Source organism: Cibotium barometz, chromosome 1 (assembly GCF_041138505.1).
Source record: "Cibotium barometz isolate CiBa-2024 chromosome 1, ASM4113850v1, whole genome shotgun sequence".
In the NCBI taxonomy this organism is placed as follows: Eukaryota; Viridiplantae; Streptophyta; class Polypodiopsida; order Cyatheales; family Cibotiaceae; genus Cibotium; species Cibotium barometz.
Genome location: NC_141046.1, coordinates 79,028,951 through 79,101,039, shown reverse-complemented (window position 1 = coordinate 79,101,039; position 72,089 = coordinate 79,028,951). Strand labels below are relative to the sequence as shown.

Genomic DNA, 72,089 nt, shown 5'->3' with positions numbered 1-72,089 from the left:
CTCATCCAATCACATCTTTTTCATCTCATCACATCTTTCCTCAATTTATCCTCATCAGATCTCATCCACTCGCATCTACCCATATCCACATCTCATCACATTACATTCATTCACATCTCATCCATTCATACCACATCACATTCACTCACATCTCATCCACTCATACCACATCACATCTCATTCATTTTTCCTCACATCTCATTCATTCACATCTATCCCGATTCACATCCCATCACATCACATTTATTCATATCCATCATATTCACATTCATTCAATTCCATCATATTCACATTCATTCATATTCATCATATTCACATTCATTCAATTCCATCATATTCACATTCATTCACATTCATTCATATTTACATTCATTCATATTTATCACATTCACATTCATTCATATCCATCACATTCATTCATATCCATCATATTCATTCATATTCATCACATTCACATTCATTCATATCCATCACATTCACATCCACATATATTTATGACACATCACCTCTCTTTCCATCACATCACATTCTTTCACATACACATCTATATCCATTCTTTCACATACTCATTCACATCAATTCTTTCACATATACATTCACATCCATTCTTCACTTATACATTTACATCCATTTTCATCACATATCATCCACTCATATCCCATATCATTCATTTACATTCTGATTCACATATCATCCACTCATATCCCATATCATATCATTTACATTATGATTCACATGACATCACATCTCATCCATTCATTCACATTTATCTAATTCACATCACATCTATTCACCTCACATCTCATCACCTCTATTCATATCACATCCATCCATCCATTCATTCCTATCTATCTGATTCCCATCTATCTGATTCACATCCATCCATTCATTCCCATCTATCTGATTCACATCTTATCTCATCACATCTATTCACCTCACATTCTCATCACCTCGATTCACATCACATCCATCCATCCATTCATCATCTATCTGATTCACATCACATCTCATCACATCTATTCACCTCACATCTCATCACCTCTATTCACATCATATCCATCCACATCTCATCACCTCTATTCACATCTCATCACCTCTATTCACATCATATCCATCCATTCACATCTATCTGATTCACATCACATCTCATCATATCTATTCACCTCACATCTCATCACCTCTACATTAGGACCTTAATGGAAGGCTTCTTGGGCCCTTTTATTTGGCAGTTTAAGGAGTCAAATCTTTTCTCTTAAGAAGAAACGTTTTCTAATTAGAAGCTTCAAAATGGCTACTTTATTCGAATTTCATTTTTGGGGGGAAAATGGAATTTAAAATCTAGCGGACAAAACCATATCATGTAACATATCTATGGAAAACTCTTGATGCGTAGATCATGGATCTATAATCTCCTCTCAAATCGGAGCTTGTATGTAGAAGTTATGGAGGTCCGAAAATTGTAAAATTGCCTCCCCCCTTTTTGGGGAGAAAAGTGCACCCTTTGACCACTCTTACACCTCTCTTACAAACCCAACATTTCAGTCCACATGGCAACCCCCCATTTGGCTATTCCTTAATCACCTTGATTAGGCTTGGGCAAATTAAAGGGCCCAAGAAGACCCCATTCACTTCCTAATGTTCACATCACATCCCTCCATCCATTCACATCTATTTGATTCACATCACATCTATTCATCTCACATCTCATCACCTCTATTCACATCATATCCATCCATCTATACATCGATCCATCCATTCACATCACTTCTATTCACCTCAACATCTCATCACCTCTATTCACATCACATCCCTCCATCCATTCATTCCCGTCTATCTGATTCACACCTTATCTCATCACATCTATTCATAGAATTTAAACATAGAATTTAAGATAATTCTAATTTTTGATATAAAGATTCTTTATGCTTCTATTTTTGCATAAAAATCAACTTCAATATGGGAATAACACTTTTATAAAAATCCTTTTATGCATCTATCTATGCATAATTCAAATTTAATTAGAATAACTCTTTTGAAATAAAAATAAATCTTTTATGCATCTTTCTATGCATAAATTCAATTTTAATGAGAATAATACTTTTGAAATAAAAATAAATCTTTTATGCATCTTTCTATGCATAAATTCAATTTTAATGAGAATAATACTTTTGAAATAAAAATAAATCTTTTATGCATCTTTCTATGCATAAATTCAATTTTAATGAGAATAACACTTTTAAAATAAAAATAAATCTTTTATGAATCTTTCTTTGCATAAATTCAATTTTAATGAGAATAACACTTTTGAATTAAAAATAAATCTTTTATGCATCTTTCTATACATAAATTCAATTTTAATGAGAATAACACTTTTGAATTAAAAATAAATCTTTTATGCATCTTTCTATACATAAATTCAATTTTAATGAGAATAACACTTTTGAATAAATCTTTTATACATCTTTCTATGCATAATTTTAATTTTAATGAGATTAACACTTTTTAAATAAAAATAAATCTTTTATGCATCTTTCTATGCATAAATTCAATTTTAATGAGAATAACACTTTTGAATTAAAAATAAATCTTTTATGCATCTTTCTATGCATAAATTCAATTTTAATGAGAATAACACTTTTGAATTAAAAATACATCTTTTATGCATCTTTCTATGCATAAATTCAATTTTAATGAGAATAACACTTTTGAAATAAAAATAAATCTTTTATGCATCTTTCTATCCATAAATTCAATTTTAATGAGAATAACACTTTTGAAATAAAAATAAATCTTTTATGCATCTTTCTATGCATAAATTCAATTTTAATGAGAATAACACTTTTGAAATAAAAATAAATCTTGCCTATTCAAGTTCTTGGATGGCAATGCTAGGTAGGTATGCTGAGCTAAGCATATATAGAGATGTGATATCATGCCCATCTATTGTAGTAGAAAACCTCGTGCTGGTGCGTCGAGGTAGAATGTCCAGGGGTGGCAAGGATATACATCCAATTCTCAGAGTCTTTCGACCTCGGAAGAGGTGCACATTCCTCACTAACCTTTTCATCATGGAGTGTCTTGTGGCATGTTTGTTGACATAGATGGAATGCATTAGATCTAGTTGTTGTTATTGAGTCCTTTGCAAAGGGTCTACCACTCATTGGGTGTACCTTCCACATGCGTAGGCCGATCTTTACGGTTTGATCTTTTCTTTGAATGTATATGTGGTCGGTATCCCAGTTGTTGATCATCTTAGATTCTCTCATGAATGGTTTTCCAAGAATATAGTCATAAGAAACAGGCTAACGTCCAAAGTTCATCACCACAAAGGTGTGGCAGTACGTAGTTCTAAGGAGCTTTATTTTTAAATCCTTCAATAGACCAATGGGTCTAGTTGTGTCTCCCATCAATGAGTTTGACTACCAATGTGATGTCATCCATGGCGGGTGCTCCCCATTTTTCCCAGCATTGTTTTGTAACAATGCTTACTCTTGCTCCCCCATCTAGGATTGCTGTGACCTGGAGGCCATCGAAAGTTATCGGCAAAGCTGCATTCAATTCGTCTCCTTCGAAGTATTGTCCAAGCTTATTTACTCAAACTGTGGGGGTGTCGGTGATATCGTGGTGGGGTATAACAAGTTCAACTTCCTCAGACTCATTAGAGCTGTTTGGCTCCATGGATTCTTGCATGCCTGCCCCTAGGCGTCCCTCCATCTAGTCCTTCAGATCTTTCCATAAGCTTGGACTACCGAAGCAAGGTGCCGATAAGGATTTGGATCTGAGAAGAAAGGAAGGAAGAGAGACCAGCGATGTCTCTAGTAGGCGGAGGTTGTTATGAGGAAAGTTGCTTTGGCTTAATATTAAGCTTTTATGTGTGTATGGGATGCGGATAGGGAAAATTGAATTTATGCATAGAAAGATGCATAAAAGTTTTATTTTTAATTCAAAAGTGTTATTCTCATTAAAATTAAATTTATGCATAGAAAGATGCATAAAAGATTTACTTTTATTTCAAAAGTGTTATTCTCATTAAAATTGAATTTATGCATAGAAAGATGCATAAAAGATTTGTTTTTATTTCAAAAGTGTTATTCTCATTAAAATTTAATTTATGCATAGAAAGATGCATAAAAGATTTGTTTTTATTTCAAAAGTGTTATTCTCATTAAAATTGAATTTATGCATAGAAAGATGCATAAAAGATTTATTTTTATTTCAAAAGTGTTATTCTCATTAAAATTGAATTTATGCATAGAAAGATGCATAAAAGATTTTTTTTTCAAAAGTGTTATTCTCATTAAAGTTGAATTTATGCAAAGAAAGATGCTTAAAAGATTTATTTTTAATTCAAAAGTGTTATTCTTATTAAAATTGAATTTATGCATAGAACGATGCATAAAAGATTTATTTTTATTTCAAAAGTGTTATTCTCATTAAAATCGAATTTATGCATAGAAAGATGCATAAATTTATTCAAAAGTGTTTTTCTCATTAAAATTGAATTTATGCATAGAAAGATGCATAAAAGATTTATTTTTATTTCAAAAGTGTTATTCTCATTAAAATTAAATTTATGCATAGAGAGATGCATAAAAGATTTATTTTTATTTCAAAAGTGTTATTCTCATTAAAATTGAATTTATGCATAGAAAGATGCATGAAAGATTTATTTTTAATTCAAAAGTGTTATTCTCATTAAAATTGAATTTATGCATAGAGAGATGCATAAAAGATTTATTTTTATTTCAAAAGTGTTATTCTCATTGAATTGAATTTATGCATAGAGAGATGCATAAAAGATTTATTTTTATTTCAAAAGTGTTATTTTCCTTATTTAAATTATGCATAAAAGGATTTTTATAAAAGTGTTATTCCCAATGAAGTTGATTTTTATGCATAAATAGATGCGTAAAGAATCTTTATATCAAAAATTAGAATTCTCTTAAATTCTATGTTTAAATTTTATAAATAGATGTGATGAGATAAGGTGTGAATCAGATAGATGGGAATGAATGGATGGAGGGATGTGATGTGAATAGAGGTGATGAGATGTGAGGTGAATAGATGTGATGAGATGTGATGTGAATCATGTATGGATCGATGTGATGTGATCAGATAGATGTGAATGGATGGATGGATCGATGTGATGTGAATCAGATAGATGTGAATTGATGGATACGATGTGAATAGAGATGATGAGATGTGAGGTGAATAGATGTAATGAGATGTGATGTGAATCAGATAGATGTGAATGGATGGAGGGATGTGATGTGATGTGAATAAAGGTGATGAGATGTGAGGTGAATATATGTGATGAGATGTGATGTGAATCAGATAGATGTGAATGGGTGGATAGATATGATGTGAATAGAGGTGAATAGATGTGATGAGATGTGATGAGATGTGAGGTGAATAGATGTGATGAGATGTGATGTGAATCAGATAGATGTGAATGGGTGGATGGATATGATGTGAATAGAGGTGATGAGATGTGATGTGAATCAGATAGATGTGAATGGGTGGATGGATATGATGTGAATAGAGGTGATGAGATGTGAGGTGAATAGATGTGATGAGATGTGATGTGAATCAGATAGATGATGAATGGATCGATGGATGTGATGTGAATCGAGGTGATGAGAATGTGAGGTGAATAGATGTGATGAGATAAGATGTGAATCAGATAGATGGGAATGAATGGATGGATGGATGTGATGTAAATAGAGAGGTGATGAGATGTGAGGTGAATAGATGTGATGAGATATGAGGTGAATAGATGTGATGAGATGTGATGTGAATTAAATAAATGTGAATGAATGGATGAGATGTCATGTCATGTGAATTAGGATGTAAATGAATGATATAGGATATGAATGGATGATATGTGATGAGATGTGATGTGAATTAAATAAATGTGAATGAATGGATGAGATGTGATGTCATGTGAATTAGGATGTAAATGAATGATATAGGATATGAGTGGATGATATGTGATGAATTAAATAAATGTAAATGAATGATATAGGATATGAGTGGATGATATGTGATGAAAATGGATGTAAATGTATAAGTGAAGAATGGATGTGAATGTATATGTGAAAGAATTGATGTGAATGAGTATGTGAAAGCATGGATATAGATGTGTATGTGAAAGAATGTGATGTGATGGAAAGACATGTGATGCGTCATAAATATATGTGGATGTGAATGTGATGGATATGAATGAATGTGAATGTGATGAATATAAATGAATGTGAATGTGATGAATATGAATGAATGTGAATATGATGGAATTGAATGAATGTGAATATGATGGATATGAATGAATGTGATGTGAATCGGGATAGATGTGAATGAATGAGATGTGAGGAAAAATGAATGAGATGTGATGTGAGTGAATGTGATGTGGTCTGAGTGGATGAGATGTGAGTGAATGTGATGTGATGAGATGTGGATATGAGTAGATGCGAGTGGATGAGATCTGATGAGGATATGGGTAGATGCGAGTGGATGAGATCTGATGAGGATAAATTGAGGAAAGATGTGATGAGATGAAAATGATGTGATTGGATGAGGATAGGAATACTTATGAAATGGTTGTGGAATTAAATAATGTGGGTTGATATGGAGCAATGTGGAAAGACGAGAGTTCGTTATAGAAACTGTATTTTTGAACTCTTTTTAAATGACGGTTTTATGTTAAGAATGCTGGAGACCGTCTTGTGAATGAGGTCGTGGAGACCTAATCTGATAAAGTTGCAACAGCTTACGGAGAGTCAATGGAGGACATCTCGCGTAGCAAGGTCAGCCGAGGTCTTGACCAGCCTTGGTTCGATTAAAATGGTGAGCTTCCGGTACGATGGATGAGGGACCAAGGAAGCGGCCTATGAGTGAAGCACTAGGTCACTTGCGAAGGATCCTAGAGGGTGCTGACCATACGGTGCTTGGGCTGCTCTGGGGGTCGCCGACAATACCCACGCGTGCGTCGAGGAAGATATTGGAACAAGGAGCAAGAGTTGTTTTCTGAATTCGGGCATGGATCTAGTTGACTGACCTTGCTGGTCCTCAAAACGCATGAGTCCATGGCTCTTTTATATGGATCCGTTGGTTGATCTTGCTGATCTTCAACGGAGATTCCATTTTTGATATGTGAATATATTGCCGGTTACTATACTATGAGCTAGGAACTATCGAAAAGGCCCCTGAGTGGACAAGTGGTGAGCGTTTTGGTTACCAATGATGCCATAGATACACCGATGAAGGAATGATTGGAAATAAGGATTCAACTGGAGATTTTGAGGATTATGATCAGTGACACAATGGTTTCATTAAAAGATTATTTTTAAAGATAGCTGATTTTGTGAAAAAGGCAATTTCATATTGGGTGTATAAGTGGTGTGACTAGTTTTAAGTTTGAATGAATATCCAGCTAGGGGGCCTGGGAACTCTTTTCCCTGGTAACCGGGATAAAACCTAACCAAATTTCTTAATTGGATCCCATCACTACAGTGGTTGGGCGGTTAGCTAACCCACACGACTGGATGGGGTTAGGGTAGACTGATGGATCCCTAAATTGAGACTCAATTTTTGTTATGGTACGATAGATGAAGTAAATCCCGGACAAAAAATTGTTCTATGAAAAAGAATCAACAGTTGTGCCTCTCAATGAGGAAAAAAGCGTTGGTCTCTATGATCCAAGTGGTTTCCCTGATCTGAATATGGGACTTACGGGTTCGGTCAGATCAGTTCAGTTAGTTAAGGCTTTTGACTACGTTAGAGAAAAATTATCCTGGAGGAATCGCCCGTGCTTTCTGGGCAAGGGAAGTTTTTTCGGGTTTGGTTTTGGAAGAACCGATGGATTAGTCTCTTGTCCGGATATCTGTGGGGGGCGAGGCCCTGAGTGTGGGACCCTGCCCCGCGCAAGAAGTGCTACTTCTGTTGCTAGCACCCCTGAATTCGTTCGCGATGGGGAGAGGGATCTTACAGCTGGTATTAGAGTGAATTTGGCTAATGAGGATCAACCGAGAAGCCAAAAATGTCAAAAATTTATGAAGAAGCAGTAAAAGGTTGTAATTGTGTGATAAAATTCATACAAATTGTTATTCAGACTGAAATTCATAAATTAGTAATTGGGTCTTCATATGGAAGTACCGCAATTGCATGGAATCCCTTGAGACCTAGACATGATGGTATTTACCTTATAGTTCCAAGGACCATGACTACCCGTATATACCGAGGGTATAACTATAGCTCTTTACTGCTGGCAGTATATACGAGTAAATCTAAGAGCATAAATGCTATCCAGATGATGAATTCGAATGTGGTTGATATGATTTTTAAATTCTGGTTGAGAACTGATGAGTTGATTTGGATTCTGATTCAACAATGATGATTCCTGAATTTTGGTTGAAATGTAATAAGCTGAGCAAAACCACAATGAGGATGAATGGGACGAGTCCTTGTGATGATGTTCATAACTGGAATGATGTTAATAACTTCAGCAAATCACTATGAGATTAGTGGATTGTGCTGACAGATTGCTGCTGTTAACACTTGACCCAGTGGATCGAGTTAAGGGATGTCAAATTAAAAATCTGTATAATTGAAAATTCCCATGGAGGACTGTTCAGATAGAAAGTTTGGTCTAATGGACCAGTAATGTGATAAGGATTTAAATGTTATGATCTGAGTGAATTGTTATCTAATGATGAGTTCTATATAAGGGATCTTTATCCCAAGATTGTGTTGGGTCCACCAGACTATAAGGAACCCCAGAATAATCAGTTAGATCTTAAGGAAAAGAGTTGTCCTCTAATTTTGCGAGATGAGGACATCGCGCGTTTTTTAAGTGGGGTAGGATGTAAGATACCTCCCTCCAGCTTTTGAGGTGTGCAGGTGCAAGAACCTCCCCTTTTGATCTTATAATTATTCCCCTCTTTGAAATAAAAGAAAGATCCTGTTTTACCCTATTTTGGCCTAGAGAGAGAAAATATCTAGAGGGAGGTAATTCAAAATTGAGATATTTTTTGATATAAAAATCCTCCTAGTGTCTTAAATGGTTCCCCTGAAACAAAAATTCAAAAAGAACTTTCCAATGTGCAATTGGAATTAATTAAAAATAGGTATAAAGGACCTTAGCCTAAGGGTCCAGATTTTCAGAAATTTTTGAATTATGCTCCAATTAAGGTTCCTATGGACCAATAAGATTAATCCAAATGGAGATAAATTGAAGAATAAAAGAAAATCCCCCAAAAAGTAGTAAATATTCACATAAGATGAAGAGTTGACTAAGGACAAGGTTTATTAGTTAAAAAAGAAGATATATTTAGAGGAAATGATGCATTTTTGACACCTCAGTGTGGGGAATTCCCCTCATGAAGGAGGCGCCTATTTCACATGTGTGGAGGAGTTTTAAACTCATAAATAAAAAGATATATTCATCTCTCCTCTCTCCTATTTCAACTAGATCCAAAAAGTAAGCTAAACTGACCAAAAAATAGTCAAAATTGACCAAACTGATCTGGAAAATTCTAGAATCAGTTTGCTTGGTTAGAGACTCATTTTTTCCTATAATTAGAAGCCTCCCCCTTTGTAAAAAGTTAATAGTGTTTATGCACTGTTACTCTACTCCTCCCCAGAGAGCCAAAAACATTGAATTCACTTGATAATTCAATTGTTTTTTACTAAATCCTCTACAAAGAATTGGTGGCCACTCTTGATCCAAACAAGAGTAGAACCCTCAATCCCTAAAGCCAAAGGAAAGCTCACAAAACTCTATGTAAGTTAATAATTCTACTTTTTTTAAATTCTAATCTATGGTTTTCATCCAAAATTTTTAGAAAATCTGGACCCTTAGGCTAAGGTCTTTTGTGCACATTATAATTTATTTCTAATGCACCTTAGGAATTTCTTTTTAAACTTCTGTTTCAGGAGAATTTATTTTAATAAGAAAGGATATTTTTCCATTTAAAGATATCTAAAAATTAAATTACCTCTCTCTAGAATATTTTCTCTCTCTAGGCCAAAACAAACAGAAACAAGATATTTTATTATTCTGAAAAGGGGATTGATTACAGAGGAAGAAACTGCACATCTTGAGGGGCTGGGGAGGAATCTTACAGAAAGTTTCCTGCATCCGTCGAAAATAGCATCTAAATGATAGTCGTAATAAGTGTCGAAATGCCAATCAAAATCGGAGTGAAAATAACCCATCGAAATGTTAGTCGAAATAATCGTCAAAAAGTGAGTCAAAAAATGTGTGGTAAAATTACTTTTTTCGACTCTTGTTTCGACGCTTATTTCGGCGCCTTTTTCGACGTTTCCATTTCGACGCTTTTTTCAATGACGGGTATTTCGACGTTTAGGGGATTTTAAGCTTAGTTCTAAAGCATTAAAAAAAGCATGGATAATGGCCCGCCTCTTGTAGTGAGATAGAGAGAAAAGAGCTTATAAACACCCTTTTATTTGTAAGTATAATGTTTGTGTGCTTTAAGTTTATGTGTGAAACCTTTTAATTTCTTCTTACTTTGTTTAAATATAATGTTTATGTGCTTTAAGTTTGTGTATGTAATATTTTATAGAGTGACCATCGTAGTAGGTCGTGTGTGTGTGTGTGGCCTTAAAATCAGCAATATGACTCTCATTTGGTCCTGTGAGCAGCATGTCATCGACATAGTTAGCAATGATTAGATGTACACCGTCCACACGTTTAACATATAAAGTGCTTTCTGTTGGACTATTCTGAAACCCATGTGCAGTCAAATATGCATGTATCTTTTCATACCAAGCTCGTGGAGCTTGCTTTAAACCATATAAAGCCTTTTTCAACCTGCACACTTTGTTTTCCTACCCTCTTTGAACAAAACCACGAGGCTGTGATACATACACCTCCTCATGCAAATCTCCATTCAAGAACGCAGTCTTTATGTCCAGCTAATGTACATTCCAACCATTATGAGCTGCCAATGCACAAATGCTACGAATGGTAGTCATACGACAAGTGGGAGCAAAGGTCTCATCAAAATCAATGCCCTTTTCTTGAGCATAACCCTTTGCAACAAGTCTAGCCTTATAGCGATCAACACTGCCATCTGGCTTTCGTTTCAACTTAAAAACCAACTTACATCCCAATGGCCTTTTTACCAATAGGCAAATCACACAAAGACCATGTACCATTCTTCATTATAGCATCATATTCACTTTGCATTGTAGCCAAGCAATTTTCTGATTTTTGTGCCTTATCAAATGAAAGAGGTTCTTCCTCTTCACACATACCAGACATAGCCAAAGCATAACAATCTGATGCATAAGAGGCATGTTGAAAACCTGAACGAGTACGACTAGATATAGGTGCATCAATTTTACTATCACGTAAGGTTTGCACCAGCCATTTAGGCATACCTCTAGCCTGCTCATTTTCAGCCCTATCCTCAGAAACTACATCCTGTAAATCTGCATCAGAAATAGGCTGATCTATGATGTCGTTTGAAATCTGCATAGGCTGAATATTTGCCTCATTAGGACTTACATTTGAATTCCCACCTGTAAACAGAGGCAACAATGTATCAAATACATCCCGTGAGCTCACACCTGTCTCTTTGGTACATGATAACAAAGGCTGCACAGCATCTTCCACAAAAACAACATCTCGACTAATCAAGATACGCTTTGACTGCGAATGATACAATCTGTAACCTTTGCTCTCAGCACTGTAACCAACAAAAATGCATTTGACAGTCTTATCATCCAATTTCCTGCGTTGTTGCACAGGCACTAAAGCATAGGCCAAGCAACAAAAGACACGCAAGTGACCAATAGAAGGCTTCCTGCCATGCCAAGCTTCGTATGGAGTAATAGACTGCAAGGCCTTAGTGGGACACCTATTGAGTACATATGCAGCACACATGACAGCCTCAAGCCAAAACGCATGTGGCAAAGCTTGGCTCTTGACCATACATCGTGCCATCTCCATAAGTGACCCGTTTTTCCTCTCAGCAACACGATTTTGCTGAGGGGTATACGGCACTGTACATTGGTGTTTTATCCCACGACTAGCCAGAAATGCATCAAACTCTTTAGACAAGTACTCCCCCCCTCGATCAAAACGGAGGGTGCCCACAGTACAATTGGATACATTTTCAACCATAAGAAAAAACTGTTTGAAGCACAAAAACACTTCGGACTTTGCCTTCAGTGGATATACCCATGCATGCCTTGAGAAATCATCAATGAAAGTCACGAAGTACAAGTGTTCAAATGACGGAGTTTGCATAGGCCCACATACATCACTATGTACAAGTTGCAATTTGCGAGTGGCCCGCACAGAACCATCCTTTGGAAACGCAGAACGTTGCATTTTGCCCAAAATACAGCCTTCACAAACATGTTTCAATGGTGCCTCAAGAGGCGCAATGAAGCAACCATATCAAATTTCTGCAAACGCAGCAAACTAGCAAAGTTCAGATGACCAAAACGAGCATGCCATAATTTTGCATCTGAAACTACCTTTTCATCAGAAACTGCATTTGCTGAATCTTCCACACACTTGTCATAAGAATTGAGCCTATACAGCCCACGAAACAAGGTGCCAGATGCAATAATCGTATCACCAGAAGTCAAATCATGAACAGTACATCTGTCATCCATAAATTTGACTACAAATCCAAGTCTAGCAAGCGCAGAGACAGACAATAGATTCTTCTTTATCCTTGGCACATACAAAGCATCTGAAAGTGTGAAAGCGTTGCCATTTGCAGCAGTAAGCATAATTTTACCAACGCCCTTCACTAGGTAAGAAGCATTATTGGCACATGTGACAGTATTCCCATTAGCAGCCTCAAGACAAGTGAACATATTACGATGTGAGGTAATGTGCTTTGTAGCACCACTGTCAAAATACCATACATTAGAGTCAACAGAAACTGCCAAACATGCATCATGTACAGATGGGTCATACTGGCAATACACGCTAAACGGCCATTCTGTATCCTGCACAACATTTGCAGAATCTGCATTTGTAGAAGACAGCATCAGGTCTGTCCCCAGTAAGAAGTCTCCATGTGGAAGCAAAAGTCTGATATGTCTCAGGTAAAGCATCAAGAACAGTCTGCACAAGAGAATGATCTGGAATAATCTCACCTACAGAAATCAACTATTCTTTGAGATCTTTAATCTCAGCAAGAAAAACATTCATGTCATCATCTTCCTGCATAATCTTCAATTCTAGCTCTTTACGCAGGTAAGAGATTTTTGCCACGTTACGACCTGCATATAAACCAGCTAGAATATCCCAAGCATGTTTTACTGTTTTAGCTGAACGAATATGTGGGGTGATGTTACGTTTGACAGAAAGTGCAATCAAGGCATGAGCCTGCGCATCTTTACCATCCCAAAACGAGCTTGTTCAGCAGTGGGTAAAACAGCAGCAACAGTAGAGCTGCTAGAACCTGCAACATCCTCAACAGATCGTACATCCATAGAACCTGGACGTACATCCATACCCTGCACAATGTTCCACACTCTTTTTGCAACCAAAACATGCTACATCATGTATGCCCAAAGTGGGTAGTTGCCGTCTCCATCCAGTTTGTCTTCCGCAGACAACATGTGAAATACATCATTGCTGTTATCAGCCATGGCCACTGACTGAAACTGATGCAAAAGCTGCCTGTAATGAAGCAAAGACTGAACAGAAAACAACTCGTGCTATGTAGCACGGTCCACAATAGAATACGTATGCCTGTTTTGTAGAAAACTGCATTGCCGAAATTTCTACAGAAAATGACGAAAACACCTGTGCAGAACTTGCAATGCAAAGACGGAGCCCGAAACGACCTCAGATGCGATCGCTTGTTGCAGAGTATAGGGACCTGCAAAAGCAATCGTGAAATCTCACCTCAATCGGAGAACGTGAGTCGGAGGGTGCCGGCGGCATAGCCCTGGGAGCCGATGCCTACTCTAATACCAATTGTTGGAATTAGGGTTGCAGGAAAGCACACAAAGCTTGGAGAAGAAGCAGCAAGAATGCACACAACACAAAGTGTATTAGATTGTGTCAATGTACAAAAGATAAGTTAGCCCTAGAATGATGGGCGTATATACAAGCCGGGGGAAAAAACCTCCTAAAGAGGGAAAAAGTACCCCGGCGGTCCTAAGTGTGTTCACACACATCACTGCCTATATATATGGCAACACTTGTGCGAGTTGATTTGTGCTCTGGATACCCAAAAGAAGATCTACTACTTGGGAAAATCTTTGGAGACTCCCCTCATCTCTAGATAGGTATTTTCTATGTCATCAACAAACTTTGAATAAAGAAACTCCTCATTGGCACAAAATATGCAACCCTTGGAGCCCTATCTCCTGATCAAAGAAAAAACTTCTCATGGCCTTGGCAAACAAACAAACATAGATAAGGTGCCAAAGTAGACAGCCCTACCAAACTAAGGGAGAAAGTGGAAATATATTTCCTCGTGCTCCCTGAATGAGAACCTAGAGCCCAGAAACACCTTGGACCCACTCCTCAAGAAATCCCATCCGGCATAGTCTCCTACAAAAATCACCACACTACCCTGTCCTCATAGGCTTTCTTAAATTATAGAAGGTGAACGATAAGATCCTAGTGCCTCAACCTGGCTGAAGCAGTCACCTCCCAAAAAGTGAAGATGTTGTCTAGCATCCTCCAATCCTGGACAACCTAGAAAAAACCCGTATGTGTGCCATGAATCAAATCGGGGAGAAAGGATGTTGACGGCTTTGGCTAGGACTTTGTAGGTGGTTCCTAGGAGAGTGATGGGCCCCTCCACTGCCAAATCTCCAACACCCTCCTAGGGAATCAAATGGATCAATGCTTTTGACAACCTTAGTTGTATAATCTCATTAAAGGCAACTTTAAGAGATTTGAGTGCCACCTTCTCCCCCTAGGAAGTGCCGTCTCACAGAGCCTTCCATGAGATCCAAGTGCTATCTTCTCCTAGGTATTTTCCCTCTACAAGCACTCTAAAAAAAAGGGTGTCAAAAGGAGGTCGAAAGAGCAGGAGGAACCACCTCTCTCATGTCCCATTAGACCTGCTCCTATGCATCTTGCACCTAAGGGGATAGGGGGCACTCATGGGAAAAGAACGAAAGAAATCTATGGCATTGGCTTGCACCTATGCGGGATCTGCAACCATGGATTCATCCTAGCCTTGAAACGTGTGGATATCATCCCTCTACCTGTGTGGGCCTTTAATCTCATAAAGAAATCTCTGGTGTGACCGTGTCTCTCACACGTGGTTCCAAAAGGAGGCTTTAGCATGGTACCTGTACTCTACCCTCTTTCTCCTTGATGGACAGAATCTCAGGGTTGCAGCCAACTGGGACTCAATCTATAGTCTATCCAAGGTACTCTTAAATCCACTGCAAGGAGGCTAGGCTCCGTGATGGTGGTATGGACAGAATCTCAGTACAGGTTATAGCCAACTAGGACTCAATCTATAGGTTATCCAAGGTACTCTCTTAAAGCCACTGCAAGGAGGCTAGACTCCATGATGGCACTGGATGCTCCACTTGGGAAGCTAACCAGCCTTCTCTATATGGCCTTTTGTAATAAATTGTTTACCTCACCAAGTCCTACATCCATAGCTCTTGTGCGGCCTGAACCAGTGTGAAAATCCATACTCTCTAGAATCTCCTCTATCTTGTTGTGCAAATCTCACGATCTTGAATGAGGCTATCTGGGATCTGGGTGCTACCTTCCTCCATGGGTTCTTCAGGGATAGAATGATGGGTGCATGATGGGAGAAAGAAGTGCCTTCTAGAATGCCAACGCCATCCATACGCCCACTCATCCACATAAAACTAGTCTAACTTACTATAAGGGAAAGTACTCTCCTATGATAACATACAATGGTCGGTCCATATAGTGTGAACTTCACTATATGAGCTAGTGCTATAACTATGCCATAACTCTAGTACTCCAAAGTGCTAGGTCATGAGATGTATGGTGTGGGTCATGAGATGTATGGTGTGTGATGGATATTCAAAGTACTTCTAGAATTGTATTATCGAAGAGGACCAATTGAAACCCTTTGGATTGACGAATGCACCAGTAACCTTTTAATGCTTTATGAATGCGGTGTTTGAGCTGTATTCTGGTACGCTTCTTCATGTCTATTTGAATTATTTTTGCACTTATTCTTCTATGTTTGAGCACCTTGAGAAGGTTCATCAAGCCTTTAAGAGTCTTGATAAGGCTCTCAATGATCGCTCAACCCTTTAAAGTGTCACATTGCCGAAGCCAAGGTTTTCTTTCTTGGCCATGTCGTTTCGTTTGACGGTATTGCTATGGATTCCAAGAAGGTGAAGGCTATTATTTCTCTACCTATTCCCAAATCAGCTCGCACATTGTTGACTTTCGCGTTGAGAAAGTAAAGTATTACACATGATTCTTGGAGGAGCTTGCACAACTTCTCTTACCTCTTCATCGTCTTACTCTTCAACCACGTGCTTATGTTTGGACCGATGCACACCAAGTTGTATTTGAGGCCACGAGGCAAGATATTATGGAGGCTCCTATCCTTATGCCTCCTAATTGGGATTAGGAGTTATATGTGTCTTTGAGTTTTGGCAAAGAGTCTTTGGGGGCTATTCTATTGCAAAAAGGCGAACAAGGTTCTATCTAGTCAATCTGGGTGTGTGACACTTCCTAGGGAGATGAAGTATATGGATATGAAGACTTCCTAAGGAGATGAAGTATATGGATAATATGGAGAAGTTTAGTTTGGTTCTTCCCTGTGTGTAATACTTCCTAGGAAGATAAAGTATATGGATATGGAGAAGTTTGGTTTGGCTCTTCTCTTTGTGTGTGATACTTCCTAAGGAGATGAAGTATACAGATATGGAAAAGTTTGGTTTGGTTCTTCTCTTTGTAATAAGGAAGCTTCATTCATATCTCCTTCCTAATCATTTTTTATGATTTTTACTACTTCCCCTGCTATGTCATTTTTGGTGGAAAAGATGACTCAGTTGGGCAAATTTGTTGATGAAGCTTCAAGAATATGATTTCTCATTCATGGTGGAAGACTCTACACATTCTACCCTTTCTAAGATAGTGAGAAAGAAGGGTTTCTTCCCCACCATGGATACTTCGTAAGGTTTCTTATGATTAGGCTCCTCTGTTGAGTATGCATATGCTCTTTATTTTAATGGGGCTTGGGAGCTCTTGCCAAAGGTAGTGGAGAGCTACTTGAGCTCTGTTGAGGTGTCTTTATGTACGTTGGGAATTGGCTGGATTCCTTGGAAGGTGTGCATGAATATCTATTGATGTGTGCTATACCACCAAAAACCCCATCATGTGAGAAGAAGAAGCTTTGCAAACAAGGCTTCATGATTTACTATTCATGATGATGTGATGTAATATGTGGGTCTTGGTCAAGTCTTGAGATGAGTTATAGATGCTTAAGAAGCCCATTGTGCTTTGCAAGCATGTCATTGAGATGTATATGGAGGGGAATTTTCCCATGATGCAACAATCACAAAGATTGTTACTTCAAGGTACTATTGGCCTACTATGCATAAGGATGTTCAATATTGGTGTCATACTTGCAAGAAAAGTCAAATATTTGGATGTCGACAATTGGTGAGTGGAACTTTGAAACTTATACTTATGTTTGCACCATTCAAGAAGTCAAGGGTTGATTTTATAGGGCCACTCTCCCAATCTTCTATAGGTAAGGTATATATGCTTGTGGCTACAAATTACATGACACCATGGGCTACGTCTAAGGCTACCCATGATGCTATACGTGCAGACTAGTTAGGGTAATACCCTCTTGATGCTTCTACAAACACAAATTGATGCATTCACACAGATACTCAAATGCATCACATCATGTACATGATAATTTCTTTCAATCCCCTTAATTTTACTAGACTCATAAGCAATACGTATATCTTGACTCGAACCCCCACCAATTGAAGTTATACTAGCATAAATAGTAGTAGCTACAAATGGCTTATTCAAACTCTGATGCTTTTGAAATAAGTGCATACTTCAAATTATTAAAAGCTTTGGCATTCTATAGTCAACTTTATTGTCCATTTGATACTTTTTACGTGTTTAGGCTGACTTGTAAGAGGTCCTACAATCAAAGGATAGCCTATGATAAACCTACATCAAACCCTAGCATTCTAATGAATATCTAAATCTCCTTTACTAATGTAAGGACAAGCTATTGCAATGGATTTTCTCTCAAGAGTTCAATAACCCTTTTTAGTGTGTGCAAATGCATGTTCTTCTTTTTTGAATAAACCACTATGTCATCAAATAAGAACAACACATTTTCGTCTAGATGTTCCTAGAACATGCCTTGTATATGCAGGAATTGAAAGTAGCAGGTGTATTTGTTAATGTAGAGGGCATCCCAGTAAACTCAAAGTGTCCATAAGTAGCAGGTGTATTTGTTAATCCAAAGAGCATCACAATAAACATTCTTCGGAAAAAAGTTATGCATATTCACTTAACCACACTAGCTCATGTCCCATGGCATATGGCATATGGCATACATAAGTACCTTTAACTTCAAGAGATTTGCATCTATCCCCCCACATATGGCGTATACTTAAACTATACTAATACAATGATTTTACATTAGAACACATGGAGTATCCTTAAAATATTCATAGGAGCGAGTGGGCTACCACAAATGCACTTTTTCAATCCAAAAAGAAACCACCACCACCACCAAAAGAGGATGTGGGGGAAGATTTTAAGGATACGTCACACTATACTTACCCTATTAACCACCCCCTAACCGCCCTCTAACCATAAAGTTACTACCTTATCACCCCACTCCATCCTCAATCACCAAGCAATGTTAATAAAACTCAACAAACTAATCCTTCTTTCTCTCCTCCACATGATGAATTTCCCACTAAAACACTAGACCTTAAAGAGTTAATCCCGAGAGTTACCGGCACCGAAGCATGTTCGGGAAAGAATGTTGAGGAACCGTGCCCAATGTTGTAAGTTCTATACTAGCTGCTCCCGTTGATGTATAAAGGCCATGACCAAGCTCACTTAGTTAACTTATGAGCTTTGGGTGTGCAAGTATGAATAAGGGCGAGTTGTATATAAACTATTTTCTCATAATGAAAGGACACAATCCAATCCCCCTTTGTGCTAATTGAGTTTTCAAGTTATCTGCTTGCTCTGTGTGAGAGATTTGAGAGTAGAACCTAAATTGATTCATAGTACATGTTCCTGTCTATTCTTTGTGTGAGGTCTTTGCATGCGAGAGAATACATAGTGAGAGGAGTGTGAGTCCTTCGAAGAGGTGCAGCAGCTTCCTTGGTGGCATCTTGGAAGAGAGAGATCAAAGGAGAAGATCTAGAAACCACCACCACCACTAGTCGGGGTTTTGGATGTCTTCAAGAAGAGACCTGAGCTCAAAGGCAAGGTAAGTTCCCCACATCGGTTTTGTTGGTTGATTATGCTTTCTATGAAAGAGAGATTTGGAGAGAGTCGGAGAGTGGGCCATAAGGATGCTTTATCTTTGGTTCTTTTACTTACTTATGCTTATTCAAGCTATTATTAAAGGCATGTTTATGATTAATCAATATCTCCTTGTCTAAGATCTTGTTAGTTGGGTCGTTCTTTCTAGGCTTAGTCTAGTCTTAGTCTCATTTATGGTGTTCCTGGGTCTTTTATACCTCGACTTACTCTTTGGTTGGGGTTTCTTTTTAAGGGATTCCCAGATCAAGAGTGGATTCTAGGACACACTCAGGAACAAATAGTAGTTTTTATTTGACCACGTATTCTAACTGGTACAATTTTGGCTTTGACTCTTTGAACCAACTCTTGTGCTTGCTTTTTTTATGATTTCTCTAACATAGGGTTAGAGTACTATATCAAGGCTTTAGGGACTCGAGATTGATTCATTAGAGTCTTTTCTTATTTAGCATTGATTTAGGTAAGATTTCCGCTATATATCCTCCTTGTGGGATTGGGAGGATGCGCAAATCCTTCCTTGAAATTAATCTTGATGGGGTGATTTTGAAACCTTGACAAGTTGTCGGGTGCTTTATTTTCATGTGTTTTTAGAAGGTTTCTCTTTTCTAGGTTGGGCATCAAAATACTTTGCTTGGTCAGTCATGCAATTGGCATTATCCTAAAGGCATTGCAAGTGAAACACCCCAAGTAAGGTTTCACATTACAACATTATCTAACACATGTATTTACAAGCACCATCCACTCATACACATAGAAATAATTTGAGGATAAACAAAAAAAAAAAACACATAATATGTTGATAAAGAATTGGAAATTGGCCTATACACAAGTTGGTATATTTCAACCATCATGCTCCTCAGCCATGTTGTTGTAATAGTAACTCCCTCTTCTACCTAGCCTATGTAGATGACAATGTAACTTTTGATTTCTTTTGTCATGACCCACAAACAAATGCACTTCCCACACTAAAACTAAAGCCTGGCATAAATATCATGTCATATAAGGTGTCTAGCTAGCTAACTGGAAATAATAAATTCGTGTAAGAATCTGGCCATAGTCTAATATTCCCTTCACATATCTAGGCTCCTCCTTGGTGCATTCAAATGTGGCTTTTGTGACCTTAGCATGATTTTCCTAAGCAATTCACCCGCATAATTGAGATCATAAATCAACTTGCCAACCAGAAGTACATACATATTAGAAGTTTATAGTTTGCCCCCTACATTTCATCTTCAATGGAAGGGCATGGTTTGCATGCTTTAGGACTTAGTTTTCAAGCATATTAAGGGTATATTACATTTGGACCAATCCACAAATGCCGTGATGATGTGATTAGTGCAATGCTAAGAAAGTTATGAAGTATTCCAATGACCTTCATGTTAAAGTGGTCCTTCAACTACCCTTTCATTGCTAAAGACTTATCCTCATTACTTCCAGTTAAAAGAAGGTCTAAAGCATGTCGAGGATCCACATATTTTTAAACCCTTTTTGTCCCAAGTATGCATTGCTCTTGGCATTCTAAGCTTTTGGACCATGTTTCAACCCAAATAAATCCCTCCTAGGTTTGCATATCTTTTTAGGATATTTTAGATATGCACATCCTTTGATAGCCAACCATTCAAAAATGATTCATCTAATGCATTTTTCTAATCATGAACAGCTCCTAGAGATTCCATAATCCTCACTATTTCCATCTTGGCTACTTGATTGAAAGTCTCTTTGTAGTATATGCCATAATATCATGCATAGCTTTGGCCCCTATATAGTGGTCTTACATATGCTTATTATTGCATTGTCTAAATTATACTTGACCATGTATGTCCCTTTCTTATCCAAATGTGTGTTTGTAAGAAAATATTCTAAAGTATAAGATGATTTGCTATCAAGGGCATCCATTTTCTCATCCATGGATTTATCCCATTTAGGACGGCCTACATCATTTATAATCTTTTCCATATCTTTATGAGATGTACACATGCAAGCCTTTAGAATGGATATGTGATATGGGGCTAAGACAAGTTTGTTGCCCTCTATTTCTAGCATGTCTGACTTGACGTTTGACTCAAGTTTTAATCAAACACTTGACCTAGTAGATGATATGGATTCCTTAAATAATGTGTTTTCCCTAATGGGGTACTTGTCATGAAAATCAAGATGGTATTACTACCCAAAGATGATTTTCTAGTTGACACTCTGAAACCTACTTTTACCAACTAGTTGTTTGACACCATCAACCAATTTGATTAAGCTTTTCAAAATATTTCCCACATGTCACTTGACCTCTCTATTGGTGTTTGACCTCTGTGTGTGTGTGTGTGTGTGTGTGTGTGTGTGTGTGTGTGTGTGTGTGTGAGAGAGAATCTATATCTAAGTGCAAGACCACCCATCTTATCATAGAGAGAGAGAGAGAGAGAGAGAGAGAGAGAGAGAGAGAGAGAGAGAGAGAGAATTACTTTAAGAAAGATATAAGACAATGTAAGAAGTGTGTATGTATGTATGTGAGAGTCTATATCTAAGTGCAAGTCCACCCGTGTTATATCAGAGTGCCAAGTATCCCATTAGGTAGGAAAAGGATCCTACTTGTGTCAGATTTTGGAATTGAGGGTTCCTTGAAGATCCATTCACCTTTAGTCAAGAGGTTGGGATGGATGGGTGGTTGTTACACAAGTTGATCAAGCATGAACAAGGACAACAGAAGGACTATGTACAACTCAAAAGCATTATAGGTCAACCAAATTTGTCATATTTTGCACTAGCTAGTGAGGCCTAAAGGCTCATTGTGTGTTCTATCACACAATATGCCTAGAAGAAAACATTACGTATCAATATGTGTGTTTTATCACATTATGCCTAAAGTATCATTGTTTGTTTTTACACACATTATGCCTAGAAGAAAACATGATGGATAGGAGCTATACTATGGAGGTTTCTCAAAAAGATCATGCGCAGGTGCACTTTCTATAAGATTGAGAAAGGAAACATGGGAGTATCCTTGGATACATGGTGGCATCCGTACATTCCATATTTACATTAAACCCCAACGCATGAGAGGATACAAGGTGTAGGTCCCCCACAAACAAACCAACTCCCCCCTCCCGCCAACAAAGACAAACACACACACACATCGTAGCCATTGAAAGAAGTTATAACCATAGGCTAAATAAAGGTTAGACCGTGATTCCAAGATGTGCCAGAGGAGTTAGACAACATGGTATGGATGGTAGATGCATCAAAGTTAGTACCTACACTGCAAATGACGCACAGGATAATGAACATTGTATTCCAATGCGCAAATAGTTTTCCTATTCCTTGATGCAAATAGTAGCAACTAAGGAACTATTGCCACTCCATAGATCAAGCATATTAGTTAGCAAAAAGGTTGGGTGAGCAAGTAAGACAACACCACAGTTTGTAACAAGTATTAGTTTCCTTCCATGAGCATGTTATGTGCACACTAGAAACATTCTCAAAACATTTAACAATAGAACACTAACTAATTTGCAAGCTTTGTTGTCATTTTACGTGTACTTTTTAATGCAAGGATCCGGAGGAAGCAATCATTATCGTGTCAAAAAAAACATCATGACAAATTTTGAATCAAGAGCTTAATTACTAAGCTTTCCTACATATACAAGTGCCCTCTTTAAGAGATTACCTCCATAAACAAGGTGCATTACTGCCCTCTTTAAGATTGGCCATACTACCCTGTATGGACCTTGTGCTTTCAATTATAATGACAAGCTTTTCTACATACACAAGTGCCCACATCTTGGAAAGCAAGAGATTACCTCCATAAACAAATGTGTATTACTACCTCCTTTAAGATTGGCCATAGTACCTTGTATTGACCTTGTGCTTTCTATGATAATTAAGAGCTCCTCGGTCGTGTTTCTGGTGATCTATCCATCACTCAGTGGAGGTTATCCTAGAGACTACTAGCTGCAAAAGTCCCCAACCTTGTATATAGCGATGGCTAACACCAATGCACAAGTCCCCATGGGCTCATGAAGCAGCACATTGAACCCCAATAACTTGACTGAAGGTTCTAAGCCTTCCCACATACTGTTCTTGGGGAGCCCACCACTGCCACCGGTGGGAGGCATCCTTTATTGCCTACCAGATTAGCGCTCTGTCCAAGATGAAGATTACTTATTCAAAATGCAAAACAACCCACACGAAGAAGATGGTGTCTCTAATGGAAGAGAGAGAGAGAGAACTTATTTTGCAAGATCTCTCTTCGTACTATCAGTCCTCCAATACGACATGTACACCAACAAGCCATTTATGTACTTCCATAAAATGGAATGTAGAAGCTTAAAATTTGAGAGAATGATTGCCCATATTTTAACAACTGATTAACAGAAAGCAAAGAAATGACAAAAACGTTTTGCAAAGAACGGGAAACATAAAAGGAAAAATATATGTTTATTAAAACATAAAATTCAATTAATCATGTAACTAATAAAACAAAAAACTAAGCAAGTTTTAATTGATCAATCAAGAAAACTAATCTGTAACATAGAGAAGGGAGCAGAAGAAGGTGAGAGAGAAAGAAAACTAAAGTCTCTTACTAAGCAAAGCAATACTTACATTCTCATCAACACCTGCAGTGTCCAGACTCTTGGGTGTTGCTATAAAAATAACTCAGTAACATGTGCACTCCACAGGTTATATTTGGTCTCAAATGCTTTATATTTAGAGGTCAAGGCATGCCATTAAAAGTTTACTGCAGGACTCTCCTTACGAACTCCAGCTTGTTGGCCATTAGATGTCCAAAAAAAGTGACCCTAAAGTATTTTGATTATCTTTTTGCAAGCTTCAACAAAGTTTCCTGATTCAGAAACACTTACATTTACACAAAATGGCAACTTAGATGCTACAAGGAACCAAAGATTATAGATATAACCCTAATAGAATCAGCGCACAGCATTTATAGATGACATCTATCCCCACGAGGGAAGCATGACTTCAACGAGATTGCTATACAATTGCCTTGCTTCAAGTACAGATGTGATCCTTCACTGTATAGCCCAAAGGATCTGAAGGGCTTGCTCCAGGCCTGAAAACCCCAAAAAAATAAAACTGCTCTCTCTCTCTCTCTCTCTCTCACACACACACACGCGCGCGCGCGCGCGCACGCCCGCCCGCCGCACACACACACACACACACATGAAGTCAAACCCACAATGTGAGATGCAATTTGCAAACTCCATAATGGGGGAGAGAAGGATTATGAGGGGCTACTTCTTTGCTTATAAATGGGAGATAACTACGCTTACTTAGCTTGGGTGTTTAATGGGCTGTTCACCAGGTTTTTCCTGTGACTTGGTCTCTCAACCCCATTATTCCTATCCACAAGTCTGGAGATCCCATGGAATCAAACTATAAAGCCGAGCCATACTAGGAGTAGGATCAGCCACTCAGCAGTTGACTCCATGGAGAACCAGAGAGGAAGGGAGAGAGAGAGCCAAAGGACAAGATGGTTTTCCAGTCGTGTCCCCTAAACCACCTGTGTGCAGCCTGTATAGCACCAGTTGCTGCAGCAAGCACCGCTACCGCCTTCAGCTACAGCCAGTATCGCCATCACCACCAGCTGCAGCCAGCACTGTCGCCAGATAGTGCTGCTACTCTGTACGCCATCACCCGCTGAAGCTGTGCGCCTCCATATGCTGCTGTCCTGCCCTACTCAGCGCCGCTGATTTCAGCCTCCTCTACATCCACCCTGTTTTACACCAGTATGCCACCTATATTCCGCCGGTTGTACCAACACGACTGCTCGGTACTGTGTAGCCTTCTCAAGGTTGTCTCCTCAGATTTGGTCTTTGTTGCCGATTTCACTCGCACAGGTTGACTCTGTTGGTGGCCATAGCTGGGATCTCTGTTGTTGTAGCAGAAGATCCGACAGCATATGAGGTGCCTACACAGCCGTCAGTCAGTACACACTTCCTTTCTTTCTCCCACTGATTCATTGGCTTTCCACTGGGTCTGGTATTGCGTATACTTGCCTGGAAACGCCTGGTCTTATATGGTTTCATGAACGGAAATTGCTCATGCCAATGCTGCATTGCATAGCATCTTTATGTGCTTGCCTGCAAATGAAATTGCATGCTGTTTTCATGCCTGCATGACCTATGTGTAGTTCCGGGCTAGGGGACGCCCGCCCGTGAACCGTGCGTGTGAAACTGTCTGCTGACATGGTTGTGTGGCATGTGAACAGGTGGTAAGTATTACCCAATCTAGGCTCAAATAGCCCTTAGGACTTGGCCAATATTTATAAGTGAGTGCGTTCCCATTTCATTAAAGTTTGGGCGCCCAACATTCACTTATAAATTATGACCTCTTCCAAGTTCACACTCACTGAAGTCCCGAGCCGGACAAGACTCAATGTCCAGGACCTGATCCTCCCCTTTTACTCATAAATGGGCATCTCTCCATGTCCCCTCACCTGATTGGACCCCAATTCACTTACTTATTAAGAAAAATTCGTGTTTTCTCTTCATGAGGATTTTTGGAGGCTGAAAACTCTGTTTTTCCACCATTTCTCTCCATTTCCAAGCTCTCCATAGCTATACCCAACTTGCTAGGGTGTTTTCCAAGCTTCCAAGAGTGTTTCCAAGTGCTAATCACTCTCCTACTCACTCCCAATGACTGAAATTCAGCAAAACAGCTCTCATTTTTGCTGTAATTTCTGGTCTTTTTGCTGAAAACCCTAATTTCAGCCTTCCTTTCTCAAGTTGAACCATAGGGGAAGCTTTCCCAAGGTTCCCTTCATCCTCTTGAAGACTTTTGTCGCGAAGGATTGCGGCAAATCGAAGATATCAACACTTCTAAAGCTTCCAACGCGAAGGCTTCCGCTTGCAACAACTTCTATGAAGACTGGTAAGGTAATTGGACAATGTATTGTCATTACTTACTCAATAGAAGGGCAGGACTCCTTGTTTAGCCGCCCTGTGTAGTATTTCTCTTGTCCTATGTGCTCTTGAAGATATTGCTACCTTGCTTGGTAGAACATAGAGCCAATGGTAGAGAATATGGGCACTGAAGTCGGGCCGGGCATCAAGGCAGCTCCTTGGTGATCTACATCGACATACCATTGTTTTCTAAATGCTGAATTTCATATGCATTGGCATGGAGGATTTGGCAATGGATGCCCGTGAAACTATGTATTGAATTTCTCCAATAGTAATACAATTTACTCAAGGGAGAGGTCGGCCGTTCCGGCTCATTGTGTGCCTCTTGTCAATTCAGCAATTTACTTCTTGTATTTGAGCAAGTGTCCTTCAAATCTTAGTGTATTTAAGTGTATTGATTAGCATTGTGTTCAACCAAGTTACATTGGTATCAGAGCATACGGTTCTCTTTCACTTCTATCGTGAGAGACGATCACCGTGAACACTAGCTATCTCTACACTTAGAACATTATGGACAGCCATACAATGAATGTTGGAGATGCTAATACAAGAGGCAGGGACAATGAAATGCATGCCTCCAATGCTTTACAGGATGAGCAAACTCATGTGGTGCACAATAGGGAACATGAATATGTGGGACAGCCGTCTCGTGGCAAAGAGAAGATGCAAGAAGAAGAGTCGATAGTCTTGAGGGCTGAACTTACTCGTATGCAGGCTCTTCTCCATGCACAACAAGAAGAATTGAATCACTATCGCCGCGAGGATCCATTGGTACATGACAGTTTGAAGACCAAGAAAGCTGAATCTTATATGGATCATGCAATGGCAATGATTGCTCAAGAGTTGCACATGCAACCAAGGGATGCAGCACGTGCATACTTGGCTCGTACCGAGGATGCCTATGCAGAAAAGGCAACCATCCCACATGTCTTGGAATCCCCACAAGTGCCCGAACAAGAAGTTATGTCTAAGAGGATGAATCTCCATGCTATGGGAGAGGAACAATCAGTGACTTCCCGCCATGCAGGAATACCTCATGTAGCCCGTGAAGGATACAATGTTTATGGCAGTGGTCAAAATGTATGTCAAATGCCATTGCCGGCTGAAAATGTACATGCACAACACATGCAACATGGGCTGCAATTTTCTGTTGGTGCAGGTATTCCGCGTATCTCTCATGCCACTCATGCCTTCGAGTGTGCTCGTGAGGGAGAAGCTATGGCTAAAAATGTATCAATGCATGTTGAGGGGCCAGCCATGCCTCATGCTTACAGGGCACATGTATCTGTGCCTTATGCATCACCTTTTGGTCCAAAAATGATGCCAATTACAGGGACTGTCCCAATGGACAAACATGGGGGAAAACATGTTGAGATGCACACACATGCATCAAAGTCTCGTGACTTCAAAGCCGGAGACAAATCTGTGAAGTTTGACACATATCATGGAGAATATGATGCATCAAAGGCACTTGCTTTTATTGCCCAGTTTGATATTGCTTTCAGTGATGAGGATTTCACTCAGAAATCCATGATCCGGCATGTAAGCATGTTCATGAAAGGCACTGCTGCCCATTGGTGGCTCACGGAGAAGCTCTCACCGAATCCTGTTAGATCATGGAAAGAGTTCAAGGAGAGGTTCTATGCTCAATTCTTGCCTCCCAATGCATTGAATGAGATAACAATGAAGTGGGATTGGGTAAAGCAAAATGAGGGGGAATCGGTAAATGCATATGTACAAAAGTTTTGGAAAGTGCTTTTGGAGGTGTCTCCATTTATGCATGTCACCGAGGCGGAAAGGAAGAGAAGGTTTCAATCGGGATTGCAACCCGTGTACAAAGCGGGATTACAAATGTATCCTGGTCATACCTTACACCAATTAATCGCAGCCGCCACCGCCACCGAGCAATTGGAACTCAAATTGAGTCGATCCAATAAGGCTAAACCCTCATTTCAAGGCAAAGAGAGGGCTGTCCAAAACCTGCAAAATGATGGACAGCCACCTAAAAGGGACCAAAACCAAGCCAAATCAGGTCCAAAAGCTGAAAATAAGTTTGCTAACAAGCGCCCTTATAAGCCGGCAAACTTTGGTCTTAGTGCTGAGAAGAAGGAGCAATATATGCGTGAAGGCAAATGCTTTACTTGTGGCAGCACTGAGCACATGGCAAGAGCATGCCCAAATAAGAAGAACAAAGCTGAAAATGCTAATGTACCGAAGCCTAATATGCATATGGTTCCGGATGTGCAGGGCAACACTTCACATGATAGCAAAGATAGGGTTGTATGTAAAGCTTGGGGACAGCTCAAAGATCAACCTGCTTTGTTCATGTTTGATGATTGTGCATCGGAGAATTTCATATCCACTCAAATGGCAGCTGCTTTGGGTATTGAAGTGGAGGACATGGGTCCTCAAATTGAAGCAGGGGCTGCCTTTGTTGGTAGAGAAGTGCAGGTCATGCCTATTTTTGGCAAGTTGCGCATACACATTCAAGGCTATGTGGATCATGAGGATTTTCTTGTGGCGCCTTTGAATGGCTGTGATGTATTGCTTGGAAAGCCTTGGCATACACGTATTGATCCGTGCAAGGCTTACAAGACTAACAGGATCACCTTCATACATAAAGGCCGAGAACATGTAATTGATGCTGGTGAAGAGGGTGATACCATTCCCCTTGTATCTCATGTACAAATTAAGAAAGTAATGAAAAAGAGTATTTTTGCGTACTTGATTTTTGTACGAGATCCTATTGAGAAAACTAATGTACATGTAAACACTCTTTGTAATGATAGGCTGAAATTTTTGCAAGAGCACAATGATTGTTTTGCTGATGAGTTACCAAATGAGTTACCACCTGTACGACCGGAAGATCATCGCATTGATCTTGTGCCGGGTAGCTCACCACCTAATAGGCCAGCCTATCGTGTAAGTGCATCCCAAAAAGAGGAGATCATGAAGCAAGTGAATGAGCTTCTTGAGAAGGGTTTGGTTCAGCCAAGCTCTTCTCCATATTGTTCACCCGTCCTCTTGGTTCAAAAGAAGGATGGATCCTTTCGTATGTGTGTGGATTATAGAGCTTTGAATAAGCTTACCATCAAGAATCGGTTTCCGATTCCACACATAGACGACATCCTTGACAAGTTGGATGGATCGGCATGCTTTAGCCGAATTGATCTCAAGAGTGGATATCATCAAGTGCGTGTAGTGCCTCAGGATGTACACAAAACTGCTTTCAGGACAGCATTTGGGCTTTATGAGTATCTTGTTATGCCGTTTGGTCTTACAAATGCCCGGCTACATTCAATAGAATGATGGATCGCATATTCCGTGGGTACAGGAAATTTACAGGTGTCTTCTTTGATGACATCCTAGTCTTCTCGAAGACCGAAGAAGAGCATAAAGCTCATTTGGCTATTGTTTTTGAAGAGCTCCATAAGCATAAACTCTTCATAAATGCAAAGAAGAGTGAGTTCTTCTTGTCAGAGATACATTATCTTGGGCATATTGTGTCCAAAGATGGAGTGCGGATGGATCCTGCAAAGATTGATGCAATTCGGAATTGGCCCGAATTGAGTTCAGTGCATGAGATCCGCAGTTTTCTTGGATTATGCTCTTACTACCGCAGGTTCATTCGGCACTTTGCATCGATTGCTTCTCCTTTGCATGATTTGACAAAGAAGAAGGCCGTGTTCAAATGGACTAATGTAGAGAGAGATGCATTCCTCACATTGAAAGATGCAACTACTCATGGTCCAGTGTTGATCGTTCCGGATTTGCAAAAGCCTTTTTGTGTGGAATGTGATGCATCTGGAAATTGCATAGGGGCTGTCCTTAATCAAGAGGGACATGCCGTGGCTTATGAGAGTCGTAGATTGCATGATGCAGAGCTATCTCTTGGCATTTATGAGAAAGAGCTCTTGGTTGTAATTCATGCACTTACTATATGGAAACATTACCTTCTTGGGACTGATTTCACTGTGAAGACAGATCACCAGAGTTTGAGATATTTTCTTACTCAAACTAAATTGTCAGAGAAGCATATGAGGATGGCCAATTTCCTCTCTATGTTTCATTTTCAGATCTTGCACACCCCGGGAAAGAAGAATGTAGTGGCTGATGCATTGTCACGAAAGCCGTATGTAGCAGCTATCTCGGTTGCCTCTCATGGGGACTTGTCTACCATGCGTGATTTGTATCATACAGATGCTGATTTTGCCACTATTTGGACTGATTTGATGGCTGGTCATGCACATGCCTCATATGTGATCAAAGAGGGTTATCTCATGAAAGATAATTGCCTATGTGTGGTGTCTGACATGAGGCAAAAGGTTTTGGATGAGTGCCATGCTCCTCCATATGCTGGTCATAGAGGCATAATGCCTACTACGCACATGATTGAGCGGTATTTCTTTTGGCCAGGTATGCGGAAGGACATAGAGGCACATGTACGTGCATGTATCACCTGTCAAAAGGTCAAATTTGATAGGCAAAAGGCACCAGGTTTGCTTCAGCCATTGCCTATTCCCACGTAGCCATGGGAAAGTATTACAATGGATTTCATTATGGACTTGCCACGTACCCAACAGGGTAATGATGCAATTTGGACAATTGTGGACAGGTTTAGCAAGCAAGCTCATTTCTTGCCGGTCAAAAAGACCATCAAAGCTGAGCATATGGTTAAAATATATCTTGCACAAGTGTTCAAACATCATGGAATGCCGAAGTCCATTGTGGGGGATAGAGATCCCAGGACTACAAGTCTCTTTTGGCGGGCCTTATTTGATAATATGGGCACCAAATTGGACTTCTCATCAGCTTATCACCCTCAAACGGATGGGCAAAGTGAGGCTGCAAATTCAGCCGTGTTGGATCTCTTGAAATGTTATGTGGCGGATCAGAAGTCTTCTTGGGAGAAGTACTTACCGCTTGTGGAATTTGCATACAACAACACGGTGCATGCATCTACGGGAAAGGCCCCGTTTGAGATTGTTTATGGTAAGGTGGTTTTGCCACCCATCCTTCGCACAAAGGATGAGATATTTGCAGCTGATGAGTATGTAAGAGACTTGGATATTGCTTTTGCTCAGGTGCGAACAGCCATTGCAAGGTCACAAGACAAGCATAAAAAGGCTGCCGACAAGCATAGAAGGCAATTGGATGTTAAAGAGAATGATTGGGTATTGCTGAAATTTGAGAAAGCAAGACTTGCAAAGAGGCCTGGCAAAGAGGGTGCATATCCTAAGCTTGCAACTAGGTACTATGGACCTTTTCGAGTGATCGAGAAGATCAATGAAGTGGCTTTCAGATTGGCATTACCTAGTCATTGGCACATACACAATGCTTTTCATGTGAGTCTCCTTCGCAAGTATGTAGGGCCGGAGCCTAGTGAAATGGTCATTGAGGATCCACCAGAAGTGGATGAACTTGAGGAGATCTTGCAGCCAGAGCAGATTGTGTATCACAAGGAATGCAAGCTTGCTGCAGGCAAAGTTATGAGGCGTTACCTTGTGAAGTTTAAGAACTATCTTCCCATTGATGCTAAATGGGTAGATGAAGAGTTCTTCAAAGATTGCCCGCATGTGCTTCAAACATATTTGGATGCATTTCAGTTGCGGACAACTGTTTAGAAGCGGGGGGGAATGTCACCATTTGGCCACCCAAATGGTTCACTCTTGCTTTCACACTATGTACATATTGGATTGGTGTCCATGGCTTATGGAATATGCCTATGCAGGTGATTGACACGTGTCATGCTGTATAGTTGGATATGATATTCCGCTGGGACTTGATGTTATCATGCCCGGAATATCTGGAGGACTTGGCTTTCCACTGGGACTTGTGCCTTTGTGTACATGCCCGGAAACGCCTGGAGGACTTGGCTTTCCGCTGGGACTTGTGCCTTTGTGTACATGCCCGGAAACGCCTGGAGGATTGGCTTTCCACTAGGTCTGGTATTGCGTATACTTGCCTGGAAACGCCTGGTCTTATATGGTTTCATGAACGGAAATTGCTCATGCCAATGCTGCATTGCATAGCATCTTTATGTGCTTGCCTGCAAATGAAATTGCATGCTGTTTTCATGCCTGCATGACCTATGTGTAGTTCCGGGCTAGGGGACGCCCGCCCGTGAACCGTGCGTGTGAAACTGTCTGCTGACATGGTTGTGTGGCATGTGAACAGGTGGTAAGTATTACCCAATCTAGGCTCAAATAGCCCTTAGGACTTGGCCAATATTTATAAGTGAGTGCGTTCCCATTTCATTAAAGTTTGGGCGCCCAACATTCACTTATAAATTATGACCTCTTCCAAGTTCACACTCACTGAAGTCCCGAGGCGGACAAGACTCAATGTCCAGGACCTGATCCTCCCCTTTTACTCATAAATGGGCATCTCTCCATGTCCCCTCACCTGATTGGACCCCAATTCACTTACTTATTAAGAGAAATTCGTGTTTTCTCTTCATGAGGATTTTTGGAGGCTGAAAACTCTGTTTTTCCACCATTTCTCTCCATTTCCAAGCTCTCCATAGCCATACCCAACTTGCTAGGGTGTTTTCCAAGCTTCCAAGAGTGTTTCCAAGTGCTAATCACTCTCCTACTCACTCCCAATGACTGAAATTCAGCAAAACAGCTCTCATTTTTGCTGTAATTTCTGGTCTTTTTGCTGAAAACCCTAATTTCAGCCTTCCTTTCTCAAGTTGAACCATAGGGGAAGCTTTCCCAAGGTTCCCTTCATCCTCTTGAAGACTTTTGTCGCGAAGGATTGCGGCAAATCGAAGATATCAACACTTCTAAAGCTTCCAACGCGAAGGCTTCCGCTTGCAACAACTTCTATGAAGACTGGTAAGGTAATTGGACAATGTATTGTCATTACTTACTCAGTAGAAGGGCAGGACTCCTTGTTAAGCCGCCCTGTGTAGTATTTCTCTTGTCCTATGTGCTCTTGAAGATGTTGCTACCTTGCTTGGTAGAACATAGAGCCAATGGTAGAGAATATGGGCACTGAAGTCGGGCCGGGCATCAAGGCAGCTCCTTGGTGATCTACATCGACATACCATTGTTTTCTAAATGCTGAATTTCATATGCATTGGCATGGAGGATTTGGCAATGGATGCCCGTGAAACTATGTATTGAATTTCTCCAATAGTAATACAATTTACTCAAGGGAGGGGTCGGCCGTTCCGGCTCATTGTGTGCCTCTTGTCAATTCAGCAATTTACTTCTTGTATTTGAGCAAGTGTCCTTCAAATCTTAGTGTATTTAAGTGTATTGATTAGCATTGTGTTCAACCAAGTTACAGTCTATCACTGCACGCCCCGCTAGGCTTACACTTTGATGAATGAGCTTAAAGAGCTCCGTACCTTGCAAAGGGACCCGGATGTATAGAGGGTTATTGAGTCCAAGTCTCAGGTTAAGGCAAATATGGTCACTTTTGATGCAATTGTTCAACAGACGGGGATTGAGAAACCTCCGGAGTTGGTTGTTGCCTATTTGAAAAGCTGTGGCGATGTTTCCGATGATGAGAGCAAGTGGGTCTTCACACAGCAACCTTGCAAGCAATCCCGTGAAGGGAATTCTGATGATGTTGTGAGAGGGCATGCAGCCCGAACAAGTGATGTGAGAGGGCATGCAACCCGAGCAAGTGATGTGAGTGGGCATGCAGCCCAAACAAATGTTATGAAGGGTAGCCCAGGCAACTGAAATGAGAAGGCTCGTAGCCCGAGGGAATGATGTATATGGGCATGCACCCCGAGGGAATGATGTATATCGACATGCAGCCCGAGGGAATGAAGAAGGGTTTTCAGCCCATATGAGAGATGTGGAAGATCTAAATGCATTGTCAGTGATATCTTCACCTTCTAGGTATGTTCCTACTCCCAAAGTTCCATCCCAAGTGGAGGGCTTTGCACCGGAAAACAGCCCTAGATCTCGGCATCGCCGCATCATAGACATGTTGAAGGAGATAATGAACAAGTGCGACGGGATGCTCGGCACAATAAGAAGGCCAAAGAATTCAAGTCACGGGACAAGGATATCAAATTCGAGAGCTATAATGGAAAGTTGGACACCACTAAGGCACTTGCATTCATAAGGCAATTTGAAATAGCCTTCTGTTATCTGTACTGAGGATTTCACAGAGAAATCTATGCTCACGCATGTGGGAATGCATCTTAAAGAGACTGCGAGTAATTGGTGGATAGCAAAGCTCTTAGACAGAACAGATGCTCATACTTGGAGTACTTTTAAAGAGCAATTCTATGACCAGTTTCTTCCTCCCCACTTTGAAAAAGATGTATGAAAGGAATGGGATTGGCTGACACAGAATGAAAGCAAGTCTATTTCTTCGTATGTTTCAAAATTTTGGTGGATTCTTCTCAAGGTCACACCTTTCATGACGATTTAGTGAGGACGAGAAGAAAAGGAAATTCGAGTCAGGGTTGCAACGAATCGTTTAGAAAAGCCTGGCAATTTATCCTCACAACACTTTACAAGAGCTCATATATTCAGCCACTATTTCTGAGGAGCTGCATGGCAAGGGAACATCGAAAAGGCAAGAATTCAGCTCATACAAAGGAAAATTCAAAGCTGAAAATGAGCGAAAAAAGGGTGGACAGCCACCGAAGTTTATGCCCAATGAGTCCAAGGATGCAAAAGGGGGCTCTGAAAAGAAGCCAGGAGGTAAGAAGGATGATCCCAAGCTATTCAGACAGCATCTTTTTGAATGCATGAAAGAGGGGAAATGCTTCTTATGTAGCGGTAAGGATTGCATGAAATCTTAATGCCCTCAAAATGTCAAAAAGAATAATGTGCAGGATGCAAAACCAAGTGTGAATGTCATACCCGATGTACAGGGTAATACTGCACATGAACCAAAGAGCAGAATTTTATGTAAGGCTTGGGACAAGTTGAAGGATCAAACAGCATTGTTTGTTTTTTATAATGCCTCTAGAGATAACTTTATATCCATTCAAATGGCTACTGCTCATGGGATAAAGCCTGAGGAATTGGGCATGGATTTTCCTGCAGATACTGCCTTTGAGTGCAGAGAAGTTAAAGTCACTGCCATCATAGGGAAGCTTCGTATACAGATTCAAAGTTATTTAGATCATGAAGACTTCCTCGTAGCACCGCTTACGGGATGTGATGTGATACTTGGGATGCCTTGGCGTTATCCTTTGGATCCCAAGATTTTGCATAAGGAGAAGAAAGTAAACTTTACTCATAGAGGTAGGAAGTTTGTATAGATGCGGGTACCATTGGGAGTACCATGCCAGTTGTAAGCCATATTTCTATTTCCAAGGCAATAAAGAAATCAGATTGTTCTTACTTGGTCTTTGTAAGTGATAATGTTCAACATGATTCTCTGACTCCCATAGATCAAGATAAGATTAATTTCTTAAGTGATTATGCTGATTGCTTTGCTAACACCCTACCTGAACAGTTACCCCTAGAAAGGCCAGAGCATCATTGTATTGACATAATCCCTGGTAGCTCCCCTCCTAACCGACCTCCTTACAGGGTCAATGCTGCCCAACACGAGGAAATTATGCCTCAAGTGAATGATCTTCTTAAGAAAGGACTGATTCGAGTTCTTCACCTTATTGTTCTCCAGTATTGCTTATTCAGAAAAAGGACGGTTCGTACAACATGTGTGTCGATTGCAGGGTCCTTAACAAGATAACCATCAAGAACAAGTTTCCTTGTCAAGGATGCGAGATATGTACTTTTTGGACACAGAATTCAGCTTATTTGGTTGATTTGAATGGTGGTACTGCTATCCCATCTTATTCGATACGAGATGGTTTCCTAATGATGCAAAACCGCATTTGTGTGGTCCAAGATTTGCGCCAAAAGGTTATGGAAGAGTGTCATGCTCCTCCGTATGCAGGTCATCGCGGCATTCTGGCTACTACACAAGCTTTGGAACAATATTTCTTTTGGCCAGCTTTACGCAAGGATATCGAAACTTATGTTCGTGAGTGCTTGGTGTGTCAGAAAGTCAAATTTGACAAGCACAAAACACCTCGTTTGCTTCAGCCTTTACCCATTCCACAGGAACCATGGGAAAGCATTGCTATGGATTTCTTTATGGATTTGGTTGAATTTGCATACAACAATACTGTGCAAAGTTGTTTTCTTCTCTCTCTTATCTGGCATATTCAGAGGTGAATGAGCTTGAGGAGGTATTGCAACATGAGAAGATAGTTTTTCACAAGAAGCGTAAGCATGCGGGAGACAAGCTAGTACGTAGGTATCTTGTGAAATTTAAAAACTATTCGGCTATGGACACAAAATGGAGTATTTCAAGATTATCCGAAACTTTTGACGGCCTATCTAGAAGCTTTTCAACTGCGGTTAACTGCTTAGAAGCCAGGGGGAATGTCACGAAATTCCTCATTGCTTCTGTTTTCTACTATTCATGTGTGGCATATGCAATGTTGCCAGGCGTTTCTGAAACAGCGGGTATGAAATGGGTTTCATACGTTTTGAAACGTTTCATAAAAGGTAAGAAACGAGTCCAAAAAGGTTTCATACAAAATAGAAAAACCATGTATATTTTTAACTTGAAATATACATAAAAAAAAATGTGATCTTATGACATAACTTATAAGAGACCACATTGACATAACTTATAAGTGACCACATTGAATTCATTTCAATAAAAACAAAATACATGTAAGATATGATGATATCACAAATCACGATTAATCATTGCCAATTGGGCCACTGCCCACTACCAAGAACTTCATTAATAGTGATCACTACCAGAAATCAAAAGGATCACCACGTGGGCGACGAGTCATGACTCAAAATCCAAGATCAAAATAAATAACATGTCCAAACTAAATAACATGTCCAAATAAAATGATGCTAGCAGCTGCTAGCTGCATCCTCATCCTCATCCTCATCTGCATCCTCTGCCTATGTAGCCTCACTCTCAGGGTCACTACCGGTAGCTGAGTCCTCAAATACCTCATCCTCTAGAGATGCAGGTGCACCACTAGTACTAGCCTCTTGACAAGATCGTGTAGTGCAAGCTGGAGCCATGATCTCTTCATAGAGCATGTAATAGATGTCTCTCTCCTCTTGAGGAATGTCAGGAATCTCCTTGCACTTCATGATATCAATCTTATCTAGATTCACTTGGCGAGGCTCAATGGAATGACCCTTTTACTCTAGCAATCGGAGATTGCAATGGCAAAAGACAAGCCTCTCCAATTGTGCTGTGGAGAGTCTGTTTCTCTTTTTCATGTGAAAAAGAGTCCATGTACTCCAATTCCTCTCACAAGGCCTTGAACTGCAATCTTGGGAGAGAATTCTCAATGCAATCCGTCTCTACATTGTACAAAAAAGAATGTAAAGAGTCAAAGAGAGTAGCATTTGAATGTAGATTTTGAAAGAATAGGAGACAAAGATTCAAGAACCTTACCAAGTTGGGTGTACCAATACCGTATTTCTCCCACCAAGACACTCGCTCCAACTGTGTCTCCCTGAGCAATGCAATAGCTCGTCCAAACATATGGCTATTGTTGCGGTATATGAGAAGCTCATCCTCGAGCTTCCTCATAAGCTATATGTCACCTCCCAGTCCCACCAACTTGGTAATGTACTTGGTCCATCCTGAATCTAGCTCCTCATTGAGGTATTGCTCCTCATTCCTCCAAAGGGGATGCAAAATGTGAGCAACAGCATGGATTGGCCTAGGAAACCAATCCCAACGCCGATTCCAAATCTCCTTAATATCTTAAACTCTATATGTGACATACGTAAGAGATTGAGATTTAGGTAATAGGAAGCACCAAGAAAGCTACAAGTCTAGACTCTATACATTTATAAAATAACTTATAAGAAGACTCAAGAGAAAGACTCAAAGACTAAAGTTAAAGCCCAAGGGTGAGCACCTGTTAGGCGACAAGATAGTGCAACCATTGAGAGCTTCACCAATTCTATCCATGAACTCATAAAGCAGTCCAATGGTACGCCCCTCCATGTCTGTGAGCTGAAGGACACTATACATGGGCTGAAGTGGCTTCACAAGCCCCTCTGCATCCTACCACCAAGCATCTCTCATGACCATACTAGAGAACGCTATAGACTTGGGCTCATCCTTGTCCTCCCATGTTGTCCACTCACGACACACAACAGTGCGCAATAAGCCATGCCGCGCTCTCACTAGTCTCTTCACCACAATAAACATATATGCAAACCGAGTTTTGGAGGGCTTTAGAAGCTCAAGATCACTATTGGCCTTGTACATGCTCAAAACCTTTGGCCTCTTTGTGACAAAGTTCACCATGCTAGATGCAGCTGAAAATACATGGCTCACCCAATCAAGCTTCCGCACATCCTCAATCATCAAGTCAAGGCTGTGTGCTACACAAGGTGTCCACACAATCTTGGGGAACTCCTCCTCTAACATCCTACCCATGGATAGACAATTGGACCCATTGTCCATGATCACCTGCACAATGTTATCAGGGCCAATTTCATTGATTGCCTGGTGCATGTGGGACATAATGAACTCCCCTGTAACCACTATCCCTGCCACCAATGCATCTATGGCACAAATGAACATTGTGCCTTTGCAGGAGGACACAAGAATGTTGTACACATTCTCTTCTGCACATCTATCCATCCATCACAAAGCAAAGTACAACCATACTTTGCCCAGTGGCCTTGCGAGACTCCATCTCCATCTCCACAGCCAGTTGCTCCTTGCGAAGCTCAATAGTGCGCAATGTTTCATAGGAGGGACCATCCCACTCACACCCAATGCGAGAGACAGCTCTCATTGCCTTCTTCCATTGAGGAGTCCTAACAATGTGGAAGGACAATCCACATTGAATAAACAACTTCATCAACTCCCTCGTTGCCTCTTTCATGGCAACCTTCTGCATCCCTGCCTACACATGTCCTTTCTTGAACACTGAAAGACTTGTTCTTTTGGCTTGAGGTGCCGAGCTAGAACCACCTGCAACATCACCACTAATATCTTCCTCTCGGATATTGCGAGTCCTCCTCGAGACATTTTGACGTGCTTCAAGCTCTCCCATATTGGGGATATCCTCGAGGGTGATACCTAGCTGCATGGCCTTCCAAGCCTTTAGACTATCATAGATTTCTTGTGGCACATGCTTACATGTGCCCAATACCCTTTGTTTGTTACAAATGTGCCTTCAGCTTGGTGACACTGCCATGGTGCTCATCTGCACAAAAGTTGCATTTCCACTTTCCAGAGCTCGAGCCACCATATCTAGACTCGAAGGTGACATTGTTCCAAAGAGAATCACCTTTCGAGGCATCCTACAAGGCAGGGATAAATGTAGATTGTTGTCTCGGGACCTAACATGGCTTGTGGAGCCTAACATGATGTGTTGTCTCGGGACTAGCTATCCTGGTGATTATCTGTATTTATGTTTTGGGAAGATTCCGACAGAATCATGGATCCTTGAACACTTTACTTATACAACTAAGCAAATGGGTGTTTCTTCCAGTCTCGTTGCACTCATGTGTGTGCATGACCTTAATTTTATATTTGGATAACTTGTCTCGTTTGTATGGACAATGCCTGAGATTATTGCCTGTGTTGTCCATGGGGCTGGGGTCACCTGGGCACCCTGTGGACGTGTGTGGGCGCACCTGTTTTGGACTAATAGGTGGTCTACATGTGTTTTACAGGTGGTAAGTGTCCCTAAAAATTCAATTTACAGCTTTATGATTTCACATACTAATATTTATTGATGCAAGTTTACACTCACTTATAAGTGACCGGGCAAACTTAGAATTGTACACACTGGGCAGGACTATTTTAATACACGTGGCGGCCAAAGGATGGGCACTGGACAAACTTATGGGCTGATTGCTTGTAGGCGCCCCTCTCTAGACCTAAAAAGCACTCTTGGATATTTTTGGCAGAACAAGCTCTATTGCTGGAGAGAAGTCAATTTTGGGCTCATCGCATGCTTTACTAGTACATGGTGAAGCTGGCCGACCTGATCTGGAGCTGTTTTACTGCTAGTCATCAAGATTTGTATCATCCAAGTGGCTGGTGGGAGCTGGTGGACTGAACCAGAGGCTTCCCTTGAGCTGGCCGACTGCTAACAGGCCTTGAAAAGCTGCTGGCCGACTCATGTTTGCCAAGGAGAAGCTGATCGATTTGTGTGGGGACTTCTCTCTGCTGGCCGGTTGTCTTCTGGCATCTAAACCTCTGCTGGCCAACTTCCTTTGAGACTCCTAAGAGCTGGTCGACTGCAGAAACAGCCCCTTAAGGCTGGTCGATTTGCTGTGTGGGCTTGGCAAGGTTAAAGATGGTTTTACAGGGCTGTCTTAGGCTGATGTGGGAATGTTGTGGGCTGTCCATGGTTGTCCTGCATGTGCTCTAAGCCAGGAAAGCTCTCCTGTTTTGTGAACGAACACCGAATTCATTATATGTTTTGCTTTTTTTTTCATCTTGTATTGGAAGAATCAAGTGCTAGCCAGTGGATAATCCCTGGGCACCTACAAGGTTGTATCTGAAGCAGACTCCTTTTTGGTAATCTAACCATAAAGGAAAAGGAAAGGGGGGGGGGGGGGGGGGGGGGGGGGGGGGGTTGGTCAACCCATCTTCTGGCCCCTAGTGTGGTGTACTGTGGACAGTTCTTTTCTTCTCTCTTATCTGGCATGTTCATGTGTTTGATCAATATTCATGATTATTTCCTTGTTACAGTTGCCCTCCGTTACAGTGGCCGATGCGGGAGGTGTAGATGTAGCTATGGTGGTGGCTACTGTGGAGACAGAGGCTTTGGTGGCTTGTGCAGCCTGCCACTTGGTACAGTCTTTCTTACCATGCCCCACGGTGTGGCAAAAGAAACATCTGTTCTCCCCCTTATATACAACGTTTGCTCTTCTGGTTGGAGATATTCCCCCCCTATGGCCTTTTCCTTAGGTGTTTTCTTAGGCGTGAAGGTTTTACCCTTCTTGCCTCTTGAGGTGCTCTGGGCTTCTTTCTTAGTGTCTTTGCTATTCTGAGCTCCCTGATGACAGCTTGGTAGTTGATGACTGTTGTTGGGGTTTGGAGCTGCTTGGGCTCACCTCCATTCAGCTTACCATATACTTACGGAAGTTCGGTTGAGCTCGTATGACGTTGGTGGTTGGGATGGTGGAGGAACTTGCTCCTTGGTTCGCCAATGTAGGGAGAAGAGACAACACATTCACCTTCATAGCGACTATCAACTGTTGGTTTTGGAGTTGCATAGCTTCACATTCAAGCCTTTCTCAGGTAGCTTGGTCTGCCCGTCTTTGGTCTTCTTCAACCTTGCATTTAGCGTCCTCCGCCCTTCATTCATCCTCACGCCGAGCTTCTTTGGCCTAAAGTTCTTCCGCCTTTTTAGCATCTTCTTTTTGCGATTTTTGCTCCATGAGAAGGAATAATTTTTCCAATTCTGAGAGCTCTTTTGGCTTTTATGCTTCTTCTTCGGCTTTTTCAGCTGATACTTTGGCTTTTTCAGCCTCTTCCTTAGCTTTTATTTCTTTGGCCGCTTCTTCTTCTTCTTGGTCTGCCCATCTTTGGTCTTCTTCAACCCTGCGTTTAGCGTCCTCCACCCTTCATTCATCCTCACATCGAGCTTCTTTGGCTTGTCGTTCTTCCGTCTTTTTTAGCATCTTCTTTTTGCAGTTGCTGCTCCATGAGAAGGAATAATTTTTCCAATTCTGAGAGCTCTTTTGGCTTTTTCGCTTTCTTTGGCTTTTTCAACCTCTTCCTTAGCTTTTTTTCTTTGGCCGCTGCTGCTTCTTTGGCCCCTATTTGATGAAGTCTTCATTGCTTTTTGCGGAAGCGTTTCTGTAGTGGTTGTCTTCCTTGTAGATCTCTTCTTCCATATCTTCTTTATAGGTTGCTCACGATGTCTCTCCTAACATTGTGGAGGCCTGGGTGGTTTTTCTCACTTTCTTGAGCACTTTGATGAAGTCTTCATTGCTTTTTGCGGAAGCGTTTTTGTAGTGGTTGTGTCTTCCTTGTAGATCTCTTCTTCCATATCTTCTTTATAGGTTGCTCACGATGTCTCTCCTAACATTGTGGAGGCCTGGGTGGTTTTTCTCACTTTAGGGTACCCAAGTTGGGTTACAACCTGCAGCTCTGATACCAATGTAGCATGTAATAGGTTGATCGTTGTACCGCGCAACAAAGCCTTATTTATACCCGTGAGTTTATGCAATTCCACTTTGAGAGAGAGAGAGAGAGAGAGAGAGAGAGAGAGAGAGAGAAGATACTAGTCGACACAGTATTGGGTCCCAATTACCCACTAAAGGGCCCCCCTTACAAGCAGCAATATTTGCTTATATTTCTTTGGAGAACTTTTACAATGAATAAGAATGATGATTGAGGGCTGCCAAACGCAAGGACAAAGTAGACCGAACACAAGCTGATCCAAATGTTGTGCAAGCTCCTTTGAATAGCTCTTCAATGACAACTATGCAAGCCCAAAACCGAGGGATGCACATATGCTAGATGAATGCTGAAGATACTCTTCGTGGAAGCCTTGGGAACGACGCACACTGAGGTGATGAGTGCTGACAGTATGCACAAGCAAAGCCAAAGGCTTCAGGCACACTAGAACTGCTTGGAACTAATTGATTTGTTCATAGATGATTTATGCTGAATGATAAGCGCTGCTTATATACGGATTTCTGATGCTGGTCAGCCCATACAAATGCTGTCGGCCAGTTAATCTGGGAAAAAAAATGCTAGTTTGCAGCATTTATAAATGCTGTAATTCCCTTGCTGCCCCTGATGCCTAGCTGACTTGTTGTTGCTAGGCTGGTTGACGGCCAGCTAAGGCCTGTAGCATCTAGTGCTGGCCGACCACAGATTTGGGGCATTTGTAGGGTGCCGACTAGCTGCCTATGCCATCTATGGCTTGGATGATGCCCTTATGGGCCGGCCATGCTATGGGCTGGCCTTTGGCTGGCCCATAGACCTATTTACCATGCAACTACATCCTTCTGATGCAACTACATGCTATGGTTTGACTTCTACATGCCCTATCGCATGAATTCTCCAACTGGGTAAGAGGACTGACACATGCCGACTCTCTAAGGCTATGGAGACTAACCTACGTAGCTTGTGCCTGACATGTCCCAGACTGGGGTCACAGCATGCAGCATACAACAACTATTCCTAAAAAGGTAAATTCTATTGTATGAATGTTGCACTGATGTAGAGCCAATGTGTCACATAGCACTCCAGTGTAGGGTGCATGTGACACATGCATAATATTCTAACACCCCCCCCCCTCTACAGCTCAGTGTGTGCAAGTGTAAGGCCAACGGAGCATGCAATGACAGATGCAACCATGTGTACGAGAGATAAAGATAGAGAAAGAGAAGGGAGAGAGATAGATGGGAATAGGGGTTTCACACGGTACACCACGCTGAGCGGGGAACAGGCCCCGCCCCCTCTTCAAGAATTTATTTCAGGAACAATCCACGGGCTTTTCCAAGCTAGGACCAATACAACGAACGAATACAATATCAAACAAAAGTGTCGATGTCGAGTCACAAGATAACTGATGCCAAGCTCACCACGAGGATAACCCACAAGAGACTTACATCGGGCTAGTTCCAAAATCCCTTGTTTGATGTTCCACAAAAGCTCTCTATATTCAGTCCGGACAAAATCAATCCCAAGAAAGCAAACACCGGGGTGGTGAATACGTGATACGAGAAACAGCCTCTCCTTCTTAGGTATTGGTAGAAGCTAGTGGCGGTGCTCAAAGGTGGCGCAGTCAACGATGCTGAAGGCACAAGTGGCGATTCCCTTGGGGGCAGCACAGGTGGCGATCCTTCTTGCAGGCAGCGTCTGCATTAGTGGCAAGCGGTGCTTTTATTAGCGCGGGTGGCTAGTACTGGTGGCGACTGGAAGCAGCAAAAGTGGCTCCAGTAAACATAGTGGCGCAACCTAGTTCGTCAAGGCACACAGGGGCTGCAGCCGAAGGCGCGGGCGCAGACAAGGCGGAGGTGGCACAGAGGGCACAACCTGTGCAAGTAAAGGCGGCAACTGCATGCAGAGAAACTCTGGCAGCTGGTGGCTAGCGGAGTAACGGTGGCAGTCAACGCTGCAAAGGTGGCGCACCCAAGCAGGAGGTGCAACAAGGCTGAGGCGGTGAAAACTGGCTCTGGGCAACAAAGGCATCGACGGCAAGCGGAGGAGTTAGTTGGCATGAGGAAGAAGATGATGTGGAAGATGGCTCTTCACAACTTCTCTCTCAAAGTTCTCCACGAGTCTTCTATGAATCTCCAAGAGGATGCATGCTTCTTTATATACTTGGAGGGGTGCCTGCTTTTGCCACGCTTTGCTTTTGACAAGCACAAGTCCCAACAGAACATCTAATTCCAAACACGACATTCCGAGCATGAACACATCAAGTCCTAGCAAAAGATCATGTCCACAGCATCGCATGACAGGCGTCAATCCCATGCATAAGCATAAACCAGCAGCCATGGATGCCAGTCCGATGCATAGACACACCGAGAAAGCAAGGGTTGTCATGTGCATGACATGGACATGCTAATCTCAATGCTAATCCCTCAAGGGCAGCAGCAAAAAAAAAATGAACTAGAGCATGAGCAGGGCACAAGGAATCCCAAGAAACCATTCGATGGGTGGAGGATCTGGCCGATAGTACTAAAGGTGCTACGCAACTAGTCAGCATCAGCAGACCTTAATATTGGGTCCTGAAATACCTCTGTAGGGCCCCCACCACAGATGGTGTATTTGCTTTATTAGAATGATGAGAAAATAACGCAAATCTATAGATCTTCTGACTATTGACCTTCTACCTTCACCTTTGCTTTAGGATTCCTGGCCCTTGAGGCTTGGAATGCTTCAACACTTTGTGAATTGTAAGATGCCTAAATGACTTCCTAGCTTTTGCTTTTATAGTGCCTTTTCAATGATGGTCGGTGGACATATACAGGAGTCGGCCTGTTTTAATACATCTCCACGACTTGATTTTCATGCCTATAATATGTGCCTTTTCACACTTTGGCTGTAGATCTTTAGAATGATCAGAAAATAACGAAAATATATAGATCTTCTGATTTTTTACCTTCAACCTTCACCTTTGCTTTAGGGTTCCCTTTGGTTGTCCTGGTCCTTGGAATGCTTCAACACTTTGTGAATTGTAAGATGCCTAAAAGACTTCCTAGCTTTTGCTTTTATAGTGCCTTTTCAATGCTGGTCGGTGGACATATACAAGAGTCGGCATGTTTTAAAATATCTCCACGACCTGATTTTCATGCCTATAATACGCACCTTTTCACACTTTGGCTGGCCACCTTGCAGTCTGGATGCTGTCCAAGCTGACTGTTCTTGCTGGTAGCTCCACCTTCACCTGGGCTTCATCAATTGGAGATCTGTGACTGCTAGCCGGGCACAGTGGTACTTCGAGAGTTTTTTGGATTTGGATCATAATCAAGTTGGGCTTGTACCAGTCCGACGACCTCATTTTTCAGAGGGAGATGTGGAGTCCTTTCATCTAGCGATGCCCACCTGAGTGGAGTGTGCTTGTGTACAGCATTGGGCAACTCATGGTATGGAGTTTGGGCAGATGAACTCCATCTTTTCTATAGAGTCTTTACATCTTGCGATGCCAACCTTTCCAAAGGATGCTTCTTTTCAGTGTTTGGCAACTCTTGTTACAGAGTAGATGGACTCAGAGGGTTCCAGTGAGGAGCAACCTGCTTCTCCTAGGATTGATTATCTACAGGATCTGATCTTGGTTGGTTATGAGGTTTAATAGACCTCCAAGCTGAAAACACGACATTCAACTTCAAGGAGCATTCTTTGTCACGTGCATCCCGCACTTGGATGCCACGTAGACATTTCTGTACGGAAGGTGCAAGACCTGGGATGGTGAACTGGTCCCATGTGAGCCCAGTCCGGGATGAGTCAACCAGGGATCCATCTCAGTCGTTCGAGGTCAGGTGTGCATTGTCTTGCACATGAGTCTAAGGTCAGGTGTGCACTGTCCTGCACATGAAACAGTGCCAGTCCGCGCTGTGAGTCTCCCTCTAGAATGACGTCAGCGTGATTCTGTGTATCTGGTATGGTACCGGATGCCAGATCATTGAGTAGATAGTGGTTAGGACAAGGGGCCAGCCCATAGGGCTACCCCGGATCTTAGTGTGGGCATGGGAATGGTGTGGAACCACCCCCATGAGGGCCAGGAAGGCCCAAGCTGAACCCACCAGCCATGGAGGGGCTGTAGGACAGCCCTAGGGCAAAGATAAGGCAATTTCCAGGAGTTTACAGCCTTTATATGGCTGTAGGGCATATATGGAGCAGCCCATACAGGCTGCCCAACCCTTGGATTGTGGGCAAAGGCTGTGCCCAACACTCTGGAAGCAGGCGCATGATGCCCAGCCATCTAGGGAGTAATGCGCAGCATTTTAGGTGATTTTTCCAGCATTTATTGCCGACTTTTCACAAGTCGTGGGACATTTGTGCTGGCCGCCTGTTTATCTACTGGCCGACTGCTGTTGGAAAGTAGTATAAATAGTGGAGGCCACAATCCCATTCATTTATCTCATTCTCCACCAAGAGCTCAAGCATAAGAGGCTAGACAAAGCCAAGAGGGTGCTAAGCAAAGGGGTGAAGGATTCAGGTCAAGGGCAGGGTATTCCCAGCCAAGAAAAGGTCCAAGATTGCTGTATTTTCTTTCAGATTTCTCATCATTCTAATAAAGCAAATACACCATCCATGGTGGGGGCCCTACAGAGGGTAATTGGGACCCAATACTGTGTCCTCTCCACCTCTCCCTCTCTCTCTCTATTTTCTGCACTTCTCCTTTCAGTTTGTGCGTTAATTTTCGTCGCGAAAAGAGTGCTGAATTCTGAGTATTGAAGTTACCGATTCTTCTCCGAAGCTTCCGCATATTACAATGGTATCAGAGCCTACTTCAAGTACAAAGATTCAGTAAAGAAACCAGAATTTTCTCGCGCTCGTGTGGTCGGTTTTTAGATGCCAATGGACTACCCCTTTCGGAGTGACTCCTGTCCCTCGAAGGATAGTTGGTTTTTAGCCTCCGGAAGCCTCCGGACGTCTCCCACACAGATAGTGGATGATCAGATTGCGTTCCGGAAAGGAATTGCATTTTCCTGCTATGGCGAGCTTCGACGACGAGAGAGACCAAGAACCATGGGACCAGAGTGCACCAGGCAGCCCAGCTAGGGCACCAGGCTTGAGTGTCACAAACATGTTCCAGCACATGATGCGAGCAATCGCAGAACAGACAGCCAAGTTGGATGAGCAGAAGGCACAGATCTTGGCTCTGGAGGAGCGTACCCGCTCTCTAGCGTCGCGTTTTCCATCTCCTCCTCCCTCTCCTTCCGTATCCCAAATACCAGATCCTCGACGCAGGGACCCTCTCGCGGGGTCACAGCTGCAGCCAAGCTCTTTGCTAGAGTTGCAGATGCGTGCATTGGAGATCCGACAACGAGAAGACGAAGCCATGTGACGCGTGGAACACGAGCGTTACCTCAAAGCTTTGGACGCCAGATTGACACCGGCGGCGCCCTCGAATCATTTTCCTGAGAAAATGAACTTTAGTAACACAGATACTGACAGAGTGATCTTAGCCAGTTGGTACTTGGAAGGTGAGGCCATTCCTTGGTGGACTCAATGGGCTCATGCCCACACTAGAGCAGGTATGGCAGCTTATGTGTGGGACGAGTTCGTCCGCGACCTTAAGCAACGGTTTCTACCGCCCCACTACCTTGAGCAACTCCAAGACGAGTTCAGGGGAGCGCGTCAGAACGCACAACCAGTCCTTCAGTTTGCCAATAAAATTTTGACTTTATGTCTACAATTACGCTTATCTGATACGAACAAGAAAGGGCCCTTTTTGTATCGCCTGGACACGCAAATCCAATGGGAGGTGCGCATGTTTAGGCCAGCCACCTTTGAGGACACACTCTCGCTTGCGCAGAGTGCAGAAATGAAACATAATGGTGGCAAGCCCAAGACTTCCCAGCCGGCTTCTCCCAGGGCTAACGCCTCGAGGGGCAAAAGCCAGAACCAGACGGGGTCTTCCCTAGGACAGAGCCAGGGAGCCTCTGGCTCCAAGAACTTGAACAATGCGTCAAAGCTTACTCCAGACCAGAAAGCGGAGGCAAGCAAGACAGGTGGCAAGTTGAGTGCTAAGGAGCTTTCTCAGTACAAGAAGGAGGGTAGATGTTTCTTTTGTCATACAAAAGGACATACTTCTCGGGATTGTCCGAAGAAGCCTCCAAAGCCCACCGCCGCCTCCTCCACAGCTCCCGTGGTGAGCTCAGCTCCCACACAGACCCCCGCGGCTACCCCTGGTTCTTCAAACCCTGGTGCTTCAGTTGGAGCAATTATTAGCCAGGAGCTCAAAGATAAGCAGAAGGGCGCCCATGACCAGGAGTACGAGCGCAACGAATTGCTCAAGTCCTTTGGCTACATAGGTGGCCAGAGAGTCGTCGTCTTGTTTGATAGCGGCAGCACGGAGGATGTGGTCACGGAACAGGCCGCTAGGCGTGCCCGTTTCGAGCTGACTTCGGTGGACAAACATGTTGAGGGTTTTAGCACAGGCATGACAACGAGCGTCAAGTATGAAGCTCTAGGTGCTAAGTTAGTGATTCAGGGCATAGAGTTTGTGCGTGACTTTATGGTTGCCCCTCTTGCAGGAGCAAACATAATTTTGGGTATTCAGTGGTTTCACAAGTTTCTACGGGACAAGCACACGTTCCAGATCGATCGGAATGTGTCAAACGCCCCAGTGACCATTAAGTGTGAGCCAAAAATTCCGAACTTTTCGCTCATAAGCCACTTACAGGCTAAGCGAGCAATCAAGAAAGGCGCACAGTGTGCGATGATTTACATCCAAACAGCCCACACGGTAGCCAGTGCTTCCGAGAAGTACTCAGTTCTCCATGAAAAGTTCCAAAAGATTTTTATTCGGGACAGCCTCCCTCCCCAGCTCCCCCCATCCAGACCGGAGGACCACAAGATTGACCTCCTCCCAGGCTCGGAACCCCCGAGCAAGTTTTCGTATCGCCTTTCCAAGGCAATGGAATCGGAGTTGGACCGCCAACTCCAAGAATTGTTGCAATCTGGCTTCATCCGCCCCAACGTGTCGCCATTTGCAGCACCAATCTTATTTGTCCGCACGGAAGCTCCCCAAAAAAAAAAAAAACCAATGTGCGGATGGTACAAGTTCGGTCCAAAGTCACGTAGGAGGGTAAATTTAAGGGGGTCCCGGTAAGGCCTCAAGGGGCTGAGCTCAGCCCACTGCCCAAATTCTTGCCCCACCACCCCCCTCCAGAGGGCTGGGCTGGGCTGGGCTGCTGCAGTGTTGGTGTTCTCTGGACCCTAGCGCCACCGGGCAGCTGGGCTGCGAGGAAAGGCAGGCCCCAACAAGAGGGAGGCGACGAGCAGCACGAAGGTAACTGCGTAAAGCACGGGGGCAGCAACCCCCCCCCCACACCCACCCACACACACACACACACACACTGAACTAAGTTGTGAGCAGGAGAGAGAGAGAGAGAGAGAGAGAGAGAGAGAGAGAGAGAGAAGCACACAACTCGATGTAGAAATGAGTGCCAAGTACAACACATAATCACACCGCTAGGTGGATAAGAGGGTGTTTACATGCATGGGAAAAAAACCTGCTAAAGAGGGAAAAAGTGCCCCAACTCGTCCTAAATGTGTTCACACACATCACTACCACATATATGGCTAGAAGAACCCCTGCATAGAGGCAACCCAAGGCAGCCCTAGGCAAGAACACAAGCATCTCGAGAGCACGACCAATCTATGGATCAGCAAGATCTCTTTTGTAAGTCTCTAGACCTAAGTGCCATTGTATATATGAGCATTCAGCAATATACAGTAGATTAGGGTAACATCTCTCGTCTTCTGTGTGTTTGCAAGTAAGTGGGATCAGCATTAATCTCTTGTCTTCTGTGTGTTTGCAAGTAAGTGGGATCAGCATTAATCTCTTGCTTAGCATAAATCAAGATCACACTTCAACAACTTGAGAGCTGTAATCAACTCAGCAAGCATGTTATCGTCACTCCCACAAATCATAAAATAAATTCTATCACCAAAAGCACGTACCGTTTGTCAATAACACCATGGTGTACCTTGATTGTGCCCATTTTGAAGTCTTCCACATACTACAGTACAAAGATACACAGCAGAGGCGAAGAAGTTACAATAGCATACACAAAGAAAAGTTCAAATCCTTCTATATTTTTGCAATAATAACCATCCTGCTTCATAGCGGTAAGCTTTCCATATAAGCAAAAGAAACAAAATGAAGACTATCTCACGTACCAATTTCAAAGCCACGCTTATCGAGGAAAATGCAATTTGATCAAATGGAATCTCATCAATGTTAAATAAAGCACACTCCAGTGATTCAATGCCAGGTGAAAAATGAGGTGTCCTCAATTTTGCACGAAAAAGAATGTAGCTCTGCTCTGCACACGGAGGAAGGGCATTAATTGAATGTGATTGTTTAGAAAAAAAACAAAATGCAAAAATTCGAAAACCTTCCAAGAGTGAAGATAACACAAAACCATTGACCTTATCATACAGTTTTTTTTTTTTTAAGCAAGGCACACCAACTTTACTCTCCAAAAGTAACACTACTAGAACTACCTTCATAATATTACAATAAATCCAAGCTTACAAAATGGAAGATTTTTGACAAAGACACAGTAGTGGGGGGCTCTTTCAAGTGTTAGAAGTCATCTCCTATCTAGATTTATACACCAGGGCCTTTGTTGTGGGTGTGCTCGCCCTTATGAGGTGTTTTATCATTTTTCCTCACTCCCCGCATTTTTCCCTTATTTTTCCCATTTTTCTGTGGCTTGGGAGGCAACCCTGTAGTGGGGGGCTCTTTCAAGTGTTAAAAGTCATCTCCTATCTAGATTTATACACGAGGGCCTTTGTTGTGGGTGTGCCCGCCCTTATGAGGTGTTTTATCATTTTTCCTCACTCCCCGCATTTTTCCCTTATTTTTCCCATTTTTCTGTGGCATGGGAGGCAGCCCTGAGTTGGCAGGAGGATCCATTTGCTGGCCGACTACATCAGATGTGTGTACTGGAGCTGGCCGACTATACTTGATGCAATCGTGGACCCTCAGAGCTGGCCGACTGGCTGCATGCTGCTGGCCGACTGTAGATGCAGTCGTGGAGCCTTTTTCAGCAAGCCGACTGCACATGTGGGGGCATATAAATAGGCCCCCACCCCCATACCACTTATTGTATCATACCGGGATTTTCTTGTGTATATCAGAGCAGAGTTACACGCCTACATCTCTCTCTCTCGTGCTATTTTTCTGCATGCATTTTTTTGCTCGTGTGTTCCCAGATCTGGTCATCATCTCCGCTGCGTATTCTGACATGGTATCAGAGCCCTAGGCTCTAGATAGGTCTTGGGATTTGTGTGAGCAAGAGGGGGACTGTTTTGTGGCTGATTGGTGGACTGTTTTGGACTGTTCGGGAAGAGGAGAAGCAAGAGGAAGGCGGGCTGATTTGCTGGACAGCCACTTGCAGGTTTTCGTTCTTCTTTGTTCCCACCCACCCACCCTTTTCAGAGTACATCCCCGCTATGGCAGATCTGTTAGAGATGGCCGAGAGACATGTGAAGATCCCGACACTCCCCACGTTCCCGGTGGACCGTCAATTGGACGGGAGCAACTACGGCATATGGAAGGTTATGATGGAATCTGTTCTGGAGTCTTACGACCTCGCCGATTTCGTCGTCGTTGGTGTTCCACGGCCGGAAGTAGAGAAAGGGGAGTTACCGTCGATCCGAAAGGACCGGGAGGCCCAGAGACGGATCGTGTCAACGCCAGGGTCCGTTCGTTTATCTTTCTCAACTGCACACCACCGCAGGTAATCAATCATGTAAAGCATATGACGCTGGCCAGAGGTATATGGCAGCATTTGGCCTCTCTTTACAACAGGATATCGCCCATGAAGAGGATTTCCTTGGAAGTACAGATGCGGGTTATGAACCCTGCAAAGTCGTCGACGATGCGAGAGCATATTAACAAGCTGCAGGCTCTTCAGCAGGAAGTTCTTCAGGCTGGGAAGGAGATATCGTCAGAGGACATGGCCATAACGTTGCTGTCGCACTTGCCCTCTTCGTACTCAGCATTTTACTCGTCTTTGATTACCAGTGGCAGGCTCAGCACCATCACGTGGGAGGAGCTTGTGCCCATGGTCCTGGACCAGGAGGAACGATTCACGAACCCTCCTCAGGGTGGAGGTTCGGAGGCCTTAACTTGCCAACGGTCGAAAGGCCGTAACACGGGCAAAGGGAAGGCTTTGTCGAAGAAGTCTTCTGAGAAGAAGTCCGTTACTGACCGCGAGAAACTAAAGGCAGAGAGGACCTGTAATGATTGTGGCGAGAAAGGCCACTACTGGAGGCAGTATCCCAAGAGGAAGACCGAGAAGGGTGAAGATTCCTCAGCAGCAATCATGAAGACTCCGGCTTTTGTGCACCTGGAGGTGGTGGACAGCGATGTTTCATTTTCTTCAGGCAGGGAGGAGATTGGAGGACTCTCCGCAACGGATACTCGGGAGTGGATTCTCGATAGTGGTGCTTCCAGGCACATGACTCCTTCTGTCATGTGCATCACAGATGCCATGGACATTTCCAGGGCTAGATCCAGAAGAGGCAAGCAGAAAAAGACTATGAACCAGTAGAGCCAGAATATAGGAGCTTCAGGTGTAGCATCTGAGGTGAGCATGGAGCAAGACAAGTGGGGCATGAAGGGAAGCAGTTGACTGAAGCACATGAACCCAGACTAGGGCTGTCGGCTGCAAGGAAAGGAGGATGTTGGCTGTCGGCTGACGTCATGTAACGCGCGGAAGCTCTGGGTAGTCTTCTTTCAGCCCTAAACACTCTTGGAAACCTTCTGATGCAAAAACGCACCATCTGATGCAAAAAACGCAGGTAGAGAGAGAGTAGAGAGAGAGAGTGAGAAGTGCTGGAAATTCAGTATATACTATGGTACAATAAAAAGGTTGTTAACCCTAAAATCTGTCCCCTATGGGACCCCTAGTGATCCAATCCCCTAGTGGGAGAGAATGACTAAGACCTTGAGCAACTATGCCTTTATATAGGCCTTGGAGCATGTGGGAAACTGGCCGACTGCTGGTCGGCCAGTTATTGATTCATAAAATCAATTAAAATGCAGCCGACTGGTTCTCTTGGATGCGCCTGCTGCCAGCACCCTCTGTCCTGCAGCCCACAGCCCTTTGGTCATGCTGATGTCAGCCTCCATGCAGCCGACAGCCCCTTCTGATCCATGCTTTGCTCCAAGTCCTGCTCCATGTCCATCTTCTACTGGTTCATAGTCTTTATCTGCTTGCCCCTTCTGGATTTAGCCCTAGAAATGTCCATGGTATCTGTGATTCACATGACATCCCCCTCTGCTAAACTTGATGACGGGAATCCAACCTGCTCTTGGATGACTGTCATCATCCCAATCCTGTTCCGAAGTCCCTCTGTCATCATCCATCCCTGGCAAACTTTTCCTCTGAAAATCCGATCTGTTCTCCAAACCACTCTGTCTCTGATGAAGATCTATGCATCTGGTCTTCCTCTAGTCCACAATCCATTCCTGCCCTGGCTCTGAACACCGTCTTGGTCTTCTTTCCTGGAACTGAGTCTGGCACTCTCACATCACCCTTGGAGGATCAACCTCCCTTGGGACCGTTCCCTTAGAACCTACCTGGCTCACGGAACTGCCATCCCCATCTGGCACTGTGGAACACCACCAACAAACCTCCTAGGAGTTCTTCCTGATCTGTGTTCCCGCCTTGGGCTTCGAATCCGTGTACTTTCCTGTACCTTGGACCTGTACACCATCATATGGGACTAAATCAGTGTTTAGCTTGGCTGAGCCTGATGCTCTGATACCAATGTAACGTGCGGAAGCTCTGGGTAGTCTTCTTTCAGCCCTAAACACTCTTGGAAACCTTCTGATGCAAAAACGCACCATCTGATGCAAAAAACGCAGGTAGAGAGAGAGTAGAGAGAGAGAGTGAGAAGTGCTGGAAATTCAGTATATACTATGGTACAAAAAGGTACATATCTTTGCAGCCATGGGCTGCCTTCATAAAAAGGTTGTTAACCCTAAAATCTGTCCCCTATGGGACCCCTAGTGATCCAATCCCCTAGTGGGAGAGAATGACTAAGACCTTGAGCAAGTATGCCTTTATATGGGCCTTGGAGCATGTGGGAAACTGGCCGACTGCTGGTCGGCCAGTTATTGATTCATAAAATCAATTAAAATGCAGCCGACTGGTTCTCTTGGATGCGCCTGCTGCCAGCACCCTCTGTCCTGCAGCCGACAGCCCTTTGGTCATGCTGATGTCAGCCTCCATGCAGCCGACAGCCCCTTCTGATCCATGCTTTGCTCCAAGTCCTGCTCCATGTCCATCTTCTACTGGTTCATAGTCTTTATCTGCTTGCCCCTTCTGGATTTAGCCCTAGAAATGTCCATGGCATCTGTGATGCACATGACACGTCAACAGGAATGGTGGGCTGCAGGCGCTAGAGTGTGACCAGTCGGGCAGCAGCATGCGCATCTTGAGCCAGGAGCAGATCTGGTCGGATGTGCTAAAAGAGCATTAGAAGAATTCTGAACTGGCCGACCAGCAGTCGGCCAGCTCCCACATTGTCCAAGACACATATAAAAGGGCTCAAGTGCTCATGAATTAGTCATTCCACCCACTAGGGGTGAGAGTCATTAGGATCCTAGTCTAGGGCAAGATTTAGGTGTGTTATCACCTTTTCAAGAGGGCAGCCAAGGGCTGCAAAGATATGTACCTTTTTGTACCATAGTATATACTGAAATTCCAGCACTTCTCACTCTCTCTCTCTACTCTCTCTCTACCTGCGTTTTTGCATCAGATGCTGCGTTTTTGCATCAGAAGGTTTTCAAGAGTGTTTAGGGCTGAAAGAAGACTACCCAGAGCTTCCGCGCGTTACATTGGTATCAGAGCATCAGGCTCAGCCGAGCTAAACACTGATTCAATCCCATATGATGGTGTACAGGTCCAAGGTACAGGAAAGTACACGGAGTCGAAGCCCAAGGCGGGAACACAGATCGGGAAGAACTCCCAGGAGGTTTGTTGGTGGTGTTCCACAGTGCCAGATGGGGATGGCAGTTCCATGAGCCAGATGGGTTCTAAGGGAACGGTCCCAAGGGAGGTTGATCCTCCAAGGGTGATGTGAGAGTGCCAGACTCAGTTCCAGGAACGAAGACCAAGACGGTGTTCAGAGTCAGGGCAGGAATGGATTGTGGACTAGAGGAAAACCAGATGCATAGATCTTCATCAGAGACAGAGTGGTTTGGAGAACAGACCGGATTTTCAGAGAAAAAGGTTTGCCAGGGATGGATGATGGCAGAGGGGATGACAGTCATCCAAGAGCAGGTTGGATTCCCGTCATCAAGTTTAGCAGAGGGGGATGTCATGTGCATCACAGATGCCATGGACATTTCCAGGGCTAGATCCAGAAGAGGCAAGCAGAAAAAGACTATGAACCAGTAGAGCCAGAATATAGGAGCTTCAGGTGTAGCATCTGAGGTGAGCATGGAGCAAGACAAGTGGGGCATGAAGGGAAGCAGTCGACTGAAGCACATGAACCCAGACTAGGGCTGTCGGCTGCAAGGAAAGGAGGATGTTGGCTGTCGGCTGACGTCAGCAGGAATGGTGGGCTGCAGGCGCTAGAGTGTGACCAGTCGGGCAGAGCATGCGCATCTTGAGCCAGGAGCAGATCTGGTCGGATGTGCTAAAAGAGCATTAGAAGAATTCTGAACTGGCCGACCAGTAGTCGGCCAGCTCCCACATTGTCCAAGACACATATAAAAGGGCTCAAGTGCTCATGAATTAGTCATTCCACCCACTAGGGGTGAGAGTCATTAGGATCCTAGTCTAGGGCAAGATTTAGGTGTGTTATCACCTTTTCAAGAGGGCAGCCAAGGGCTGCAAAGATATGTACCTTTTTGTACCATAGTATATACTGAAATTCCAGCACTTCTCACTCTCTCTCTCTACTCTCTCTCTACCTGCGTTTTTGCATCAGATGCTGCGTTTTTGCATCAGAAGGTTTTCAAGAGTGTTTAGGGCTGAAAGAAGACTACCCAGAGCTTCCGCGCGTTACACCTTCCCATTCCGGTTTACAGGATCTCTGCAGGCTTTCTGGTCATATTCTTACTGGGGATACGTCCACTATCCCAGTTCACAGTGAGGGCATGATGGAGATAGTTCCTAATGGCAGAGGGGGGAAGCATTCCTCCCAAGTGTTGTATGTTCCGGCACTTGGTTTTCATCTGTTGTCAGTGCATCAGGTTTGCAAGACTGGCGTACGGGTGGAGTTTGATGAGCATTTTGTCGCTCTCCGGGACAAAGAAACAGGCCAAGTGGTTTGGGAAGGCGGAGTGGAGAATGGAGTTTACAAGCTTTCAGCACTCTCTCTCCCAGGTCCTCAGGTTTGTGATGAGTGGCAGTCTGGTTATGGCCACTTAAGTGTGGATACGCTGCAGGTGCAGGCTTTCCGAGACCAGATGGTGGATAGCTTACCAGTAGATGGCAACAGTTGGCAGGAACTTTCCAGTACTGATGTTGGTAGTTCTTGTGTTCGTGAGTCAGAGGAAACTGAACAGGTAACTTATGCTCTGATGTCTCGTCGTGTTCGGGACAAAGAACCTCCAATAGATGAAGATGTTCTTTCCATGGGGATCTTTCGGAAAGCCAGGCAGGTGGCAGCTGATTACTTGCAGAAGGAGGTGGTTTCTCCAGGCTTTGTGGTTCCGGATTCAGAGGGGGTGGTTGACAGGTTTCAGAAGGCCTTGCGTGGTCTTCAAGAGGTTTCGAGGACTTGTTTATGCACCGTAATAGGTGTTAATCCTTGTGAGCAGTGTGATGCCTTTGTGACTCAAAAGCTGTATGGTTCATTGATCTGGTTGATGGACACCAGATTGGACGGCAGCTTCATGATGAGGCAGTTGAGCTCATGGTTGCAGATGTCTCTTTAGGAGGCAGGATTGCGTTTCCTGTGGTTTCTGCGGCATGCGAAGGATCATGGACTCTTGTACACAGGAGGGGGATTGTTGGATGGAGTCCGACTCCACGGTTGGAGTGACTCGGTTTGGGGAGGAGATCCGGACACGAGGAGTTCTACTTCAGGCCCAGCAGCAGGTTTTTGGAGCAGTAAAAGACAATCATCTTTTGCCTTGTCGAGAACAGAGGCAGAGTACCGGGCTGTTTGTGATGCTGCTTGTGAGGTGGTGCGGATGCAAAGGTTACACTGCAGGTTTGGGCTTCCACTGGAGGAACCCATGGTCATCCAGAGGCACTTTGTTCGTGAACAGATCGTTGCTGATGACATCTTGCTAGAGTTCTGTTCGACGGAGGACCGTATGGTGGACCTCTTCACAAAGTCGCTCTCTCAGGACTTGCTCGGGCGGCACCCCAGCTCCCTGTGGTTGGTTACACAGCCAGGAGCTGAGAGGGGGTGTTAGAAGTCATCTCCTGTCTAGATTTATACACCATGGCCTTTGTTGTGGGTGTGCCCGCCCTTATGAGGTGTTTTATCATTTTTCCTCACTCCCCGCATTTTTCCCTTATTTTTCCCATTTTTCTGTGGCTTGGGAGGCAGCCCTGAGTTGGCAGGAGGATCCATTTGCTGGCCGACTACATCAGATGTGTGTATTGGAGCTGGCCGACTGTACTTGATGCAATCGTGGACCCTCAGAGCTGGCCGACTGGCTGCATGCTGCTGGCCGACTGTAGATGCAATCGTGGAGCCTTTTTCAGCAGGCCGACTGCACATGTGGGGGCATATAAATAGGCCCCCACCCCCATACCACTCATTGTACCATACCGGGATTTTCTTGTGTATATCAGAGCAGAGTTACACGCCTACATCTCTCTCTCTCTCATGCTGTTTTTCTGCATGCGTTTTTTGCTCGTGTTCCCAGATCTGGTCATCATCTCCGCTGCGTATTCTGACATCAACAAAATAAAACAAAACAAAGAATTTTTGCAAAGAATACGAGGTTCTTTTTTTATGTAAGAGCTTCAAAATTAAACCAACGAATTTGTGAAGAATACAAGGTAATTCTTTAAAAAATGTGAGAGCTTCTTCAAAATAAAACAAAACAAAGAATAAACCAAGAAATTTTGCGAAGAATACAGTTTACAAGCTGTTAGAACTGTGTTTTCTCTTCAACACCAGAGCACAACTCAGTGCTTTATCCCCTAATTCAGTTTGCGACGTAAAGGAGCCCTTACTGCACTATGTTCCAGAAACCCAACCACTGGTCTAATAAATGCCTTGGACACCTTTACATCATTACAGCTTGCAATTGGGTTACACCTAACTTGTGTGGGACTTGCACACGAACTCTGACACTTGACTGGGCCCTAGACCTAGATGCTGCCTAGCGACATGTCCTTAGACAAGGGCTCACAAAATGCAGAGTGCCCATCACAAAATGAGTCCTAAGTGTACTGCCTAGCAAGATTGGCCACATGGCACCTTAGTACAGCAGGTTTGCACGTGACATTTATCCATTGCCCCCAAACTGATGGTGTTGCTGGTACCTTTCTTCAAGGGTTTGCACACACCGGACCTATATATTAGACTCTGACAAGAAGACGACAGGCACCCGACCCAATGCCCCAATAAGTGCCCGGGACGACACAATGCATTACATCATACAAGAGGGTTACAAATGAGTGCAGGACGGGCATGACATTGACTTGTGTGGGACCTGCACGACTCTGACTACACCTTGGCGGTACACTGTGAAGACTAGTCCCAAAACAAGGGCTCACAAAATGCCTAGTGTCCAGCCTTGGGGACTTGCACTTGAGTTGGCGTAGCATGTCCTTGGCATCCAAGTGCGGGATGCACGTCTTCTGAGAAGCACGCATATTTCTGTATTAGAAAGCTATTTGTGCAACATTGAAAAAGAGAGAGAAAGCTACAGCATGGCTTTGCTGTTGCAATTGTCGCCCCGTCCACATTTGCTCAGCAGCCACACATGGGCCATTCGCAACCTTAGTTGGAAATCACACACATTTTCACGTGTGCACACGAGCACATTTGTACAACAGCAAGAATCGCACAAGTGGGGGCTGCAGCCAGTCATGATGTGCACACCTATGCTGATTTGTGACCCAACTTGGTCCCAACTCCCTCGTGTAGCATGCTTCTCTATCTCTGTTATTTGCATTATCTTGCAATTCTGATTTATATGCACACTGCATACGATGAGGTCTATTTCAGCACGTACGGTGTGCATCAGTGTTGGTAAACATGTGTGATCATGCATGAACTTGTTGAGTCTAATCAATCACCTACGTAACCCACAGTCCCACCTAACTCCTTAGATAGTGTGAGGCAAAAACCTGTTACACATGGGTGTAAGCGTGTCATCTCACCTGACCAATTCGTGGAATGTCCAATTGAGCAAAGGGCGCCTGGACATCAACCTCGGCATTGGCTTCCTCCCGCGTTTCCCTGACCGCTCCTTCAACTGCAGACTCGCCGAGTTCCATGTATCCAGCAGGAAGAGTCCTACGAGACAAATCATCAAGATTGGGTACAGAGAGAGACAGATAGACTTAAGCTATGTGCATAGTTGACTTAGGACTTATCCTGAGAAAGAGTTGGAGCAAAGGATCACATACCATAATCCATACGATGGTTCTATGTTTCTTTTGCACAAAAGAACTTTATCTCCGTGTGTCACCAAGCAACCAACCACCTGCTAACAAGTCCTAAGGTACCACTTCTCCAAAATTTTCATAAATTCAGCTTGTAAGGAATGCGCATTGCATACCATTTTTGGGTTTTGATAGTGTACAAGGCCACAGACTGTGCAGATGGCCCTTGGTTTCTCCTCTCCAATTGGTATACGATGCTCTGTGGGACCACCGCATGCAGGACAGAATCTGATCTTAGGGCCGGCAACCTGAAATATTAAGAGGCAAAGGTCCATAATTCAAATTTCAAACCAATAAACACACACATTGAAACAGGGCTGACACCTGCCAAAATTGCAGATAATATATCCAAAATGCAAAACAAACAATGCTCGCCAAAATTTTCAAAATTAATTGAAAAAATCAATTATTCCATCGATTCCCATCCATATAGGAAATCCTTATCTTTTATTTATCAATTCTTCTCTATCCATGCCACCCACTACCAGTCTAATCCTGCTCCTAGTGCACTTGGTGACCTCGAATGGAGGACACTTAGTACTGGAGGACACTTAGTACCGAACGCTTGGTAATCCCTAATGGAGATGATTTATGATTTCATGCCTAACCTAGTGAACGAATAAATTAGTGGCGTTTCGTTAAAACTGAAAAAACAAGCTGATGTTGTGTATTCGATGATCTTTTTCAGCCTAAAAACCTCCCTAACTTTTCCCAAGTCTCTTTGCAAAATCTTCTCCAAGCAATGTTTAGTCCTAATCGGAACCCAAAAAAGCAATGCAATCAGCACCGAAAAAAAGGTAAAGAAATTTAAGGAAACCAGGCTTTCTTGCAAAAAAAAAGAACCTGGCAATATTGTGTTTTTGATCTGGTTAGAGCAAAGCAGAATTCTGATCACCAGATTTTGAGGAACAACGATGGACTCCCTGATAATTTCTCAGCAATTTGTGTTATTTAAATTACTTTTCGAGCCATATATTACCCAAGATGATGTACTGAAACACTTACTTTGAGGTCGGAGCTTTTCTGTGAGGGGGCTGGAGAGGGCGGCTCGAGGGAGCTGCAGAAAGGCACTACCAAAGGTCTACGGAACTTGGTGTTTTCGGCAAGCAGAGAGTGGTATCCGGTCAAAGCTCGGCGGCGAAACCTGTGTACATCCGACACTTTCATGAAGAGAGACGAGTGCATGTAGAAAGGCAAACAGCAGGACCTTGCCAAAATGCAGGCGCCCATCGTTAATCCCCTTATGTAAAACTCCTATGCGATCTTCAACGTGTTTTAGCCCTCCATTGCTGCCACAGCTGTGTCCGGCCTAACGCATTTAGCGTCTCTACACACTTGAATGCAACGCTTTCCACACTGGCGGGGGGCGTGTGCCCAACAGAAAACATATTATTGCAACTTACAAATCAGCCCGGGCGGTTAGAGTTACCCAATCAAAGGAAAGTTGACTCTGTGTTCAAACTTCATCACAATTTCACCCCCTTTTCTTCATGAATACAGTTTTCTAGCACTCACCTACTGATCAGTGAGATGCTTAGCATGCACTTTGTGAAATAGTGAACACCTTGAGGGTGGGTACAGAACTTAGAAGGGAGCACTTGTCGATTGAAGTTGATGAGTTAGCACCCTCCCCCTCGGTTTAAAATGAGAGCAAACATTAAAGCTAGTTCATAAGTCGGTGTCCACCATCGTTGATTTCCCTATGTTACATGTTCTTTATAGCCAGCGTCTTATAGCCATGTTATTCGACTATGCCCAATGCAATAAGGTGGTGGCTAGCATCACCAATCTGAAGGACCTATCCTAATCAACTTCTCGATGTGTCTGGACCAGAGTCTAAATACCATCTGGACTATGCTAATGAGATGAGAGAGAGAAGCATAAAACATACATTAATAGCTCATGAGCATAGAGAGAGAGAGAGAGAGAGAGAGAGAGTCCATAAGCATAAATATTAGAAAAAAATCCCAAGAGGCTTAGTACAAGAAACAACACAATAAACTACTTACTCTCCAAATCATAAACATGCCAAACAATACAATGAATTTCTAAACTTCATTCATTCAAGACCAACTACGCTTGTCTGCTCAACACAAATGCAAGTCTATGTCATCTAGACAAAAACTTACACACTCTCACTTGAACACACTCTTGGCACTACTAATCGTGTCTCCATACATAAATGGAATGAACTGGGTACTATGCACCATTAGACCCCCAAGACAATTACAAAGAGAAAAATGTCCCCTAGGTAGGCGCTCTTGATCATGATGGGCCATCACACGACATCAATGGTGGTTGCTAAACCATTGGTGGTGAACCCTTAGAGCCGGTTCAACCCACCAACACCACATTCCCACCACTATATATAGCCTTGCCTCATTTAGCTTTTCTAGCTATACTTAATCATTCAAGTAGCAGATCATGTCATCAAGATTCGCTTATTTTGATGCCCTTAATATAGGGATCAATGTGTCAATAGGGGTGTAGCATCTAGGCCATAAACAAGGCGAAAAGTTGTTGTGCTAGTTGGCAGCTTTATAAGCTGTACGATAAGCTCAAAGAGTAGTTGAAAACTTTTTCTCCCAGTGTGTGTTTGAGGGTCTAATTGTCTTTGTGAGGATTGAGCAAAGGACCTTATTGGTTACTTTCAACTTATCTATTTTCTTGTGGATATTAAGGTGTAGACTTCCTATGGATTACCATGAATTCATCCAATAATAAGGCCACTATCTCATTTAGGAAGTGTGTGCCTTGGTCTTATTAATAATCTCCAATGGGGACAACTAAATCTAGTGATGATAGTTTTCATAAAGAAACTTCACCGTTGATGTGGCTTTACAGCTTTCACTATTGCCTTGGCTTATGCCCATTTGGTGTAATAGCATGTGGCCACAATGATGTAGCAAGCTTGGGTATGGTGGGTGGCATGATTAATGGATTCTACAATTCTATGCCCCATTTAGCAAACGGTTTAAGGATAGAATGAAAGTCATGGGCATACGGTCTCTATTTTAAGTCACTAAAAATCTTTGGCACATAGCCTTGACAAGCTTAACTTCATCTTTATCTACATCATCCCTAACCTCTTTGATGATCTGCATAGGTGTTAGCCGTTCTCTGGTGGGCTTCCTCGGTATGGTTATGGTTGCTTCTAGCTTAGCCCCCATTATCCTTTCATCATGCTTCTACCTATCAGCTTGTTCCTTAAGTGTTGCATCCTCCTTAGATAGGTTGTTGTTGGTTAACTATTTCTTATTGGAGTTTATTTTTATGTTGGATTTCAGCTTTTAGAAGTTGGCATTTCTAGTCTTTCAGAGCTACTTTTTGCTCCTCTTCTTGCACCTCCTTCAGGAGCCTTTGAATTTCCTTTGGGCCTTCAATAATACACTTTTGTTAATAGTTTAATGTTTGTAGTGCTCCTTTTGCACTCACTTCCTTTGGAAATGTTCTTGCCTTGGCTATTGTTGACTATAGAGCTGTGTCCAGATAAGGCAAGGATAGTCCCATAACTGCCTACTCGGTCCCTCAAGACATCAAATATTGTTATTGGTTCTGATATGCCATCTTTTTTGTAGATTTTTGAGGTGCCACCCAAAGTTAGAATATCAACATTGTAACCTGCATGGTGGTGGGCACCTTCGATCTGTCTAGTTGCTCCACTTCCTGCTCCTTCACAGGCTTTCCACTAGTTTTCTTATCTCTAAAGTTGAATTTCCTCTTTAGACGTGTCTAAGCTTTTGGGTTTGGCTTTGTTGGAAGAGGGATTAGGCCCTATGGTTGCTCTATGTTAACCATTGCTAGAGACCTCTATGGCATCGACGTCGGCAAAACTGTATTATTTTCTTTTGGGCCACAAGCATCAGAATGGCCGAAATTCATAGGAAAACCATGTATTATACATTTTACGTATGTGCTCATTGCTTGTTTATTAAAGGAGCACCATAGGATCCTAAGTTGAGAGTGCTAGCTTTAGAATAGGTGTTTACACTATAGCTAGAGTGGCGAAATGAGCCCAAGGACTAGACTTTTAACTTTGGCTGCCCAAGAGTGTGAACCCTAGAGGTCACCTACAAAACCTAAAATGTAACTCTCATGACTCATTCTCTTATGCAACTAATAGAGTGCTCTTCTTCTCTACTCTCTTACTCTCTTGTGTCTTGCTTGCCTAATTCAATTAGAGCTATTATATGCTCATTGTGTATGTGTGTGCGAGTGTATGTGAGAGAGAGAGATTGAGTGAGAGGAGGGTCGAGCTTCCTTTGGAGTGCGACGGCGGGGTGGCATTGGTGGAGTGGAGCTTTGAAATGTGGCTGCACGGCAACATCGTCTCCTATGAGAATCCCAGCACAAGTATTCACGAGGTGAGTGACACACCTTGTCCAATTGTGAGCTAGGTCATGGCATATTGGCTTCTCAGTTGAGCTGTTTTATGCTCCTGAGTGTGGTTGGGCAAAGCCCCATGCATTTTGAATGCGTATGTGTGCGTATGGTTGATTTATGTTTTTTGATTTTTTTTAAAAAAGAATGGAAGAAAAGATATCATGAAAATATGTCCATTTTGTTGCATTGTTGTTGAAATCTTAAGAAAATTATATTTAATTTTTCCAATTTCTACATGTTTTGCAATTTTCGTATGTTTTGCATTTTCAATGAGTTATGAAATTTGTGCATTTAGGTTAACTCTACTCTAACTTATCATTTACAAGTTCATTTTTTGGTTTTCTTAATTTCTTTTATTTTGTATTTTTTAAATTTAAAAAGAAAAAAATAGTTAATTGAACATGAAATTGAAAGAATTGGTTAAACAGACACCAAAATTGGTTTTTGGACATCCGGTTTACCCCAATTTAGGCTCCTTACATGAAGAAATCAGGATTGAAACAAAAATTCGGGGAGGATTTGCAAGGCGGATTAAATTCTGCATTTTGTAGTTTTTTTGCATTTTTGCGCGTTAGTGTAATTAATGTAGATTAAGTTAACTTAATCTCCTTGTACTTTGGGCCACTAGGTGTTAGACTTGATTGGCTGGACACGTTTAATGCATGAAGTCTTTTAGGCCACTAGCCCAAAAGGTCCAAAAGCCTATCAATACACATTTTGGGTAAGTTTTGAGTGGCTGGACGCATTTAATGCGTGTAAGTCCAAGTCAAAGATTTTGGAAATACTCTTTTTTGGATGTAAACCATAACCAAAAAAAAAAGTAAAAAGTAAAATAAAAAGCAAAACATAAAAAGTAAAAAGTAAAAAATATTAGAAAAAAAGAGGTTAAAGGGAAAAAGGTAAGGTCCGGGGTAAATTTTTTTTAAAAGTGCACACACAAACTTGCCTAATATATGTTTTAGGCTGTTGTGCGATCATGTTGATGCAATTGGTGTGACACCCAAAAAAATTATATTTTTTACACTATTTTTTAGGACAGACGAGTTAAACACCAGAAATGTATTTCGAAAAAACTTTGGACACTTCAAAAAAAATTTGGAAAAAAAAATAAAAAATATATTTTTAAAAAATTCTCAAACTTGTCCAGGGTATCCATAGGGCCTTTAATAAACACCCCATATTCACATGCACCTGCGATTTGAGCATGTATTGGAGGCCTATTTAGATGACAGCGCACATATCGAGCTAGACGCGTACCAGCCTACTCGGGCTCAGGACCTTCGATCGGAACCCAATTTAGCATTGTACAAGGACCTACATTAGGGGCCAGTAATGCTTCATTAAATTTTGAGTCAATGAAAGGATCCCCAATCCCAAGAACCATGTCTCACCAGTCAAGCCAGCTACCAGTCTTTTTGATCGTGTAGCTAGTTACCTTAGATGTTCGGCTTCAGCTGCTACCTCTGAACCAAATCTTACTACATCCAGACCACATGATGGAGTTGAGGTAAACTCTAGAGAAACACCTGATGTACTCTCATCATTTTACAAGAAGGGAACGTTTACATTGATATCCATGTCCATACAACTCCTATTGCACCTGCTGCAATTGTGACCATCAAACCACCCCCTGCCTGCTACTGCTGCTGCGGAAGGGCTTATGCTGCATGATGGTAGGGCATTAGAAGAAGTGCAGGTAGTAGAGGCACTAATCCAGGCTACTAGATCAAAGAAAGAAGAGACTTTGCAAGTGGTACAACAATGATTAGCAGCCCAAACAACCCAGTATGCCCAAAATAAGTCCCAAGATAGGATTGCACAAGTACCGCCCAACAGTCTCATTCTAGATAATAACAGTACAACTACCTTGGGGAAAGAGCTAGGCTTATATTGTAGGTTTATCCATAGGCCAAGCTTATGGTGTTAGTTGTGGGAAGGAATTATCCAATGAATATTTAGGGCCACAATAGAGAAGTAACAATTGGAGGGTATCTACGATTGCATATATAAGATCTTTGAGCATTAAAGGATCCAAAGACCTATGGTGTAAGTCGAGAAATCCAAAGCGAGAATTCCCATGCGATGAGCAAAATGGTAACACCTCCTGTGTATGATCCTTTGGGACAAGGAGTGCATCGAATTCGATCCTCTACCCACACCAATTGCTTCCACAATGGGTACTCTCTCACCTCCAACAATAACTGGTAAGCCTTCCACTACCCCTAAACTTCCACCAGAACTAAACCCACTAAGAATATGGATTGAACTCCCCACTGAGAACGGTCTACAATGGTGGAAAGCCCACATCTACCCTACCAATCTCATATTCTGGGAGGCATGGAAAACTCTTGGAAAACCCACACTTACACAAGAAACATTCAAATTTCACATAAAATGCATTTAATGAGTGTTGGGTATTTTATTCCTACAATTTCTATTAGAAATAACTAGTTGGAGTGCAGATTTCATGTCATAGATGCAAGAGCACTCTAAGGATTATCATTGGAAAAGAGAGGATTAATATCACTCATTTTGCCAAATCAATTGGCACAAAGAAATGGCCACCCTGGAAATCAATGGCACAAAGGCCACAATTCTCTTATGTCCCCAAGACAAAATCATCCACACACCCTCACCCATGATTGCTCTTTCCCCTCATGCCCCATCCTCATCACCGGCAGTCTCCCATATTCCCCCACCCCATGCCTCACTCAAGCCGGTCTCGCAAGGCCATCGTCGACACCATCCAACTCTGACAATCAAGCTTTGTCGGCTTCGCAACAATCCCCCGCCACTCTACATCTTCAACCACGCACACTGTAAGCACCCCAACCTCTTACCTTTATCATGACAATCAATGGTGGGTGCCCAAGAATCTTCTTATAGCTCAAGGGTTCTATGATGGCTACATAGAACTCTGGATTCCCAAATGGCCATCTCTGAAACCCAACCACATGAAGCAAAGCAAGCCAATCAAAACCAACCATGAGCCAAAGCTTCAACATTGGCTAGTCCCCGATTGGCCTGTTTATGAGCATAAGGCTACTATGAAGGCAACACTCACCTTTGGCTACCCAAGAACGCTACCTGTGCTCATCCACCACAACTCCTCCCCAGGAAGCTATGACAAAAGGCCCCATGACACCGGTTGAGCAACCCCAAGCACAAGTGCAGCCAGCCAACAACATTGGGTGGTACCCATGTGCTCAAAGCTTAAGGCTTCCATGAAGGCAACACACATATGTGGCTCCCCAAACCACAATCGGAAGCCTGTCCTTGTTAAATCAAAAGGATAATTGCACACGACCGTTCCTAAGAGATTCCTGACACCAGAGCAAGTTCTAAAAGTACAGAAAACTTGAGAATACCCAGACAAGATTCCATGATTTCTCCCAAAATCATGCTTGTGATTATTAATCACATCGTGATTCTGTAGAAAAGTGTTAGGTGCAGAATTGAAAACTCCAAGTGTGTGCAAATCTTAAGTTTTGGTCAGTTTTTCATGCACTTAAGGTCAGGAAGGCTTGTTTTAGTGACGACATCGCCCTTGACAATAGTGCATCTAGCCAATCGAGATACTTTTACCAGAGAAGCCTTGGGTTAGCTCACATGATCAGCACGAAAATGAGTGTGTTTGCTTTACATAGACTTAACTCTTTTGAGTCATCAAGTAGTGAGGAATCCATGGAAAACCTTCTTAACGTGGAGGTGGAGCGGCTGGGGAGAAGGGCAGTTCTTCTCCAACACTGCCTGGAGGGTTCATGAGCTTAGCCTGAGAGATCCTTGGATATGGATAGAAGCCTGAAAGGAAAGCTCTACATGCTGCCAAGTGACAACCATCAAGCTCAAACCGAGAAACAAGTACAGATTCCAGAAAGACCTAGAATCATAGGACAACAACTAAGAGAGGAACTATTACCAGGGATAAGCAACCCTCAGCCCACAGTATAGTATACTCCAAGAATATGAAGGGATCCTGTGAGAGCACCCAAAGAACAAGGGCATATTACTTTCCCACTTCTAGAGAGCTGGAGATTGAGGGAAAAATGAGAGGATCACAAGTCAAACTTAGAAGACTTGAACAAGAAAAGACCAACTTAGGCCTCCACAAAGAAGATGGCTGAGAGGCGTGTTTATAATATGACAAATCTCAAGGGATTGTCATGATGAGAATTTAGTCGCACGAGTTAGTGCTAGAGAAGTTGAACTAGCAGCAGTGGAGGAGGGTATGCCACCTCTAAAGCCTATCATATTGCTTGTACATTGCTTCATCTCTTGCATTACAACACTAGGTAGCACATCCTTGCTCACTACCACATGCTCTTGGAGCGGGAAATGTCATTAATTATTCATTGCTTCATGGCTTGTTTGTACATGATTTTAATGTATCCATCCTTAACATTTGATGTAGATTACTCATGCTCTGGCATTAGGTGTGGCAAACCTTGTTAACCCTGAAATAGGTTAACAGCCAAGAAGTTTTTAATTGAAGAATATTACCCTTTAGATACTTACCCCAGAAAGCTTCAACACCATACAATTAGATACCTACTCCGTGTGAAAAGTGCCAAGAAGTTTGTAATTGAAGGATATTACCGTTTAGATACCATTATTATCTCCACACCAAACCAAACCAAGTTTACTTGGTTATATGTCATCATTAGAACACTATTTGGGTGATAGGTAACGTGCTTGATTCTTCTTATGGTAGCAACCTTCTTCTAGGTGATCAACTATTGTAAAAATCACATACAAGCTTTGTTTTATGTTTTTTTTTGCGACATTCGTTCTCTGTGTGACCAAGTTTTCCACAATGATAGCATCTTGGAAGTGAAGAGTTTGGTTGATGGTTATATGTCACATTAGAACACTATTTGGGTGATAGGTAACGTGCTTGATTCTTCTTATGGTAGCAACCTTCTTCTAGGTGATCAACTATTGTAAAAATCACATACAAGTTTTGTTTTATGTTTTTTTTTGCGACATTCGTTCTCTGTGTGACCAAGTTTTCCACAATGATAGCATCTTGGAAGTGAAGAGTTTGGTTGATGGTTCCTTTGACATTTTCCACTCTTTTCATAGGGTGCTTGTGCAATTGACTATGAGGTGAATGTTTCTCTGTTCTTGAATTTTGATTCATGCTCAAGTAAAGATGATTCTATCTTGAAGCCTAGTGTTAGGTACATTTTTAAGTGTAGCCACAAGTGATTTATATGGTTCTTTATTAATACTTTTTAATAGCACAGTAATACTTTTTAATAGCATAGTAATAGACTCATCTTCTTCAATAACTTTCTTCAAGGCACTTAGTTGTTGCTTGTTGATACCTTTGAACTTGATGATGCGTTGTGACACGCTCTCTATGTCCTTCTTCTCAAGCTTATAGAATTGCATGAGGATGTTAATCTTGGAGCTCTTTGAGTTGCTGTCAGAAATCTTGTTAAGCTCTTTCCAAGCCAATTTAGCATCCTTGATGCTAGCAATGTGACTAATCACATCATCATCAAGGTTTTGAGCAATAAGGCCCAATGCTTTGTTATTTTCAAGTGGCTCAACCTCCACTTGTTCATCCTTAATTAGATATCAAAGCCCCTTACGCATAAGTACACGATCTTACTTTGCCATGTAAAAAAACCATCACCATTGAACCTTGAGATAATTTCTACATGCTCCATAATGAGAAGGGGGCCTTACCTTAAGCCTTGATTTTAGTGCTCAGATAGTGTCTATCCCTTTTACAATTTTCTTGTTTTGCAATTTACAAGAGAGGACTGGAAGGCAATGCAAATTATGAATCCCCACAAGTAAAATAACCCAAATTTTCTAATCTTAGAATTTTGTTGGACCCATTTTTGCAGATCATGTCTTAATGATAGAGATTAGTGGCTCAATCAACAACAGAGATGATCAACAGGGTTGTGAGGTCAAGGATGAAATTGAGCTCATGGAAGGTGATTTTGATGGGGCTTTTTACATAGGCTTGTAGATCTTGGTGACGGGTATTAGCATGTCACAGATCTCTAGCTCAAAATGACTCTACAACCCTAAATCTACTCAAGAAGAAGCAACTATTTTTCATCTTGTTGTGCTCACTCTCATGGATGAAATGGCTCAAGATTTGGTTTGTGAGGGGATTATAGCAAAAAACAAGACAAACTGGTGTCAAAACAACGAGGAGGAGATGATCATCAATGCAGTGCAGCAGCACAATTCAATCAAGCGCAAAAACAAAAAAAAGCTTCATCGCCTTCTTCAAGGCTTAGCACAGAGACCATAGAGCTCAAAGTAGAGAGGGAGAAGGCCAGTGACCATAGAGCTCAAAGTAGAGAGGGAGAAGGCCAGTGGCAGCAGTGCCACCCACCAGAAGAAAATTTTTTAGCAAAGAAACAAAGGGGCCCATATTTCCATTAAACTTCAGGGTTTTCTTTTCCCCATCTTCACACTCCTTAGTCTTTCACACCCTTGACCCCTCTACTTTTGATTCTCTCACACATACACCCAAATCCACATTTCCATTCCCTCTTTGCATTCTCTTGGGCCTTGGGGGACATTTGCACGTAGCCTGCATATTGAGGCTTGTTTTGGTACCTTTTTTGTGGGATTTTGTAGAGACTGTTCACACACCTTGTTGTGTTGTTTGGGATGTTCACATGCTTTGGGATTTGTTGGGGCTTTTTCATGCTCATTGGTGCATTGTTAGCCCTTGAACACATCCTTAGTGCATTGTGAGATCGATTCACACACTTTGGGCGATTGCTAGCCATGGGCTATTCTTACTATTTTTACCTTTCAGATCTTGTTCATATAGGAGACGTGCTTATGCACTATTATCATGGCTCTATGCCCGTTACCTTGACGTGCCACTTTGTGTCTTGGTACACGTATCTTTTGCCGCATTCACACACAATTTTGGCACTTTGAGGCTTAGACTTCCACACCCTCACTCGTCGACTTCATGCTATGATGAGACGGCCTCCTCATGCCACAGGCGGATGTTTGAGCTCAAGGGCTTAATGCCTACCCACTTGATGCATCTTTTCGATGAGGTGGATGTACTTGCCACTTGGTCTGAACATGGTGATTTCGTAGTTTCATTGTTCGGCTACCTCAACATGGACGGCTCAACATTGTTTGCATCGGATGACTCTTAAACGACACCGACACAAAGTTGGATGATGATGATGATGCATCTTATACTCATACACATGATGATGTATCACGCACACACATATGATGATATATTGATGTATCACACATACGGTATGATGATACACATGCACATGATGATAGTGATACATGTGCACATGATGATGATGTATGTGATAGTGATGTGTGTGAGCTACATCGTGAGCATGATCTTGAGGGCAAGGATGGTATCGAGCATTATGAGTGTTGATACACCTAGGCCTACCTATCTTCCTAGGGATCATAGTTTGGTATTAGATGAACTCGTGGATCAACATTCGATTAGTGATGCATCTGTGCGCTCTTGTCGCACGTGTCAGAGCTAGGGACTTGCCAAGCACCGTGTGCGAGCCACGAATGGCT

General features: G+C 42.5%; 1 protein-coding gene across 1 annotated transcript; it reads right to left on the bottom strand.

The window, feature by feature from the left end:
- Nucleotides 1–24,162: 24,162 nt before the first annotated feature.
- Nucleotides 24,163–61,512, bottom strand: NUDX23 (nudix hydrolase homolog 23). Its single transcript, XM_086806825.1, has 7 exons — nt 61,164–61,512; nt 60,275–60,406; nt 60,123–60,199; nt 59,874–60,009; nt 50,734–50,874; nt 50,515–50,573; nt 24,163–24,548 (listed from the first exon to the last, which is right to left on the bottom strand). Exons 1-7 carry the CDS (start codon nt 61,386–61,388, stop codon nt 24,488–24,490), a joined length of 831 nt encoding a protein of 276 aa, XP_086662951.1. The 5' UTR covers nt 61,389–61,512; the 3' UTR covers nt 24,163–24,487.
- Between the last annotated feature and the right edge of the window lie 10,577 nt (nt 61,513–72,089).

What these genes read in the sequence shown, in the direction of transcription:
- NUDX23 (XM_086806825.1), bottom strand. Translation starts at nt 61,388, where the DNA reads ATGGGCGCCTGCATTTTGGCAAGGTCCTGCTGTTTGCCTTTCTACATG. An exon ending in ACATTCCACGAATTGGTCAG is followed by an intron (nt 50,875 to 59,873) that starts GTGAGATGACAC and finishes TGTGCAGAGCAG; the next exon opens with AGCTACATTCTTTTTCGTGC. An exon ending in CATGGTGTTATTGACAAACG is followed by an intron (nt 24,549 to 50,514) that starts GTACGTGCTTTT and finishes TGGGGTTTTCAG; the next exon opens with GCCTGGAGCAAGCCCTTCAG.